Source organism: Alnus glutinosa, chromosome 3 (genome assembly GCF_958979055.1).
Source record: "Alnus glutinosa chromosome 3, dhAlnGlut1.1, whole genome shotgun sequence".
NCBI lineage: Eukaryota > Viridiplantae > Streptophyta > Magnoliopsida > Fagales > Betulaceae > Alnus > Alnus glutinosa.
In genome coordinates this window covers 6,887,368-6,959,456 of record NC_084888.1, presented here as the reverse complement: position 1 = coordinate 6,959,456, position 72,089 = coordinate 6,887,368, and the positions used below count along the sequence as shown (strand labels likewise).

The window sequence follows — 72,089 nt, the reverse complement described above, 5'->3', positions numbered from 1 at the left end:
CCTTTCCTCAGCTGATGACGCCAGGCAAGCATCGCTTTCATTATTAACTTGTTTATTGCCATTCTGTATCATCTAATATAAGTCCATCTTATTTTTAAAAAATATTATATATAAAATTAAGTTTTTGAAATAACAGTAATTTAACGTAGAATGACATATATTATATTTCAAATATGAAGTTTCAGTTTTTCCTTTCTGTTCTCAAGTATACATAAATGACTCATCCCGCCAAGTGTTAGTTGAAATTGCTATATGTTAGCATTGTGGGTTAGTTATGTGATAAAAATGTGATTTTTATCATTATTCTATAAATATATAAGGTACACATGTTTTAATAGTTTGTCACCGAGTGAAAGCTAAGAGTGGCAATTTTTGTTCACTTGTCGGGTAAGGTTCACGTTGTATTGACACATGAATATAAGACTATACAAGTCAATCGTACTTCTACCCATTTAATTAAACAAACGGGTTAGATCATTCAATCCTAGTCCGCTAATTTCATGTTGAATTTGCGGATGGTGTAAAAAATCGTCAATCCTTATGTAGTGTGTTGAGTCATGGGTACAAAACTATAATTAATCCGACTTTTTTTAAAAAAATAAAATAAAATAAACGGGCTAAATCTCTTGACTATAATTCACTAATTTCAATTGGGTTTAATGTTATTTGGTATTGTGCATGTAGGAATGTTGCAAACTACTTATGGAACAATTTTCTTGGGGGCCAATCAGACTCCCGTCCATTAGGTGATGCGGTCCTAAATGGCATTGACTTCGATATTGAGGCAGGCACAACCGGGCACTGGGACGAGCTTGCAAAGGCCCTGTCAGACTTTAGCCAACAGAATAGGGTCTACTTAACAGCGGCTCCACAATGTCCTTTTCCAGACGCTCGGCTAGGAGTTGCGCTAAACACTGGCCTATTTGAATACGTTTGGGTCCAATTTTACAACAATGCTCCGTGTGAGTATTCTGGCAATGCCGACAACCTTAAGAGTTATTGGAACGATAAATGGACCACTATTCAAGCTGGTCAAATATTTTTGGGGTTATCTGCATCCCCAGAGGCTGCTGGGAGTGGCTACATCCCGCCGGACGTGCTTAACAATGATGTGTTACCTTCTATTAAGGGTTCTCCAAAATACGGGGGTATTATGCTTTGGTCCAAGAATTTTGACGACGGCTATAGCTCAGCTGTTAAGCCCAATGTTTGAGCACTACTTTGCTTCTAACTTCACATATTTCACTTTATGAGATGTAATAATAAAATAAAGCATATTACAAAATAAAAAATTGAGCAAAAAGATTTAGTAGCCGGTTTTCATCTAGAAGTTGTTCGATTTTTATTTTATAAGATTATGACTTTTAACACTTTGTGAGAGGAAATGATAGGCAGGAGCATTTTGGCCGGCTTTACCCAATTTTTTTAATAAAAAATAATAATTTTTTTAATCAAAAACAATTTTTAATGTGACATTAGAAGTTGCTTTTAAATAAAAAATTTTCCTTTTAATGAAAATGGACGGGCAGGAGTTAGCCAAAATGCTCATGCCTATCATTACTCTGTGAGTTAGCGGTCGGGAATCAAAGATCACAAACAGGAACAAATTAAAGAAATTACTGAATATGAATGCTTCTCACTTCTCAGTTAGCCAATAAGGGAAATGTAAAATTCCCCAAAAAGTTAGAAGCATGGTATTGAGAATGCTTCTAACTTTTGAGTTCAAGTTGTGAGTATCTATCGCAACAATAGTATTACGTATTACACGTTACTTTTCTCAAGCTATCGAAGAACAAAATTAACTACGCTCAATGGTTTTTTTTTTTTCTTTCTTTCTCTCTCTCTAAAAAATTAGTCAAAGTTACAATTTAAACTCCATAAAATTACTAATAAAACTTAGTTCCATCTAGCACACATGCAATTATTATCAGACTTAGGGGTGTTAGATGAGCCCAACTTTTCGTGAACTCAATTCGACTCGGCTCACTTAAACTCGATTTTATCTCAATTGGAAAAACAAATGAGTTGTTTGTGAACATAATAATCCGTTCATATATTAAATGAGACATACCATATATTAAATGAGACATATTGTGAAAAGCTAGTCGAGTTTGAGCCAAGCTCGAATTCAAATAGGCTGTTAACAAGCCGAATTTGAAAGTTCGAACTCGCGACTAGCTTAACAAGTCAAATTCAAACAACCCTTCAAAACTAGAGCTCGAGCCAAGTTTGAGCCCCTATTCTATGTGTTCGAGTTGAATCCAACAGCCCCAAGATCGGCTTGGCTTGGTTCAAATACATCCCTAGTCAGACTTAACATCTATTTAATCTGGCTCGCCCATCAAAAGTCATCCATCTACACTAAAACTTAACACATATTCATGACAATTCAGGATGTCTCACGTTTATTTATTTATTTTTTGATATATATATCGTAGCATAGTGAACTATCGTCATTCTTGCCATCTGGGTCGACGTCATTAGTAGCGACAAAAGGACTTTTAGCGACGACAAAATTACCTTATTTTTTAAAGTGTGGGTAAGTATTTTGTTTGTGTTCCTACTGAATTTTATCTTTAGTTGTGTTAGTTTTTATGGTTGTTTCTCCTTGGGGTTTGATTTTGTCAGTTTCTTGTTTTGGATTTCATGTTAATTTAATTGTTGAGAAACGCGTGGAAGAAAAATATCAAGTGATGTTTGTATAGTTTCCAGTATGGTGTGAACACCGCTCTTCCTTTTTGCTTCTTTGGGCTTTCTCCAAGAATTCTAAAAAATGAGCAAACCTAAAGGACCTTTTCGGGGATCCTCTTTGATGGCTAAGTCAGTTTCTGACAAAAAAAGTCAGCTTAATTGCCAAATTTTAGTCTGAGTTAAAACCTGTAGCCTGGGCCTATTTATAGGCTTTTTAATGCAGTTGGAGAGTCCTGAGGATCCTGGATCTCTCGGGATCCAGGATCTCCTCTCCGAATCTCTCGAGATTCCTTCCTTCTTATCCTCCACACGAGATCTTTTCCTGAATATTCGGTTTCAGGGGCTGGGCACGATCTCTGAGCCATAATGTCTACCTTAGTTTGTGGGATTCACATTCAGAATTCCTGGGATGCGGTTGGTGCCTGATTGCCTGAGACTGGCCTGTCTCGGGCCTTGGCTGGCTAAATAGAATCCCAGTCTCGGGATGTCTGTATTCCCAGGACCCAATCTGATTATATCTTCTACCTTGTATTCTCGGGAATGGCTGCTCGATGTCTACCTCTTCGAGATTGGACTACCCCGAGAGTCCTGCTATCTTGGCTGCTTACTACTGTACTATCTTTCGGGATCGGCTTTCCTGGGATGCTTCTCCTTTTATGGGTTGGTATTGACCCAAAGGCTAGTCTGAATGAAATTATTCCTATCAGTTACCCCACAATTCTCTTATTCGAAGCATATTCGGGTAACTGGAATTCTGTGTCTCGAAATGTCCGAACCTTGTCTCCTTTTGGAAACTTGCAAACCTGAGGGTTAAATCCGACCCCCATGATTATGGGTGTGCAATACCCGCACTGACCCGCAGCACTTGCCCCGCCTCGTAGAGGACCAGTTTTTCGGGTTTTTTTGAGGGTTAGGGTCTTAATTTGAGAAATATATGCGGGACGGGGCATGTTGTGGGTTTAGTGTTTTAAAAAAACTTGATCCCCGACCCGCCCCGCACCAAGGGAAAAAAAAAAAGAAGAAAAAAGAAAAGAAAAGAAGAAAACCTAAATCTAATCAGCCCTAGCGTCCTTCTCCCTTCACTTTTCCTTTTTCCTTCACTGTGCCGCACACGCTGCACTACATAGTTCACACACTTCAGCCCCTCTTCTTTCTTTCTAGTTTTTTCCCCTCTCTTCTTCCCCTCACCAAACTTTTCTCTTTAGGTATTTGACTTATCCTCTAGTATGGTACTTGTTTTTAGGAACTGGGGAAGGCGTCTTCCTCGCGCAACTTGATGGTGACGACGCCAAGAAAGCGGACGCCCATGAAAGTTATGGAACAAAGCAACCACCCCTTACTTTTTTCTTCATTTCTCTTCAAGCCCACCCATCAGATCTACTCTGAATTTGCAAAACCTGTAAAACCCGCACCTGTAGAAATCGCCCCGCGCCCCCCCGCAACCCTGCGGATACTGTGAGCAAATTTGCGGTTGCGAGTGAGATTTTCTACCCCCGCACGGTTGTGGGGCGGGGAAAAATGGCGGAAATCCGCCCCGCCCCGCCCCATGCACACCCCTACCCATGATTCCTTATCTTTCCTTAGGGTTTTTTTTCCCTATTTCCTAGGATAGAACTATCAGGTAGTCCTCCTAGCTAAAGACTTGTAACCTACAAAACCAGAGGGTTAACTCCGACCCCCATTCTTTCTTGTTTTTTCTATAGGGTTATCTCCCTGGATTCCTGTCTCCCGGGACAATACTACCCGGGAGTTTTAGCCGAAGGATTTGAAGGGTTGTTATGCAGGCTTACTCTTTTGCTAATTCGCCTATAATTTGGGATAATATTGTGAAATGAGGCATTACTAGGCTGCATGGAAAGAACCTAAAGTCTTGCTTGGGTAGACTATGTTTTGGAGCTTTGGTTTACTAGAAGCGACGTAATGACATTCAGCATGGGAATACTCCAAGATCGAAGAAAGTTATTTTGGCTCACATCATGTAGGAAGTCAGATCCATAGTTTTGGCGAAGGGGAACTTCAAGAATCTGTCTAACCACTTAGATCTAGAGTTTTCCCGACCACTAACTGACAAAATGGTAAAAATTATAATTGTAACACTCCAGTCTTATATTGAGAAAAGATGAATAGCTCACATATAATAGGTGGTTTATAAAAATACACATAGGTGCTAAGTCTCACATTGCCTAGTTACTAGGTATCCCACATGTGCAGACACGTGGATAGCGCAGAGCCGCGCATGATGGTTACCTCCACCTTCCACAGCTACTATCGGCATCCCATGGAGATTTTGGCCAACTTTGCAGGTGCGTGGTATTCACGCGTTGGCGAGCGACCACAGCTCCGTAAGATACCAGTATGTTTTCCTTTATTTTACATGTTTTCTCTAGTTTTTTTTTTTTTTTTTGCCTTTTTTTTTTATGTGCCTTCTCTTTGTCTCCTGTATTTGTTATGTAACCGGTGTTTAGGTCCTTTGGACTTTTTATATACCTTTAATCACATTTGCTGGTAGTTTGGGTTCTTGGCGTCCATGCTAAGAATCATTAGGTCTACGTCTTAATTTAATGCATTGCTTTCACGTATTTGCATTCTTTGCATTTTATTTTGGGCTTCCAACCTTAGTTTGATGTTATTTCCTATTCACGTATCTATAAAAAATAAAAACAAAAGGGAATTTAAAAGCAGGGCACACATGTGAACAGTATATTTTTGGGAAAAATACAGAATTAATGGATAAAGAACAGATCACACACGTCAATGGAGTCTCACCAATGATTGTTGATTAATGAACTGATAATTTTCATTGATTAATCCAAAGAACTGGAATTGATACATCAACTTATATAACTCACTACCTGCTTATTGAAGATAACGATAAACTTTAAATGAAATGATAAAGATGACTCCTGTACAGGACTCCAATACACGCTGGAACAGTCATCTTCAAATACAGAGCACTTCTCTTCTCTTCCTCGGTAGTAATTGGTAACGTAAGGCAGAGTAGGCAGTACTGCTTATTCATCCAAAAAAAGAAAAAAGAAAAAAGAAAAAAGATAACAAACAGAAAAACTAATGCAGGTAGTTGTTAATGTCAAGGAGTTCAAACATAGGGCTTAATAATTTTGCTATAGTTAGTCAGTTTGTCATCATACCTATTCCAAAGGATAACACCCCTGTATTTGGGAGAACTCTTAATCTTTGGTAACACCTCACTAATAAGCACAGCGGGCTTGATGTAGCCACTTCCGGCTGCCTCAGGGGATGCAGGTAATCCCAAAAATATTTGACCAGCTTGAATAGTGGTCCAGTTATCATTCCAATATCTCTTAAGGTTGTTGGCATTGCCAGAATACTCACACGGAGCGTTGTTGTAAAATTGGACCCAAACGTAGTCAAACAGGCCAGTGTTTAGCGCAACTCTTAGCCAAGCGTCTGGAAAAGGACATTGTGGAGCCGCTGTCAAGAAGCCTTCCTTCTTTTTCCTAAACTCTGCCAAGGCCTTTGCAAGCTCGTCCGAGTGCTGCTTTGTGCCTTTAACAATGGCAAAGTCAATGCCATCTAGGATTGCCCCACCTAATGGACGAGAGGAAGATTGGCCCCCAAGAAAATTGTTCCATAAGTAGTTTGAAACATTCCTGCACAGTATCGATTATCGCTATTCCCTTAGCTTTCACTACACTGGGACAAGCGGTAATTATTTAATATTTTAATATTTTAAAGGCTGTAGTTACCAATAGCGCCTCCAATAGAAAGTATCACTTTGATACCCCGTTTTTGGCAAGCTTTGATGTCTTTGTATAACGGGTGCACTCATCAGTGGTTGGGTCACAGTGGCCGGCTAGGTTGATCGAGGGGGTCTGACCATTGCCAAATGTGGATAGAAAAGCTATGTTCACAATATGATAAGAGCTGTTGGTGCAAGCATCAGCCAAGCTGCCCTCTTTTCCATTCTGGCCCCAGTACACCGTGATTTTGCCCGCTTGTGAGCCATTGATCAGGACAATGAGCAAAAGGTAGAACAGGGCTAGCTAATGGGGTTTGTAATTGCCTAGCCATTACTAGTTCGCGCGCTTTGCTTATAATTTGCCGCTTCGCTTTAGAGTTGAGAATAAATGGCGAAGGAACATCTACTTATATAGGCATATCATGTGGGAAAGACCAAAAGACTACATAAGCTCACTCAATACGTTTGTGGAAGAATATTTCCCCCAAAATGCTAGCATTCACATCCTGTTCTACAAATGTTAAAAGATCACAATTTTTTTTTAGCTATTCATTTTTTCAAAGTAACTAGCTACCCACGCCGGAATCCCACGGTGGGATCATCTGAAATCCGGATTTCAAAAAGGGTTAGTTACTAAAGCTTGTCATTTGTCCAAAAAAATGAAAAAAAAAATGTTAAGAGCATTTCTTAGCATCCTTCCCACATGAGCCAAACATTTGAAAGGGAGGGGCCAAACAAAAAATAAATTAAAATATGTGGTCAGAGTATAAATACAAAATATATTAAGTGGGTTTGATGTCTCTTCATCTTCAAGTTTTCGAGTAGTGATAGGCAGGGGCCATCCTGCCGGCCCCTGCCCGGCCCTTTCCTACGTGGAAAGGGCCATGTCAGTTTTACTGTTTTTTTTTTCTTTTTTTTTTTTAAAAAAAAAAAAAAAAAATTTTCAAAATTCAAAACAAATGGTCGACTCATCTAATCCCATTTTCTTCATTTCAGTTCAAACGTTCCCCCCATTTTTTCCCTCCCTCTCTCCATCTGCCCATTTTCTTCCCACCGCCGACCGCGAAGAACGACCCGCCACCGCCGTTCTCCACGCACGACCGGCCGCGCCGTTCTCCGCCGGTTCCATCGACCCATTTCCGGCCCAGAACGACCCAACGCCGTCGTTGTTCCAGTTTCGGGGCCGCGCCGTTCTCCACCTCCGGCCGAAACGCACGACCCAACGCCGTCGTTGTTCCAGTTCCGGGGCCGCGCCGTTCTCCACCTCCGGCCGAAACGCACGACCCGGCCGCGCCGTTCTCCACCTCCGGCCGAAACGCAGGGTTCCATCGACCCATTTCCGGCCCAGAACGTCCCAACTCCGTCGTCGTTCCAGTTCCGGCGGCCCGCCACCGCCGTTCTCCACGCACGACCCGGCCGCGCCGTTCTCCACCTCCGGCCAAAAATTAGGGTTCAGGCGACCCATTTCCGGCGACCTTTCTGTGGTACTCATTTTTCTAGAAATAACTGCTAATAAGCCTCGGTAACTTTTCACTTTTGTTTACTTTTGTCAATGCAACTATAGTTGGCACTGTTGTGGCATTTCTGGTGGTGTAAGTTGTGAGGAAATGTTATTGAATGTTGCTTCTGAAGTGAGGAAATGTTGGTGGATGTAAGTTGTGAGGAAATGTTATTGAATGTTGCTTCTGAAGTGAGCTATTGTAACAAAAGTAAGGAGATATAATGGCAGTTGCAGTGATAGAAATCATAATTGTCCATAATGCTCTTAGTTGAGCTTCATAGATTTTTCTTTTTTCCCCTAAGGCTACAGTTATAAAATTTCCCAAGCATATCATTCTTAAATATCCACCTACATTGAGGGGTTAAAAAAAAATTATTAAAAAACCTGCAAAGCTGTCCAAATAATATTCTGTCAAAATAAATGGACTTCGTAAAATATTCTTTGGGGTTTCTCTCTTTCGCTATAGCCTTATGTGTTGATTTTTAGTGTGGACTTCGGTTAGTGGCTGAATGTTTGTCGTTGTGATTGGATTTTTTTTCAAGGCTTGAGGATTTGCATTTTGGGTGAGTTGTGGGTTGCTGTGAATTGTGATTGTGAGGCTAAATCCTTCACTTTAATTAGTAACCTAATATTGTGATATGAATCTTTATTTGTTACAGAAATTTTTAAATGGATTTATCACAATTGGACTTGATTTCACAACACGAAGATGATTGTTCATTGACACATATTGAACTTGATGATGTTGTGCCCATCGAAATGGACCCTGAAAATGGTATGTTGGACACTTCATGCTTACCTTTAATTTTTGTAACATAATAAATGTTATTATTTATAGTTGGGTTCTTTACCCCATATTTATTTATTTGTTTTAATTTTGTGATAGATGGAAATGAAATTGTTGCTAATGACCAATTGAATGATGGTGTGGATAATTGTCGGTCCAAGGCCAAGCTCATAGATGGAGATAAAGTTGTTGAGGAGCCTAAGAGCGGTATGCTATTTGACTCCATAGAGGAAGTCGTTGACTATTATAGGAATTATGGAAAGCAAGCGGGCTTTGGTGTGACACAAAAGAAGAAGAAAAAGTATGAAAATGGAGATGTACACTACATCAGTCTGACATGTGCTCGCGGAGGCAAAGCATCATCCAGTTCAAGTAATAACCTGTGCAAGGCTAGCAAAACAAGCAAAACGGGGTGTCAGGCTACTTTGAATGCAACGTTAGTGGATACATCGTGGTATGTGACAAATGTAAATCTAGGGCATAATCACGACTTAAGCCCAGGTAAAGCGAGATACTTTCGGTGCAACAAGAAGTTGGATCCTGCTACGAAGAGAAAGCTTGATATAGATGATAGAGCTGGAATCCGCACCAATAAAATTTATAACGCACTAGCCGTTGAAGCGGGGGGTTATGAGAATCTTACATTTGGAGAGAGAGAATGTCGCAATTATATTGCGAACTCAAGACGCCTTCGCCTTGGTACAGGAGGTGCCGCAGCACTTCGTGACTATTTCAATAGAATGCGGAAAGTAAATGATGATTTTTATTTTGATATAGATGTGGATGATGAGTGTAGGCTGAGAAATGTTTTTTGGGCTGATGCACGAAGTAGGGCATCATATGAAGATTTTGGTGATGTGGTTACATTTGACACAACATACTTAACCAACAAATACGAAATGCCATTTGCTCCTTTTGTGGGAGTAAACCATCATGGTCAATCAATTCTTTTAGGGGCGGCATTAATTTCAAGTGAGGATACGGAGTCATTTGTTTGGTTGTTTGAGGCATGGTTGAAATGCATGAAGGGCCGTGCGCCAAGGGCAATTATTACAGATCAAGATAGGGCCATGAAAAATGCTATTAAGAAGGTGTTTCCGAATGCTCGTCATAGATTTTGTTTATGGCATATACTGAAAAAACTTCCGGAAAAGTTTGGATCACATTCACAATACTATGCCATTAAGAGTGCCATAAGAAATTGTGTGTATAATTCTCATACATGTGACGAGTTTGATGCATGTTGGCAGAGTATGCTTGAGTGTTATAATCTAGAGGAGAATGCATGGCTGCGTGGTTTATACAGTGAAAGGACTTTTTGGGTACCAACATATTTGAATGATGTATTTTGGGCCGGCATGACTACCACACAACGTAGTGAGAGTATGAATGCCTTTTTTGATGGTTATGTGCAATCGTCCACCTCATTGAAGGAATTTGTGGATCAATACGATAACGCTTTGCGCAGGAAGGTTGAGGTTGAGAATGTTGCTGATTTCGATTCCTTCAATACCACCATTTCATGTGTGAGCCATTGGCCTTTTGAGAAGCAATTCCAAAAAATTTACACCCATGCAAAGTTTAGAGAAGTTCAGAAGGAGATTTCATCGATTATGTATTGTGGTTCTTCTCTTTTGAAAAGTGAATGTGGAATTCGTACCTATCAGGTGATCGAACAAGTAGAAATTAATGAATCCTATAGGAAAAAAATCGTTTATAATGTTTGCTACAATGGCCCTGTATGTGAAGTGAATTGTAGTTGCCGTTTGTTTGAATCAAGAGGAATTTTGTGCAAACATGCCTTATCCGTGTTGACTACATTTGAAGATGTGGATTTGTTGCCCGAAAAGTATTTTCTAAATCGATGGAGGAAGGATTTGAAGCGGCCATATAAGTTAATCAAGAGTAGTTATGATCCTTTGAGTGGCAACCCTACTGCAGATCGATATGCTGAACTGAGCAACAATGTGCTGAAGTTGGCCGCTATTGCAGCACCAAACGTTGACCATTGCATGGAATTGCAAAAGTATGTTGATATGCTAATTAAGAAATTTAGCGGTCCAAGCTGTGAACAAAGTCAACCTTCCCAATCACTCCCAAGTGCAAAAGATCTCCCAAGTGCACCTATGATCGATAATGGAGCCATGGATTGTATGGAGGTGGAGGTGTGTAGTCCTCTTGTGGCTCGAACTAAAGGTGCGCGACCATCAATCAGAAAAGTGTCTGTGGTTGAAAAAGTGGTGGGAAAAAAGTCATCAAAAGGAGGAAATAAGAAACAGAGCAACACAAATCCCGAGCAGCGAAGGAAAAGAAAGAAGGTATTCAACTATTCAAAAGTCGTTGTATGTGTACTTATTGATGTGTAATTTTAATATTAATTTTAACATTTTTGAATTTTTTTTTTTTGAAGACATGCCAAAGATCGCTAGTAGATGAACTGGACACAAGTGAAGATCCGTTGCTTTTTTCAATTGATGTGCAGCATGACCAACTGATTGAAACACAACATAGTGTACTTACACAGGTACTGAAAGGAGGGATAAAAAAGTTCATATACGTGCATTTGATTCATACATGTTGACGAATAGTTTAGTTTCATATATATTAATCGTTCGATGTATTTGTTCCAGACGTTTGGGAATTCACAATCGTCATGCATTTTCGAAGGAGATTCTATATACTTGTCGTAAGTGGTAAGGTCTTTTTGATATGGATATGAGATGGTGTCCTATTATAGTATTTGAATCCCTACAATTTGCTATATTATCCAAGCATGCATGGAAGTAAATACTGCTATCATTTTTCAGTATTGAAATTGTTTGGCACATCCACTACTTATGAGTGCATAGGGAGTTTTCTATCATTTTTCACACAACCTAAGCTCTATGTTTTTTATTCTCATCTACTAACAAGGAGAACAGAATTTTGAACTGAGATCAAATATTATGGCCAGCTGTTGTACTTGAATCCCTACAATTAAATTTTTTGGTTTGGATCAATAGCCACTCTTAAACATGCTTATTAAGACTTGGTTTGGATCTTGGAAACAAGGAGAAAAAGAATCTGTCAAGTTTAAGGTTTCTATTTTAAGCATTTTCACAGATTCCATCTCCCCTTGTTTCCAAGTTCTTCCTACCTGAAAGTAGGTTTAATATGTATAACTAGAGTAATATTCATGGTTAGATGACATTAGATGCCTTTTGTCACTAAGGGCAGAAAAGGGAAACTTTTGTGCCATATTGTTGGGACCAACATATTTTCAAAATCCTCAGGTTTCGCTTGTTTGTGGATATCTCAATGTCTCCTGTTTGTGTTCTGTAGTAGTTCTTGTGGCATCTGGCATTCTGTCATTTTTTACTTGTTTCTTGTGTTGCTACCAGTTGTCTTGCATCTTCAGGAAGTTGTGTTTTGTGGTTTTTTAATTTATTTTATTTTATTTTAGTTTTCCTATAATTACTTTCCTATTGTCATTATATCTCTTGATCATGGTATAGGACAGATTAAGTACTACTTTAATTGGATTAATAATCCATGATAGTATGGGAGCTTTGGAAAAAGCAATATCCAAGCTGTTTAATGAGGTCTTATTGGTTGACTTCTTCCATATGGCTTACATGTGCTCCCTTCAATTTTAAAGGGTGAGTAGTTACTGCTTTGTTATGTTTTTAAAAATTCTAGAATTTTAAAAATTTCTAGACAGCAGAATCAGGTGTCCTTTTTTTTTTTTTTTTTCCCCTTATTCTGATGATATAATGGGTGAGTAGTTACAGCCTTGTTATGTTTTTCCAGTGCTACACCAAAACATTCTGCTTCCCAAAAAAAAAATGGAACTTTAAAAGAAGAAAAAAGTTGCTGGAAATGAAGATTATGAAGATATAGAAAAATTGGAAGATCTTTTTCATATAGAAATTAAGATTTATTTGTGGGAGTTTTTATGTAATGGAAGTTTGGTTTGAGATTTTGTTTGGTCAGCTATAGTAATTTTGGTGCCTTTTTTTTCCCCCTTTTTCTGATGATATAATTGGTGAGTAGTAGTTTTGTTATGTTATTCCAGTGCTGCACCCAAACATTCTGCTTCTAAAAAAAAATATTGGAACTTTAAAAGCTTTTTATGTACCGGAATTTTGGTTTGAGGTTTTTCATGTAGATTAGAAGCTGTATTTTATGGGATTTTGTTTGTTCAGCTATCGTGATGTTGAGTCCTAACATGAATTGGTATTACTCAGGTATCTTTTGGTTTCTCTAGGGTTCAAATAAGTTGATACGAAGGCTCAGATTAGGCTTTTAATGAATGTCACAAACTTCAGAATTAAACAAATTACTTTGGAGATTACTTGCTCTGTTTTTCAGTTTCTTTTCACTCTGTCTTAATCCCCAGCTGTTGCATTGATATTTTGTCCATTTCTCTCTTCCTTTAATCTTCCCTTCTTAGAATCTGGCTCTTAGGAAAGGGTCTTCTTCAAGTTTGGATTTCTTACTTCCTTCTCATAACTAACAAATTAGCTTTCTTGATGAGCCATAGGGGTAGAGATCTCTGTAATTTTTACTTCCCTTATATTTTTGCATGAAATTTGGGTTTTCTTTATATAACTCAACATGGCAAGCTGGGTTTTCAGGAATCACAATTTCTGGAGATGAGATTCTGAGACATACATGGCAAGCTGAAATGGGTTACTCCAAGTGGGGTGGAAAATTGCTGTGGAGAAGTTGCCGTAGATCACTGGCAGAGAAATTAAGCTGTTTGGTATATTTTGGGAAATGTAAAAACTACTATTAGTAGACCATTGCGATCTCATAGTATCATCTTTAGCTTCTGAATATCAAACATATTTACCATATGCATACGTATATATAGCATTACTCTGTTGCATACCGTTAGTTTTATGGCAGTTGCATAATAGAAAAAAAAAAAAAAAAAGAAGAAAACTTTCAGGTGAAAAGCAATCCAAAGTAGCATAAGATCAAGCAGAATTTCCTTTCCTATTGGGGAAAAAAACTCGATGAATGCAACCATGCATACTGTTTCACAACCGAAAAGAAGAAGAAAAGAGAGAGTAAAAAATCACAAGCTTCAAGATGTAATTACGGAAAGGAATTATTCCACAAAGTATTCCAGGAACTTCCAGATTCTGAAAATTAGACCAAAAAGTGAAGCTAGCTCAGAATCATGTTAAAGGAGCTAGTGGATTCAAGCACAAAACCACCAGAACCCACTGAAGTTCACTAAAGACAAACTGAAGAAATACAGATTAAGCAAAAGTTAAAACTAAACCATCAAAAGCTGAAATGGATCGTGAAAAAGGTATGTAAATCAGAGAGAGTGAGACCTGGCAACAGAGAGAGTCCAGGGGGTGATAAGCAGTTCCTCGGTGGCTAATTTTGCAGCAACACTGTCTTGGTGCAAACAATTTAATCGAACTTTAAACATGCAACCAGTCTCTTGGGATTGGGATGATCAAATCAAGGTCCCAACATGTTAATAAACATTCTAAAGAACCAAGAAACATAAAAATCAAGTCACAAGAGCTGCTGGAAAAAATTTCAGCAGCTTCCTAAGCGGTTGCAGATTACAAGAAGTATGTCTAAAGTTCTTGCAACATCAATCCAAGCCATCCTTTCCGTGAAATCTAGCTCTGATACCAACTGCATGTTGGCAGTTCAATTTAAGACCAAAAAACAACAATTAAGATTAACATACATTTAGGATATTCGTACAAACAGAAAAAAGTCTCTTACAACTGAATTGTTTTCATTTTAACATCAAGTTGGTAGGTCTAGGTTCACTATAACTACAAAAATGAAAGGCTAACAGCAAAATGACAACTAACAACAAAACACGAATCATCTTCTCGTTACGTTGCGCTAATTGTTCCTTACATTTTTTTTCAATCAATTCCTCAACTTTCTCCTCCATTTCTTTCAAATGTTGCGCTAATTGTTCCTTGCATTTTTTTTCAATTAATTCCTCAACTTTGTCATTGTCAGCCTGTCTTCTCTCCTCCGTCTCCTTCAGATATTGCGCTAATCCCTTCTCGTATGCAGACATCTTCTTATCAGCCCATTCAAAAAAATCACAATCACCGGCTTTCTACATGAAAAAAACAAGGGTCAACAAAAATGTCATGAACTACTAACGACGAAATATAACACAAAGCTAATTTCAAAATATAACAAAAATTACCTTGTAGTTATTACATCCATACCATTTTTTAGCGGGATTGGATGTGGTCCAAGAGTACCTTAGACGTGCAGGAATTCCACACTTACATAACGGATGACCGCTTGACAAATCACTTGTTGTAGACATTTACTTGTGCCTAAATTCAGAAGCACATGACATGAGAATTTTCTATATATTGAATTGGGAGGCTAAATATATGTTACTCAAACAAGAAATATACAATCATAACCTTTAGATAAGTGACAAGCTCAGATTCCACCAAAATCCATCTAACATAATAAAAAGAAAAAAATCCTCAAATTCTACCAATCTTCTATGCATGCGGTTATTAACGGAATAACTAGGAGGATCAGAAAATTAAATAAAGAAATAACGAAGCACAAACACACAAAAAATGATCATATGAAAATCATTTTTTTTTCTTTAAGATAAGATCATTCCATAATGCTGGACATGTCAAGTACATAAGAGAATATTTGTCAGAAGAAATCATTGAAAAGGATGGGACAAAATTACCGTATCAAGTCTATGCAGTTATACAACATTACAACCATGATCAGCTTGCATAAAAAAGATAAGAGGATGGATGAATTATGTGCTTTTGACTTGTGCAATTAGAGACAGAACAGAAAACATACTTGGCATAGGATGCTTTGAAGTCCAAAGATTTAAACAGTACATGTGGAGCGAATTTAATAAGAACAAAAAGGTGGCATGGACTTACCCTATACATCTTCTATCATTCTAACAAATTGTTCACCTTACATAATTTCAATTCTGAAAAGCTCAACCTTCCAGATTGAACCTTAGAAAATTAATTAATTAATAAAAGAACATAAACGGTTTGCTCTACAAGAAAAGTGTTAGCCATGACCATACAATATATAAATTCATGACATTCTGAATCTGAAGGAAGGGGCAATATATACAATATATTTATATATTTATATATATAAATATATAAAGTCTCAGGTTCTCTCATAAAATTTTTCTAGCATTCTGATGGCACAGGATTTCATTTTTAGGTTGCCTGCCCAGTCATTCTTGCAATTCATATCTATAGCTTTTATAAGCACTGGGTTTCTAGCAAGGGGCCATATTTTGCTTAATGAAGAATAAAGGCATATTACAACTAGGACTAGTTGAACCTATATCCTAAGAATTTCTACATGAACTATGAAAAAGTTTTCATTATAGCATTGAGATGAATTGACATGAGAATTTATTTTCTGGCCTAATCTTGTTTTATGCGTTCAAGTAGTGAGGTGTGTAGTTGACTTTTTCTTTCCTCTTGTTACTTCTTTCTATTTTAGGTCATGGAAGAAGTGTTGCTGTCATGTGTGCACTATTAGTGGCTCTAGGCGTGGTGGAAGATTGGAAGATTGGGCAAGCTGGAAGTTTTGGTGGGGTTTATGGGCAAAATTCAAATTAATATGATCAGAATCCTAGTGGGCCTTATAGGCAAATCTCTAGCAGTACATATCAGAGCAGGCCAGTTGAAGGAGGAGGAAACTTTAGTGGGAATAATGGTCGAAATAGTGGAAAGGCGCAGCAGAACCCAAGTGGGTTTTATGCAAATAATTTGAAAGGGTTCGAGCAGAATTCGAGTGGGTTTCATCAGAATAATAGTGAAGTTTATAGTGAAAAAACACACAATAAATGAAATGCAGAGCAACCAAGTTCAGCAAAATGGAAATTTTAGTGGGCATCATCGGTATAACCGGAAACCCAATAGCCAAAAACAACAAATCACAGCAAAGAACTAAAGCAACTCTGAAAATAACTGAAAAAACGCAAAAATGGGGGAGATCGGTACCAGAGCCGGAAATGGGTCGCCGGAACCCTAAGTGTTGGCCGGAGGTGGAGAACGACGGTGGAGAACGAATGGTTTAGCTGGTCGCCGCTGGAACTGGAAGAACGACGGAGTTGGGTCGTGCGTTGAGAACGATGGTGCCGGGTCGTGCGTGGAGAACGGCGGTGGCGGGCCGCCGGAACTGGAACGACGACGGAGTTTGGTCGTTCTGGGCCGGAAATGGGTCGACGGGTCGTGCGTTTCGGCCGGAGGTGGAGAACGGCGCGGCCCCGGAACTGGAACAACGACGGCGTTGGGTCGTGCGTTTCGGCCGGAGGTGGAGAACGGCGCGGCCCCGGAACTGGAACAACGACGGCGTTGGGTCGTTCTGGGCCGGAAATGGGTCGATGGAACCGGCGGAGAACAGCGCGGCCGGTTGTGCGTGGAGAACGGCGGTGGCGGGTCGTTCTTCGCGGTCGGCGGTGGGAAGAAAATGGGCAGATGGAGAGAGGGAGGGAAAAAATGGGGGGAACGTCTGAACTGAAATGAAGAAAATGGGATTAGATGAGTCGACCATTTGTTTTGAATTTTGAAATTTTTTTTTTTTTTTTTTTTTTTTTTTTTTTTTTTTAAAAAAAAGAAAAAAAAAACAGTAAAACTGACATGGCCCTTTCCACGTAGGAAAGGGCCGGGCAGGGGCCGGCAGGATGGCCCCTGCCTATCACTACTCCAAGTTTTCAACGTATTCTTGAGTCTCTTCTGTGTGTAGAAAAAGAAAGAAAAAAAAAAAAAAAAACTTCATTTTTTCTTTTTTCTTCTTCTTCTTCTTCTTCTTTTTCTTCTTAACTCTACACTACATCATCTACAACATAAACCAATATTTCATTTCATTCAATAGGTAATATCAGTCATAATATGGTGGAGTAGTGTTTTTCACGGCGTAGTTGAACCGCTTATTAACCCAAAATTTCTTTATTAAGATTTCAATTTCTGCAAAAATCAATATTTTCAAGATTTTTTTTTTTTTTAAAAAAATCTCCCTCTTCCCAAGTTCTCAGCACTCAAGAAGGAACCTCCAAAAAAATATGCTAAGAAATTTGCTCATTTGGTTTCGGCATGTACTCATATTTTAATTCATTTCTATTTCTCCACAAATTATAGACCGTTTCACAAATTAAGAACCAATCGACACATATAAGCTTTAAATGGTTTATTCCTCCACACTTTAATCGTAAAAATGGACCAAAATTTCTAATGGGTAGGGCCAAAAATTTTAATAGGTAGGGGCCAAATAAACTGAAAATCAAACTATATATTTGTTATTTTATTTTATTTTATTTTGTTTTGTTTTGTTTGTCAAATGAACTAGGGGGGTCATGGCTCCTACCAGCCACCCCAGCTGTGTCTGGCCTACCCGCATGTGCCTATAACTTGTTCGATCTCTTCTTTTATATAATTGCCACACGTGGAAAGGATGACTCATAAAAATGCTAGTAGATAATATTCTAACATTTGTTAAAAAAAAAAAAATACTAATTTAAAGTTTGTTTGTCTTGATCAAAGTTTTAAACTTATAACAATGTGTACTTAACTTCTTCTTTTTTGTCGTTTGAATTTAGAAGACTATATAACAAAGGCCCTATGTATTAATTAATATAGTCCTTGGTGCATGCACCCAATTATGGAATCAATACACCGTAGCCAAATGACAAGTAAAGTTTGTTGCATATGATTTGGATTTTTTTTTCTTTTTTTCTTTTTTTAATGGGGCCAATATTGGAAGTGTGCCATGTCACTGTTCTTTGTAGATTTTTTTACCTGGATTTGTTCTCAGACCTCCACCTTGTTTAATTTCTAACACACACACACAAATAAGAATACACAACGATCTAGATTACCATTAATATTATTGTTTGGAGTCTAGGAAAGTATCTGTTTAATTACATGTCAAAGATCTTAATTAGTACGACATTATGGTTTACCAGCAACAATTGCTTTAGACAAACACCAATTAATTCCACAACTTTTTCCTTTTACTTTTTCTTATATTTTATTTTTCATGATTGTATTGTTTACATTTAGTATACTGCAACCACAGTAAAACTATATATGGGCCGGGTCAGAGAGTACGTAAACCACATGACATGTGTAAGTATGTGTGATTCAGATTTCACTTTGTTGAAAATGATGAAAATTACACAAAACAAATAACAAAACAAGAATTTATTGTAGGGTTAAATATATATTTGCCCCATGTGCTTTACGACCTTTATTTTTTACCCCATCAGTTTCACTTTTTATAAAATTTGGTACCTGTGGTATATGAAAAGATGAAAATAGTACCTCCGTCTGATTTCCCATCCAAATTTAATGTCCACCCACGTCATTGGGCAGGTGTCGGTGTACATGCGCGACACATGTCTCCGTGCACACCTCAGCCTAAGATAAACATCAACATCAGCCTCTCTCCACTGCCACATCACTTAAGAGGGAATTTTCAAAAAAAAATTGGGACTTTTCAAAAAAAAATTGGGACTTTTCAAAAAAACACAGAGTAAAGATATTTCTTTTTGATGCAGAAAGTATCATTTTTCTTAACTTCCGATAATTTGTAGCCCTAAATCCTCAAATTCTTCTTTCTCCCCCAAATCTCTTTCGTTCCTTCTCGCCCCGTTCAATCTCCCCCAAAGCTAGTTCCAGCATTTAGGCCGGAATTGTTGTCGGAGGCAGCAGTTTGACTTTCCCGAAACCCACTCGGCCAACTTTCTTGGAACCCACTCACGACAGAGTACCAGCAAAAGACAGAAGGTATTTCTGAGACCCGAATGTGATATTTCTTGATGCTTTGTGTGAACTTTGTTTGTGATATGCAGAAACCCAAGAAGCTTTATATACATCTTTTGTGTTGGGGTTGGTTGTTATGTAACTTTATATATATATATATATATGAGTTTGGTTTTGTGGGCAAAGCATAAAGTGCCGAGCATTATGAAGGGTCCCCAATACACTGTGTTTTGTGTGTTTTTGTCGGTTGTAACTTTTAGCATTTTCTGTCATGTTGTTGTCTGAATGTTGTTGGAAACGATGTGTAAAGAATTGGGTTCTGGGATTCAAATTTTTAGGTCTTTCAACTTCCAAAAAGTTGAATGTAGTAACTCTCAGACTCTAAAAGGTCCACACTCATTGATGCTAGTTCTAACAATGTTGGTATGGTAGGTTTAACATTATGTTTCTTAAAAGGTCTTGAATTCGTATGTGTTTTGTGATCCCCAGTGCACTATATTAGATTAGAATAAAAGGTAATAAAAGGTCTTGAATGAGTATGTCATATGGTCTCCAATGCACTGTGTTAGATTAGCATCAAAATCTTGTCATTATTGGTTGGACAAATCTCATCCCAATCTGGCTTTTTTTTTTTTTTTTTTTTTCTTTTGGAACAGAGAAGACACTGTTGTTGTTGTTGTGAGTGAAAATGATTTTAAGTTTATGTTTTATTACTCTTAGTTAATAGGTCCAGTTTGTTAGAGTTAAGTGCCCAACAATACAAATTCTATTAATTTAGTGGATGCTCATCCACACATTCTATTAAAAGTGTGTTAATTACTTGTTAACTTAGTACTCATTCAATTGTCCATAACATAATTTTTGTACTTTGTGCAGAAATGGATACAATGTTTGATCTAATCATTTACCATCATGGGTCTCTGTCCGGACACAGGATGAAGTATATAGGAGGGGACATTATGGAAATTCAACAACTGGACTAGAAGGGTACTTGGGGTACCGATACAATGACATACCGGCAATGTACTACAAGTACGACAATCAAAGCAACGAAGATATACACGGTCTGAATTCAAACAAAGATTATGAAAATATGATAACTGGGATCATAAATGGTCACAGGAAGAGGTTGCATGTGTTTGTGGACCATGAAGAGGTTGAATCAGTCCCTATTGAAGTGGTGTCCCCAATGTTGCTTCTTTCTCAAACTCCTTCAGAGGTGGAGATTCAATATTTTGAGGATGATGTGCCAAAACACAGTTCACAGCCAGTGGAGCAGCCTGCTGTGCAGCCAGCACAGCAGCCTACTGTACAGCCAGCGGAGCAGCCTGCTGTACAACCAGCACAGCAGCCTGATGTGCAGCCAGCACAGCAGCTTGATGTGTAGCCTGCACATCAGCCTTATGTGCAGCCACCACAATAGCCTGCCCTGAAGTCTGTCTAGAAGTCTACTCGGAAACCACGGACCCAGTCAGTCCGGCAGCCAGCAAAGCAGCCTGCCCTGAAGTCTGTTCGGAAGTCTACCCGGGAATCTCGTAGGCAGTCAGCATAGCAGCCACCACAACAGTAGCCTCAAGATGAGGATGATGATGAAGACCTTGAGTTGAGTGACTTTGAAGTCACTGATGAAGAAGAAGAAGAAGACATCTTCACTGAAAGTGAAGAAAATGTTTTACGGCAGGCAAGGGAAGAAACTAGCAAATGGTATTAGTCATGAGATAAACCATCTACATCAAAGGAGGGATGTGATGCAGCAGTTGACCCAGATGACATGTCCCCAATTAGTGAGACATTTGACAGTATGAGCAGCGAAGAGGATGATGAAGGTGAACGTCATCCGAGAAGAGTGAAGAGGTATCCCGAGTGGATGCCGAAGTGGGACCTTAAAGAAAAAGTGCAATTATTAGTTGGGTTGAAGTTCAGCAACCCTACTGAGTTCAAGAAAGCCTTACAAGTGTTTGCGGTGCAAAATTCATTTGACTACAAATACCAGCACAATGAGAAGACGTGGGTCTCCGCAGTTTGCAAGAAAAATTGTCCATGGAGAATACACGCAAGCTGGTCCAACTGCAAATCATTCTTCCAAATCAAAACCTTCCACGCAAATCATAATTGTGGCAGCCATTACCACAACAAGCGGGCATCAATACCTTGGGCTGCTAATAGATACTTAGACAGTTTTCGGGACAATAGAGACTTGAAACCGAAAGTTCTGAGAGAGATGATCATGAGGGATTACCATGTTGGGATGAACCCGTTGAGCTGCCACTATGCAAAAAGAAAGGCACTAGAGATCTTGGATGGTATAGATGGTGAGCAATACAAGCACATCAGGGAGTACGCCAATGCATTACTGCATTGGAATCAGGGTCCCTTAGCGTACATTCAGCGGGATTGAGTGTTCTTCTAGTGGATGTATGTCTCGTTGGCTGCTTGCAAGCAAGGCTTCTTGGCTGTAGGCCGATGATCTGTGTAGATGCTTGTTTCTTGAAGGGGAAGTGGGGAGGTCAGTTGCATGCAGCAGTTGCAAGGGATGCAAATGATGACATATTTTCGATAGCATATGCTGAATGCTAGTTTGAAACCAGGGAAACATGGACCTGGTTCTTGCGGGCACTATTGGAAGATATTGGGTACCCTCGTGAGCGTATGTGGTCATTCATGTCCGACCGTCAAAAGGCAATATTTATGTAATTGTCTTGTGCTCCTACAAAATGTAGTAAAAAATATTTTAACATGTCTATACTGAATATTATCAAACAGGGGTTGATTCAGGCTTTAGAGGAACTGATGCCTGGCTTGGAGCACAGATATTGTGTCAAGCACTTGCATGCCAACCTAAAGAGGAAAGGCTTTAAGGGAAATGAGTACAAGGATGCTCTTTGGGGTGCAGCCAGGGCACCCAATGAGATACAATTCAAGTTTTACCTTGAGGTAATCAAAGGAATGCACCAGGGTGCATACAACTACCTTGAGAAGGTTGACCCTAAGATGTGGTCACGCCATGCTTTCAGACCGAGCAGCTGCAGTGACATATTGTTGAACAACATTGCAGAGAGCTTCAATGCATGGGTGATGGAAGCGAGGGACCAACCGATTCTATCTTGTTTGGAGACAATACGGAGGCAGCTAATGAATCGGTTTGATAAGAAAAGGGCTGGAGCTGCAAATGCAACTACTATAATATGCCCTAAGATCATGAAAAAGCTGGAGCAAAATAAGAAAGAGGCTGATGATTACATGTCACTGGAGTAATAACCTCCAGTTTGAGGTTGACCACAGCCATGAGCCCAGGAGGGTCGTTGACCTTGAAGCAAAAACTTGTGGATGTGGCCGGTGGCAGCTAAACGGTATTCCCTGCCCTCATGCAATTTGTGCAATATACAGAAACAGGCGATACCCTGAAGAGTACATCAGCAAATGGTACTTAATTGACACATATAGATTGTCATATGCTTCTAGTATTCATCCAATGCCTGGACCCAGTGACTGGCCTATTAACCGCGATGTAGACCATATACAGCCACCGATTCCAAAGCCACAACGCGGTAGGCCAAAAAAGCTCAGGAGAAGAGGCATGGATGAGATAGAGGAAGATGAAAGTGTTAAGGTCACTCGAAAGGGCTACGATGTATGTTGTGGAAATTGTGATAAAAAAAGGCCATAATGCTAGAAGTTGCAGCCAACCTGAAAATCCAAACAGGAAGAAGTATCCCAAGAGGGTTAGGAAACCGAAGACGAAGCCAACCAATGTGAGTTCTAATATAATTTTTTTTTTTTAACTATACGAAATAAGCATAAATTGATTTATAATTGAATGTTATGTGTTTTCTATGTCCCAGGGACGAACCTCGAAAACAGTATCTACCCCTGGAAACAATGACCCTAGAAACATTTTTGGTCAACCATCTACAAGTCAACTATCAGGCAACCCTCAAACTACAGGTCAACCATCTACAAGTCAACCATCAAGCAACCCTCAAACTATAGGTCAACCATCAGGCAACCCTCAGACTACGTCTCAGCCCATCAAGAATAGAGAAAGGCGGGTCTCTGACCTATACCAGAGGTTGAGACAGGTGAGCTTCTCATAAAGTTTGTGTGGATTTTCCTTTAGGGACAAAATATTAATTTGATACTTATTACTTACAGCTCCGGGAACAAAATTGAAACCCAGTACATCAGCTGCAAGGAGGATCGCAGTAGGATTACAAAACTGATTGTAATCTTTGATATTTGGTCCATTAGTGGTGTATGTAAATTTTGAGATTTAGCCTTTGTGAAAGATGTGGATATGTAGAGTAGTGCACAAGTTGGTCATTTTTTTGAACAGATTTAATTGTAACAGATTATTATTAGTTTTGGTCATTCAAAGTAGTGAATGTAAATTTTGTGAATCTACACATTGAATGTGAATGAATGTGAAGTTGTGAAACATGTGAGCATGTTATTAAAGTTTTTTGGTCAAGTTCATTTTTTTTTTTTCCGTTTACAGCTTCAATTGTTTCATCAGGTTGGTTCCTGAACAGGTTATTTTGTGTAAAGGAAAAAACCTAGGTACCATTTATGATAAATTTGAAAACCCCAGATACCATTCAGTTCCTAAGTTTGATTTGGGGAGATTCGTCGGGCCGGAGCTAGTTAGGGTTAGGGGTCAGGGTTTTCAGACATTTGGGGAAAATGGGGAGGAGGAAGACGACTTGTTCAGTTTTTAAATTTCCCTCTTTTTTAAATAATTGAATGTGATTATGTGGATTTTCATAAGCACGTAGGATGACTGAGGTGTGCATGGAGACAGGTGTCGCGTATGTACGCCGACACCTGTCCAATGACGTGGGTGGACGTTAGTTTTTGACGAGAAATCAGACGGAGGTACCATTTCCGTCTTTTCATATACCACAAGTACCAAATTTGATAAAAAATGAAACTGAGGGGGCAAAAAATAAAGGTCATAAAGCACATGGGTGTACAGGGTATTTAACCCTTTATTGTATAATTATAGGTATTTGCCAAGTTGAGTAAAAAGTGCAACATTAACAATTTAAAAGAGCAACATATGCAGAAATTTTTCCTAAACTCTTTGGGACACTTAAAGTTTAGGCATCTCATGTTTAATTGGTTCAGTATATGGCATGTATATATGCAGATTGTTTCCATAGCATGATTTCTTTACATAATTGCAGTATTATTTGATAATTAGGACATTTAATATGCGTCATCTACATTATATTATTATATCTATTATTAAGATCGAAGGAGGACTACTTTGTGTAGATAGTGATGTATTGATATAAATAAAGCTGGATCATAATAGTTTCTTTCCCATATATAAAATTTCGGGCTTTGGAAAAGGAGTAGGAAGAGTATCTTAAGCACCTTGTTATGTACAAGAAGGCAAAAGAGGGATAAAGATTAAGATGAACACATGGCTTTTGTGGGTTTACAGGATCTGCCTTGTTTCTTTTTGTTATCTATCTAAATCTAACTAAATACTTTTATAGTTTGTTGCTGACCATATATATATATGTGTGTGTGTGTGGGATTAATCATATTAATTTTTTGTAGCAATCAGTATACTTGGATGTTTCTTAGTTAATAGTTGGAATTGGTTTATGTTATTTTGTCATATTAATTAAACATATAATATGTTTGACACTATATATTTATCAATTTCGATTATTATATATATTAACATGTTTTTAAAAAAATTATTATACTGGAATTATTCTAGTATAATCAAATTTTTTAAATGGAAAAATAGTGTTTCAATAGAAAAGTTTTCTGGCACTTAAGTTAATTATATGCCAAGAAATGCATTTTCTCAACTAAAGGTGATGCGACTTAATTAAGTTTTAGGTAAGGAAAGGTTTCTTAACTTTTAATACCTATTCTATTAAAAAAAAAAAAATTGGTTGTCGTCGATCAAAGTTTTAAACTTATAACGTGTACTTTATTTATTTTTGTATTTTTTTTTTTATTTTTTTATTGTCGTCGATCAAAGTTTTAAACTAATTATAACGTGTACTTTATTTATTTATCTAGGGTGGCTCACAGGCCACCCCACCGCCAACCAGTACACCCACCTTCCCGGGCTACAATCCCACGAAGAGAAGAAGCAGCACCTCCAATTGCACCTGCAGCCGGAATGAAGTCTGAATACCTACTAAGATAACAAGCAAGCTCTATCCAGTAAATTGAAAGTGAAAGTTGTTTCTATTATCTCTATTACGAGTAAAGGAGATCTGGAATGCGGCAAAATGGTTCTACCACCTAACTACCTGATCAAAGAGTATGTTCTAAGCAACTATAGAATTTCTCTTAGCAGTTGACAGGCAAACTCTTCTGTAAGCTTATTGATGGTAAGCGTCGCCATCGCCTCTTCGTGGGATAGTAGCCAAGGAAGGTGGGTGTACCAGTCGGTGCCGATGAAGCTAGGTTCCGGTGCTGTCAGAGGCCAAGGGTTGCCAGCAGGCCTCCTCCCTCCCCAAGGCAGCCACTCCTACCCTCCCCCCTTTTTTAACATTTTTTTTTTAAATAAAAAATAATTTTATAATTTTATAATATAATAAAAGTGAGAAGTGATTGTTACACTCATGGTGTACAACTCCAGCACTCACACCAAATACAAGAAAGTGGGATCCACACACTGGGCCTCACTTTCTTGTGTCTAGTGTGAGTGCACAAGTTGTGCAGGTGAAATGTAATAATCATTTTCTAATAAAAATATAATATTTTAAGATGATGTGGCAAAAATGCTGACGTGACACTAACATAGGTTACGAAAATAGATGAAAAATTCACGGAATAACTAATTTCAAATTCAGAAAAAACTAAATCCAACGTTAAAAAAAAAACAAAAACAAAAAACAAAAAAAGAAGTGATGAATTTTTCAAAATAAGCACGCCAACTTGGAGATTTATTATCTATTTACTCTTCTTTCTTTCTTTTTCTAAAAGAAAAAAGTACGAAATTAACGAATAAATTAAGAACAGATCACACGGTGAATGAATATTGGAGACTCACCATTGATTATTAATGATTAATGAGAAAAGACTTATATCTCACTAGTTTGGTAGAAATTAAAGGCTAGTAATTTTCATTGATTAATCCAAAGAACTGGTATTAATACATCAATTTATATAACTCATGACTAGCTACCTGCTTATTCAAGATAACGATAAACTAAAAGGATTACAAACCGGAAATGATCATAAAGATAACTCGATGGAACAGTCGTCTTAAGAACAGATCATATCGAGCGCTTCATTCTCTTCCACGGTAGTTGGTAACGTAAAGAAGAGTAAATAAACACGACAGTTGACACTTGACACCCAGCCAAATGCATGCCGAAAATAAGAAGATAACTGACATACAGATCGAAACACTAATGCAGGTAGTTGCTAACACGAGCTGAGTACTCCGTCAAAGAGTTCAAACATAGGCCTTAATAATTGCACTATAGTTAGTCAATTTGTCATAAAACCTATTCCAAACCATAACACCCCCGTATTTTGGAGAAAGCTCAATGTCAGGTAACTCCTGATTAAAGACTACTTTGGGCTCGACGTAGCCACTCTTAGCTGCCTCGGGGGCTGCAGGTAATCCCACAAATATTTCAGTAGCTGGAATAGTTGTCCATTCTTTGAAAGAATCCTTCAGGTTGTCGGCGTTGTACACATACTCACACCTATCGTCGTTGTAAAATTTGACCCAAACGTAGTCAAACACCACAGTGTTTAGTGCTTCTTCTAGATAAGGGTCTGGAAAATGACAATTTGGAGCTGCTGTTAAGTAGACCTTCCTGTTGTTCATCAGTTTGTCAAACCCTATCAGGGCCTTTGCGAGCTCGTCCCAATGCTCGGTTGTCCCTCCCTCAATATCAAAGTCAATGCCATCTAGGACCGCATCACCTAATGGACGGCAGTAAGATTGGCCCCCAAGAAAATGGTGCCATAAGTAGTCTGCAACACTCCTGCGCGTAACATCAATATATATGAACACTAATTCCTTAGCTTTCACTCGATCACAAACCATTGACATAATTAAACCAACTAGCCTTTAAAAAACACGTGAGAATTACATGCTCTAAAATAAAAATAAAAAAAATCTATTCTCACATATTAAAGAATATTTATGTCACTTTTCTTATATTTCATATGCTAAAAAACATATGTCAGTTAGTAAGAAATTCTATCTTGTCCTGGCGGAAACAGGAAGGAAGGAAAGGGCAAAAAAACCAAGCTTTTCTAGTTTCATATATATTTGAAATATAATGTCAATATATAAGCTAGGTAGGTTATAATGAAAGCAATGTTTGTCTGGCGTCATCAACCGAGGAAAGGCCGTAGTTGCCACCAGGGCCTCCAATAGAAAGCAGCACTTTGATACCCTTGTCTTGGCAGCTTTAATGTCGTTGCTTAAACCGGTGCATCCAGTAATGTTAGTTGGGTCACAATGGCCGGTTAGGTTGATCAAGGGGGTCTGACCATTGCCAAATGTAGATAGGAAAGCTATGTTCACAATAACATAATTGCCAGTGGCGCAAGCTTCAGGCAAGGTGCCCTCTGTTACATTCTGGCCCCAGTACACCGTGATATTGCCCGTTTTTGAGCCATTGATCAGGACAATATTGAGCAAAAGGAAGAACAACACAAATGGGATTTGTAATTGCCTAGCCATTTCTAGTGCGCTTTGCTTAATTACTTGCCGCTTGGCTTGAGAATCAATGGTGAAGGAACATCTATTTATAGGCACATGTGGGAAAGACCAAAAGACAAATTATTAACTAAGCCCAGTCAATACATTTGGAAGAAGATTCCCTCAAAATTCTGGCATTCACTATTCTATTTAAATATTTTTTCTCCAACAATTATATGGGAAGGGAGAATCATATTCTTTTTTTTTTTTTGTTATTATTATTTATATTTATTCATTGTTAAGCTCGATTTCTATAGTCTTCGACAAATTTGAGGCATAAGGCAACAAGTTTAAATGACGTTATTTTTTATATTTAAATGTTAATTAAACTAAATATATTTTAATATTTATATTATTTTTTTTTATTTAATATGTCAATTAGAGCACTTTCTTTCGTTTGTAAAATGTATTTTAAAACTTTATATATATATAACTTATTAGATACAGAATGATTTATCAATTGTTTCAAAGTCATGAAATAATAAGATTTAAAGAGAAATAAAGAGAAAAATGGTAATGAGTTATATAAAGATTGATTTGTTAGAATATAATGCAGAAACAATTGTTGGATATTGAAGACTCACCAAGGGTGTAATTCCACTACTAAAAAAACCCAGTTTCTAGACGGTTTTAAACCGTCCAGAAATTGGAAAAAACCGTCTGGAAAAGGGTCCAGACGGTTTTTTATGGACGGTTTAAAACCGTCCATGAAAATGCGTCGGCATTTAAAATTGCGGACGGTTTTTTACAAACCGTCCAGAAACTATTGCGGACGGTTTTATCCAAACCGTCCGTAAATAATTACAGACGGTTTTGTATCAAACCGTCTGTAATTAATTACAGACGGTTTGGATAAAACCGTCTGTAATTATTTACGGACGGTTTGGGCCCAAACCGTCCGTAAAATTCCAGACGGTTAGGGCCCAAACCGTCCGTAAAATTACAGACGGTTTGAGCCCAAACCGTCTGCAATTCAGATTGTACAAACCAAAAAAATTCTGGACGGTTTGGGCCCAAACCGTCCAGAATTTTTTTTTTAATTTTTTTTCCCCATACATATATTTAATTTCTGAAAAAAAAATCCCTAATACAACAAAATATCAAATCCATTTCCAAAATCCTAAATTCATCTCCAAAGTCAATACAAATTCAAATCCAAAAATATTTGGAAATTTTAACTATTTACAACAACAGTCAAAATAAATACATACTTAAAATGAAAAAAACATAAAACCTAAATTCCATACATCATTAATTATAATCATCAATGTATGCAAGCCGACCCAAAGGAAAATCCGGTTTACGACATTGTGTGCATCTTCTTCATTTATGCTTTTATGTGTTCGCTGCAATAAGTATACAAATCCCAAATTGTTAGTTAGGTAAGAATCATCTTTATGAAGCTAAAATTAACATGTTACAAGGTGAAAATTAACTGCCTAGATTAACATTCATCCTCAATCATAATACAACTTATAATATGAAACTAATTAGAAAACAATTTTTGCAATCAGATACAAGTTTCTAAATGTTTGAGACAAACAAGAACAAGAGAACGAAGTGAACTAGCCATCTACTCGGAGGGCTGAGAGGTTGAAGAAAAAAGGATAGGTTAATAGCTAAAAACCCATGCATTACTTCTTTTTTTCCTATTCGTTTAAAAAAAAAAACAAGCATTTCATCACAGGTTTAGGCATGTTGTATCTGTGGTAGATGGTTGATTAGATTTATACCATAGTGGGTACAGTTTTATACTTTGAATTCAAAAGTTGTATTACATCGTGTACAGTGAAAGCATACATGGGTATTGGAACTTTCCTGGGTCTGACTCCCTAAACATGCAACTCTTTTTTCTTTTTTGTTTCTGGCAAGATAAGAGTTGCAAGTCTTTAATTACGAAGGTTATAAAAATAAAAATAAAAATTCCCGGGAAATACAAGGAAAAACCAAAAATACAAAGAGCAATACTTCCTACAACCACCTCAAACTAACAAATACAATACCAATGAAATGCATTAATTGATAGTCTTATAGGGACTTCAACCCTTGTTTCCTTCATCATGGAAGGCTAAGAAATTGCTAACTATCAAATCAAAAAGTAATAATCTCATGTATCACTACTCACAAACAGAAGATCAAGATCTCCTTCACAGCTTCTGTGAAAAAATATATATATATTCTTTTTCTTATTTGGGTTTCACTCACCATTTTTTTTTTCCTACTTATTATTTGTTTCAATCACCTGGTCTCAATTTTAATAGACCTAAAATAAGAAAGTTTACTTGAAATTTGTAACTTTTAATTTGTTAGAACAGTTTTCAGTCTAGTAAATTTAAAAAATTAACACTTCATACATTTCTATTTACTTTTGAGAGATTTTTTGTCATATCATACTAGGCAACCACAACGATGAAAAATGACTCATGACCATAAATAGTTTAAAAATAAACCAAGTCCAATAAATTTGAAAGTAACACAAAATAAATCAAGTTCAACTCACCTTCTTGGTTGTTTCCCATTGATGATTGTTTCTCTGCCATAATCATTGCGACCATACGTTTGACGGCTGCCAGCTCTTCTTGTTGCGCTTCATACTTGTTGTTTTGCTCTTGCAGTTTGATGTTTGTCGTTTCGTACAAATTCTTCAAACGTTCCATCTCAGCAGCCATCTCTACTTCTTTGGGAGTAGGCGCACTAGAGATCGATCCTTGTCCGGAGGTACTGTAAGAGCTTGATTTCCCGGGAGTTGGCCCTAGCCCCAAGCCACGCACACGACCGGAATGTTCTCGTCCTAGCACTTGTGCACATGCATCATTCTGCGACCAACGGACTGACCCCTGTGAACACACTCGTTCTGTAGGCGACTGATTCTCGATAATCTCTCTCATCTTCGCCTGCACATAATGTCCAAGGGTGAAAACGTCCGTAATAGAACTAATTTAAATTACATATTTACCACTTACGATAGCTTCCCCAGCCGCTGCATTCACAGGGTTTCTATCTTTCTTGGTATGCGAGACAATGAACATATCATCTCGATTCGGTGTTTCTCCCATGTCTTCCTCCTGCATTAATATCCTTAACATTATCAGTTACAAGCTTATTATCTTACTACAATACGTACATGCCGTAAACGTTTATCTACTATACGTACCATTTCTCGTGCAACTTGTGCGATACTCTTCGATCCCAGAGTGTGAAGAAATACATTTTGGGCACGGCTTGTCTTGGCCTTCAACGCTCTCTCATACAATATAAAATATACAATATGCAGCATGCAAAAACGACATGCTTAAAGAATTAAAAAATGATTGAACTATAAGTAAATCCTTCTGGACACACCATGTATTTAGATTCTATTTAATAGTTTAACCATATTCATACATACAATTATTATGTTGTTTCGGTGGCCGGTACATCAGTACGTGCACAATCAAAGTCATCAAAACCAACGTCCCCCGTCACGTTGACGTTGAAAGGCTCATGCTCATGATAACTATCAGCCTCGGCCCCGTCATCACTTTCACCACTGCCAACATCGTACACATTTCTTGGTTTTGTCCTTACAGCAACAGCCCAATTTGGATTTTTGGGATTCTCGACATAATACACTTGCGATACTTGACTAGGTAGTACAAACGGATCATCAGTGATTCGCGCACCTGTGTGTATTAGGTTCTTGAAATTTACCAAATCGAATCCATATTCGTCCTTTTTGTATCCCTTATTCGGTTGAATGTCGGCCCAATCGCACTTGAAAAGGACATACCGCGTCAAGTCGTAGTATGTAACCTCGATTATTTGAGTTAGCCTACCATAGTAGGTGGGACCATCTTCAGTGGTGACACACAATCCACTGTTTTGACTTTTTTTCTCTTCGTCGACATCCAGGGTGCGGTACAACACGCCGTTAACCATATACCGCTTACATTCGACAGCATCGAGCATTGGGCCTTTGGCATGACTAACAAGTTTCTCTCCTAATGTCATCCTCTCCGCCTCGGTCAACTTATCAACCTGTGATTTAGACACCTTATTTAAAAATCAAAGTTTCATGATGCTGTTATAGGTAAATAATTATTCAAACCAACAATTTTCTTACGTATGACTTGTACCAACTACAGAATTGGTCTCGTTGTTGCTTCAGCAACGGTTGATGCGAGGTACGTTCCCTATTGTTTTGTTCCATTAACGACTCCATGTGCATCCTATACGTCAACAACATATGATGTTGGTTACTTTTCATCGTATTTAGCAACTAACAATATCTAACAATAATGTGACTCACGTGCGAAATTGGAGGAAATCATCAGAGTTGAATAAAATATATCGGTGTACTTGCTCCAACGTGCAAGTATCAAGTTTAAACCAATTGGTCGCCCCTCTTGATTCATCTTGGTATCTTGGGGTCTTATTGTGAACCGTTGGCGCGTTGACTAAATACCGAGAACAAAATGTCAACAATTCGTCTACAATGTAACCCTCTGCAATAGACCCTTCGGGTGCTCCCTTATTACGAACACTACGTTTATATCTACCAAGGAACCTACATTAAAGTTAGACCATGAGACTGCCATATAAGAACAAACCTTAATTTAACAAAATTTTAACATTACCTCTCAACAGGATACATCCACCTGTAGTGTACCGGTCCACCCAGTTTGCATTCACGTACTAAATGTATGCTTACGTGCACCATAGATGTAAAAAAATCCGGAGGGAATATTCGTTCCAATTTGCACAATATTATAGGAATTTGATTTTCAAGACGATCCAGATCTTCCACCCGCAGTGTTTTTGAACAAATATCCCTAAAGAACCCACATAGCTCGATTAAAGGCCTCACAACATCATCCGATAAGGTTCCTCGAAGTGCAATTGGCATGAGTTGTTGCATGATTATGTGATTGTCATGACTCTTCAAACCCCCAACAGTACATTCCTTGAGCTTCACACCACGTGACACATTTGAAGAATATCCATCTGGCACTCTAACATCATGTAATACTTGCAGAAAGTCAGTCTTCTCTTTTTTCGTCATTGTGAAACAAGCTGCAGGCAAAAGTGTTTTGCCGTTTTCCGCGGTAAATGGATGAAGTTCTGGTCTCAATTTCATCTTATGCAAGTCTTGACGTGCTTCTCTGTTGTCTTTGGTTTTACCACTCATGTTCAATAGCGTGCCAAGTATGTTATCAACGATGTTTTTTTCTGTATGCATCACATCAATGTTATGGCGTAGTAACTGATCTTTCCAATACGGCAAATCGTATAGTATACTTCGCCTCTTCCAATCAACTTCTCCAGGCGGTAGCTTCTGTCCGGTCCTTGCCCGATTGACAACACATTCTAATTGTCGGATGATCTCATCGCCATTCGGCACATTGGGAGGACTACCCATTTCCTGCGCACCATTGAATCGTCTCTTATTTCTTCTCCATGGATGATCAAGAGGCAACCATCGCCTATGTCCCATAAAGCAGAACTTTTTACCATAAGTTAGCCACGTTGATTGTGTTTCATGCATACAACAAGGACATGCTTTTCGTCCATGTGTACTCCAACCTGACAAATCACCATATGCCGGGAAGTCATTTATCGTCCACATCAAGGCCGAACGCATTGTAAAATATTTCCTCGAGGTTACATCAAAAGTCTGTACCCCTACTTCCCATAGTTTTTTCAACTCACTTACAAGGGGAGCTAGGTACACATCTATATTCTGTCCTGGTGCACTCGGACCAGGGAGAATCAAGGTTAACATAAAATACGGCTACTTCATACACATCCAAGGAGGTAAATTGTAAGGTACTAATATTACTGGCCAAGTACTGTGACTAGAGGACATGTTCCCAAAAGGATTGAAGCCATCTGACGCTAAACCTAGCCGGACATTTCGCGGGTCTGATGCGAATATTGGGTAACGTGAATCGAATGCCTTCCATGCTTCTCCATCGGCCGGATGCCTCAACACACCGTCTTTTGTACGGCCTTGAGCGTGCCACTTCATATGTGGCGACGTATGATGTGACATAAATAACCTCCGCAGCCTTGGTATTAGAGGAAACCAACGCAACACTTTGACCGGCTTCTTTTTCGAACATTTTATCGACCCATCTTCATTAATTAAGTTATCCTTCCACCTGGACTCATTGCAGAATGTACATTTGTCTAATTTTTCATCTTCCTTCCAAAACAACATACAGCCATTGCGACAAGCCGATATCTTCTCATACTCAAGGCCTAAATCCTTCAAGTATTTTTTTGCCTCGTATGTGTCTTTAGGCAGCAAACTTGCATCTGGATGCATTAGTTCATTAATGAATTCAAGCAACATGGAGAACGATGTATTGCTCCAACCAACCATACACTTAATACTAAATAGGCGCACAATAGCTCCCAATTTGCTATGTTTTGTATTTCCATGGAGTGGCGTATCGGCATCCTTTAGAAATCTTCTAACTTATTCGGCACCCTGTTAGAGTCTTCAATTTCAACATCCACGGGCTCAGCTTCGGCTTCGACTTCATCTCGCACTTGAGACCCACCGGCTTCTACACAGATATCGTGCATCACGAAAACATCATTAAGCATGTCTTGCATCCCACTAGACCCCCCATGTAGTGGAATGCCATCCACTTGAAGCCTCCTAGGAGCTTCATGTATTGTCTCGCTCTGAACAGGAGGGACAAGTGATTTCCCATGCATTATCCACTCAGTGTAACCCTCAATAATCCCAGTACCTGATGTTAAATGAGTAAATACGACTTCACTGGACCATGATTTGCCCAACAAACACTTCTTACAGGGGCACACAATGACATCTTTTCTACTCTCATGTTCACGTGCAAATTTCACAAATTCCATAACCCCGCGAATATACTCTCGCGAACTTCGCGGCAACTTCATCCAACTCTTGTCCATCTTCCTAACTACACCATATAAAGAAGAAAAAGATATTGAAAACTGAATTTTATGTTAATAAGTTTGAATTATTCATTCTAGAAGATAAATAAATAAGTTGGAACTTGTTTTTTCTTTTCTTTTCTTTTCAATTTTTTTTTTAATGCACAATAGTCACGGCGCCGTTCAAAAAATGGGGAAACAAGATCAGTAATAGAGGAAGGAGGAAGGCTGCAGTCTTCAAAATACAGCCATAGATTTAGTAAACCCTAAAGTTTCTAGTGCTTGAAACAGACAGAAGTAAACCCAAAGAGGTGACCCAATTCTAGTTAAACGGATCAAAAGTAACCCCATGTCTAGGGAAACAAGATCCTCTCACAGTTAAGATATTGTTTTGTTGCATCTAATCATGTACATAATGCTAATTTTAATAGAGAAAGGGTTAACAAACAAATCCTATATTTTATTCCATTCCATAATGTTAACATGGTAGTCTCAACTAACTCTTGAATCAGTCTCTGTTAAAAAATAAATAAAAAATCAAGAGTTGATTAAGACTGCTAAGTCAGCATTATAGGATAATTGTAGTTTCAACAGTCCTTAGTCCACAATGCACTAAGGACTGTTGAAACTGGTTTAGAGCAAATAAAGAGAAAGAAAGAGGAAGTAGATGGAAAGAATCAAATCCAAAGTAGGGCTGTAGAGAATATTCTCTGCTATAGTTTTGTTTTATCAGAAAAACCTGCCTTACAATATTCAGAACTGATTTATATACTCAACATCTCATATAATTATCTCCCAATTCCAAGATTCTCTAGAGACAACTTTCGTAATAAATGCTTCTATTTTCACAAACAAGCAGTCAAAAGTCAGTTAAGACTTAATTGACTTACATAAAGACTCTTGACTGTCTAAAATTCAGCACAAGCTACAAAATAAAATACTTAATACCATAGCTGCCCCAAAAGTAGATTAATTAATAATTTGTCAGAACTTTTTAAGAAATACTAAGACACCCATAAACATGAAATCAAAGCTTGTTGGCTGCATCACATTGCAAATGCTACAAGTAGTATTTTTAATCTCCTATGAAGATATAACTTCAATTCACTACTTCTTTTGAATTATTTAAATTTCATCTGATATGAATTTTCATGCATTTGCACATTTTTATAACTCGTGGTTTGATTTTTCAATGTCATGTTTTCTCTTTGTATGAATCTAGTGTAGATTTTCCAGCAAAATACCAAGATTGGTCAGTCACTGACCCATTGTAACTTTTCCATGCGCCAATTACGAAGACAGAATCAAACCCTAAGGTATAGCTTTTTGAACCTTCCTTTCTATTTGTAGTTCCTTTCTCTCTCCATATGTGTTTTTTCTTTTCTTCCCCCAAATTTCTTCTGGAAGTTTTGTACAAGTTTAAAAGGAGAGGTTGGAATAAAATTTTCCTTGTTGCCCAAAACCAAAGCTCTTGCAGTAGTTGGCAGAACCTTTTACTTGCTTTAATACTGTTGTTAAATATGTAAGAGCTGCATTATATGAATTTGTGAAAATTAAGTTATATTTATTGTTGTTTGTTTTGTATGGCAGTATCACGGGACTAGGCATATATGTGATGGGTTATATTATTTAGTGCATGGAACTTCAGAATGCTGTTATGAGTGTTTCCCCATAGAAAGTTTTTCTGACTAGGATGAATGGATAAATCCATGTGTGTTTTCATGTCTACCAGCATGCATCAGTTGTCATCTCTTGCAAATGCTTGATATTTTTTAATGCATTCTATAATTAAACTTTTAAGCTTTGCTTTTGTAGCACATTATTGCCTTCCACGTAATTTTATCTGCATATAGGTGTTAATGTAGATCAAATTTAAAGTTAGAAATTGTTGTTTGTTTAAGTATAATACATTTGCTATGTTGTTTTGGATTGTGCAGACTTTCCTTCTTTTGCAATAATCACATGAGAAATTAGAGGTTGGGAAGCTATCTGAACATGCTTCAGTAATGAACAATTTCTGAATTAAGGGAAGGAGAAAGCTGCCTAATTTTTTGGAACCACAGATTTTTCAACAAACAGAAAATCTCCAAATCAATTCAACACAAACAGAAAACCCAGGATTTAACACAGAAAAATCAATTCAACAAACAGAAAATCTCCTAATTGCCCAAACGGAAAAACAAAAAACCAACAAAATAAAAATACAAATAACCAATCAAACCTTTAATCTGGGCGTGGGCGGGCGTACGTCGGGAAAACGGGCGTGGGCTAGCTGAGACGCGTCGGAGCGTCGCCGGAGAAGATGATGTAGGGCCCAGCCGGGGTCGACTTCTAGAGAGATGGCGCCGGAGAAGACGATTCAGGGCCAGCCGGCGGGAAAAGAGAGGGAAATATCGAGAGGGACCTAGGGGGGAACTGAGCTAGAGAGAGAGAGAGAGAGAGAGAGAGAGAGTGCCGGAGAAGCGGAGGAAGAAGCTATGGCAGCCGGCTGGGTGTGTGTGAGAGAGAGAGCATGGATCGAGAGAGAGCATGAACTGAGCTAGCTAGGGATTTCTACAATTAGAAATTAGGTCTAGACGGTTTTAGAAAAACCGTCCGGAATTAGAAAATTCCAGACGATTTTTATAAAACCGTCTTTCTATTTAAAGACGGTTTTGATATAACCGTCTGGAATTTTCTAATTCCAGACGGTTTAGAAAAACCGTCGGTAATTATAAAATTACAGACGGTTTAGAAAAATCGTCTGTGTTTTGCGGACGGTTTAAAAAAACCGTCTGTGTTTTACGGACGGTTTAAAAAAACCGTCTGTGTTTTACGGACGGTTTAAAAAAACCGTCCGTAAATTTATTTTTCAGACGGTTTAGTAAAAAAAACGTCCACGATATTTTTTTTTATAGACGGTTTTGAAAACCGTCTATGAAAAAACCGTCTATAAAATCCGGTTTTTTAGTAGTGTTCTATCTATTATGCACAACGCAAATAATGACAATTTATACACTTTAAAGACTTTTATATTTTTCTAAACATTCAATTCAAATAAGCGTTGGATAAAAATTTATGCATGTTAGACTAATTTTATGAATGTAAAAATAAGGCTTCTAAAAATAATAAATAAGTGAGATTTTTCAAGAATTTCTTGATTTTTTTTTTTTTTTTGAATGTGAATAATGAGACTTTCAATTTATAATTACTTAATTAAAAACTATTTATTAAATTTTTATCATATTAGTTTTAAAATTTGTTTTGAAAATAACTTTTATTGTACAATTATTAAGTGGGGACCTTAATTAAAGAGTATTTATTAACTTTTTACCATATTAGAGCCTTATAATGTTCTTTTAGCCTTAATTTTTAATCTAATATATATATTAGACAAAAAAAAAAAAACGTGGTCTTGATAATGACCAAAAGGTTTTTTTTGGAATAAGTCTTTTCCCTACGTATCTTTGCATCAATTCAAAACAGATCTCCATCACGGTCACGGGGGTCTTGCTCAAGATCTTATCTTTGCATTATTTTTTTGATTTAATCTGTTTATTATGTATCTATAAATAAAAAAGAAAAAAGAAAAAAAGAAAAAAAGAAAAAAAGATCTTCCCTACGCCCGGCAAATCACATTAATATCTTTTTAATAATTTTTTTATATCATATCAACTACTTTTTAACAATTTTTCTTTTTTTTTTTTTTTACTTTTTCATACAAAAACTTTAAATTGTATCTTTACCTTATATCAATCACATCAATCATTTTTTATTACTATAAAATAATAATAATAATAATAAAAGTTAAATATCCCATAGGTACTTGTGGTTAAGGCCGATATCAAAAATCACCCTTTTCAAAAGGTATTATAAGTAGTACATGTCATTAATGAAAAAATCACTTGGTACTTCTGTCTATATTTCGTTAATTTTTTTTTTTTTACGATCGTCCACATCACCACGCTTGAAATGTTGATACCAATCGCGATTGCCACATATTGAAGCCAACTCAAATTATTATCCTACATAGGGGTGGCCGCTTGCCCCTTTTGTTTGGCCTAGAGGTGGCTCGGCCAACCTTCATTTTTTTTTTTTTTTGGCCTTTTGTGGTGGTTGAACCCAATGGTCACGGGGTGGGTTCCGTCATCCCAAGGGCAAGGGCCAACCGTCATTTTTTTTTTTCCTTTGGCCTTTTGGGGTGGCCAAAACCCATCCCAAGACAAACAACCACCCCGAAAAGTTCAAACCACCCTAGGCAATAACCGCAACCGTCTTTTTATCTCGAGGTCGTCTTATTCAACTATAAATAAACACATATATATTGTAAACAATTAAGTTTATGAGCACAATGTAGCCCTAAGGGTCATTCTGAGTGGTGGATGTATGTATCTAACACCGAACATCCACAATTCTTTGTCTCTCTTTTATCTCTCTTACTTCCACTATTATTCTCCATAAAATGGTTTACCCACAAACTTCATCATAACCTTTGTTTCTAATCTTTAGAATTTTCTATCATAGCTATTGTGACAACCCATTTTCTATTTTTATACAAATCATTTGCTTAAACATTAATCTCTTAAAATGCAAATGGATCCTCACAGTGGCACGACGATGTGTCACAAAGCCAACATATGGTACATACCCCATAATATGTACCTGGTAAATCAAAGTACAACATCTAACTACTATGCAGTGGAAAAACATAAACTCAATAGCGGAAATCACATCTTAAACATCTATCATAAATTAATAACAAGAGTCATTTACCATCTATATGTTTAAGTCTTTCCTCAATATAAATACATAACAAAGTTGGCTTTATACAAAAACAAAGTGACACAGGCGTCACAAGCTATAGTAAAATTTACAAAACTGAGGACGCCCATGGTCCCGCAATTATAACTGTCGCGGCGAGCTTCGGTCATAATATCTCAACTGCACGTCTACAACCCCATCAACTACGATCCGAGTACCTGCAGCCAAAGGGACATTATCTATACGGTTGTAGGGGTTTGCCACATTCGTATAGATGAAACGATGAGTTCACCGCCTTAGTACATAATACCGAGACCTCAGTGATATTAAACTAACTGAGTTTTCAAAATGAACAAACTTTTCTTTTCAGTCTCGCGTGCACTATAACAGCTACCAATTTATAGAATTTTGTTCGAAAACCCTCATAACTGATATAGTAAACACCGACTATCAAAAAATATTTAAAACATACTATGTAGTTAGACCCATACGTAGAAGTTTCATTGGCTTGAAAGCAACCACGTATAAACTCACCTACAATAATACTTTTATATTGTAGCTCAAATGCATATAGGTCTAACGTTATTAACTGTGGTAACATTGTGCCTCAGGATATTACAACTTCATGCCAAAGCACATAGTTGTCCATGCGGTTACTAGAGTAAGACTATGATATCCAAGCACTTCTTACTGATGTGCCACGACAATCCATCTACCTACTCCCAAGCCACACTGATATCGCAACCAATAGCGTCAAAACCAAGCACACTAAGCTTAAAACATGTCATCTCACTCTTTAGTACAAGCTTACTAACATTTTCCGAACATGGTTAACACGGAATCATAGGGCATTACAACTTCATGTCAAGCACATAGTTGTCCATGCGGTTACTAGAGTAAAACTCTGGTATCCAAGCACTTCTTACTGATGTGCCACGACAATTCATCTACCTACTCCTAAGACGCTGTATTACTCATACCGAACCATAACAATATTCTTGTTCGTCCAAGCTCAATGTTCTAAAATTATGCAACTAGACGATAGCAGTATACATAAGCTCTTTTGTCATTAAAACTCTTAGGCCTACTAGTACGTCTAGCATAAAAACTACAATATTCTATATCATGAAAACATTACACAATTTAAACAATGATATGCATGATTATGATTGTCTTTTCATTCTTTGTGAGGTTTACCCTCCCTTTCATTTCTTTGAGGTTTACCCTCCCTCTCATTCCTTTGAAACTTACCATTCCTTTCATCCTTATGAGGTTTACCCTCCCTTTCAATTCAAACTCTATATTCCTACTCTTTACAAATCATGCTTTCTTCAAATACGATAAACCAATCAACATGAAACTTTATCATTCTACTTCGTAATTTAAATCTCAACCGCAGCTCACATTCAAATACTTTAAAAACAATGCTACACATTTCATCCATACATCATTTCATAACATCATTGATATTATTTGAACATAGTTGAAACTACTCAAATTAACCAAAACAGATATATTCAACATACAGTTGGTTCGGATTTATAAAACACATATATTTTGCAATTCTAATATACATAGAAATATTAGTTTCTCAGTGAGTAAAATATCACATGGCTGCATTGGACTCTTGACTTGAACATCCCATCGGATTCTAGTCACTCGGATTCTACATTGGAGAATCAATTGAAGTTTCCAATGATGACACGATCCTGCAAATACTGGTATTGTTAGACTTTGCTATTGAACCTATACTCTATGACACATAAACTACCCGTATGCTCACACGTCCCATTACTCGCTTCTAAAGCTAACTAGATACCTTAGGTTATTATTAGGTTTATCATTGGTTCTAGACTTATAATTATATTGCTTATTATCTTTAAGACACATTCACTATGTTACTACTTATTATTATTACATCACATTACTATTATTATTAATTCATTATTGGCTTATTATTTATTTACCAAGTTAACATTATATATCGAACTCATATTCGTTTATGTATAAATGTAAATATATACATATCACACTTAATAGGCTTAAACCTAATCCGATGATATACACAAGTACTATGTCTATATATATGGGTGAATTAGTTACTAAGTTGCTATCTAATTGATTTATATCACATTTATATGTTCTATAAATCTATTAGCTTATATATATTAACTTAGGGTCATTTGGACAATCTATAACTCCTCAATATTTATGTTTCAATTGTTGTCCCCCTTATTAACCTTAGGCTCTAGATTTACAACTACTAATATACTTTATCTATATCGGTTTCTAACTATCCCAGTAATTTAGATTATAGGATCTAAATGCATTAGCTACTACCTACTTATTTTCCTTATCTTATTTCTCATTTCTCACTTAGTACCAAGATGAGGACTTTAATTACTAATTGACAATCCATTGTCCTTAAAGCATCCAATTAAACCATAGTAAAGAATCTAACTTAATTGAATCAACCTTATCCAACATATCATCAAAATCATCATTTACATATTAAGACCAATTCTCAACAACTTACATGAAGACTAGAATTGTTTACACAATCATCTAACATAATTCCTTAAGATAAATTGCCACCAAGAGCTAAGTTTCATCAAAGAATCACAACTTTAACTAGAAATCAAACTCATCCATTGAAATCCAACAACAAAGACACCCATCAAATCTTCAACTCTCTTTTATAAGCATAATACTCAATTTACAACTCTCAAATCCAGATTTGGATTACCATCAAAATACCCTTCCATATCACCAAAATTTCAAAAATTTCCCAATCCAAATAACTCAAACATTAATGGAAAATTAAAGGACTAAAATAACATTAATAAATACTATTAGTGTGACGACCCTTTTTTTTTTTTTTTGAAAACATACAAACGGGTCTTCACAGTGGCACGACTATTTGTCGCTCAGCCAACATAACGTACACGTTCCATAACATGTACCTGATATTCAGAGTTACATCTAACAAAGCGGAATATAAATATCAAAGTGCAACGGAACACATATCAATAACGGAATTACATCTAATACATAACTATTATCAATAACAAGAGCCATTTACAAGTCTATCTATTTAAGGCTTATAAACATATTACACTAATTACATACCAAACACAAGCTCAACAAATACGTGTGCCACGTAGGACACGAGGCATAAATAAAATACCCAAAATACGAACTACCCACGAGTCTGTGACTTATGACTGTCGCGATATGCTCCAATCATAGCATCTCATGCGCTAGGTGGACGAGTCAATATCTATATTCGCGAAACCTACAACCAAAGTATAAACGTCTGTACGGTTGCGGGGTTTGCCGCATCCATACAGGTGGAATTATGAGTCCACCGCCTTAGTAGAAATAAATACACTAAGACCTCAGATGTATACTATTCACTGAGTTTTCGCAAAGAACCGACTTTTCATTTCTAGTCATGCGTACACTATAACAGCTACTAATTTTATAAGCTTTTATTTGAAAACCCCCATAACTGATATAGCAAACACCGACTAATAGAAAACATTTAAACATACTAGGCACGTAGTAGATTCGTTATAGAAAACAATGACATTTAAATCATGCAACCATCTGATAGAAATATACATAAGTTCTTTCCCATTGAGATTCTTATGCATACTAATACGTCTAGTAAAACTACTCATAGTATAAAAACATCACTCATAAAAACAATGATATACATGCTCATGTTGATTGTTTTATGCCTTGGGGACTAACCCAAGCAAGCGCTAGTACTTCAAGGGAATCTAACCCAAGAAGGTACCTCTTGGGAATCTAACCCAAGCAAGTACCTCGTGAGTACTTCAAGGGAATCTAACCCAAGAAAGTACTAGTACCCCAAGGGAATCTAACCCAAGTAGGTACCTCGTGGGAATCTAACTCATGGTCGAGGACTTCAAGGGAATCTAACCCAAGCAAGTACCTCGTGAATACTTCAAGGGAATCTAACCCAAGAAAGCGCTAGTACCTCAAATGAATCTAACCCAAGAAGGAACCTCATGGGAATCTAACCCATGAATAAATTCCCGTGGGCTATGAACCTCACTTCGATGCATGTTTAGCGTTCATATGCTTATGCCTCATGCCTTAAAAACAATATACATTTCATTTCATGAATCATGCCTTAAACACATGCTTTCTTTATAAAATATAAACAATCCAACGTATCATTTCTTGAACAATTTGTATAACTTAAATCTCCAACTTATACTCATTCTAAAATCACATATCATATTCATACTTCAAAACATCATCATAATTTCAATATACTCAAATCATCCAAAACTGATCATAATCAATATACAGTTGGTTCAAGTTTCTAAAGCAATATATATTTTGCAATTCATCATATATAAAAATAATACTTCTCAGTGAGTAGAATACACACCTTGGTTTCGCGGATATTAAGCACTATGTCTCCTAGATACCACATTGCAATGCGTTACTGTGAAAATACACATTGCACATTATTTGACATTTCTAACATTAGATTGACATTTAGCTCTTAAATTACTCAAAAGCTTACCCTTGGAAAACCCATAATATTTTAAGGGTCCCAATTACACACCCATAAATCTAGACACTACCTAAACTCAATTAACATTAACCCAAAGTATTTACTTGGGGTTAAACATTAAAATCATCATCTAAAATAATTACTTATAACATCAAATATTAGTCCCAAATTATAATCACTAGTCTAAAATTATTTACACTAATATTTTCTCAATATTATTAACCATAAAATTATTTTCATTAATCGTTTACAATAATTATTAACTTATTAACATAATTTATTAACACATTTAAAATAACATTAACCCATAAGAAAGTCTTAGGGTTAACCTCACAAATACTATTTAAACTAAATACCCATAATTATTTATTTTTACTAACATTAGAACATATCCCCATAAATACTTTTTTTTTACAAAACCCATAACTAATTTGGGATTAATCATCACAATAACTACCATTAATCTACAAATTAATAATCTAAGTTTTAAACACTAAAAACCTCAAATTAATTTAACCCATCAAACTAGAGTTTCTAATCTTAAACCCAAAATTATAAAACACTACCCCAAACACAATATTATTAACCCAATAGCATTTACTAAGGGTTAATCATATAAAAACACCACTAGGATTAAATACCCGAAAGTTAGGCTTTGTGGAACTTACTAAAATTTCACCAAACCAAAACCCATGGTTTGGGTAGCCTTAAGCAAGTTCTAAGTAACCCATTACCTAAAGAAAACACCACATTAAACTCACATTTTAAGATTTTAACCTAAAATCTCAAGAACACGGGTTTAGTGTTTTACTTCAAAACGATCGGTGAAAACGTAGATCGAGTCTCGTAGATCACGTTTCCGAAATCATATTTGAGTTTGGACGATTAGATCTTCGTAGATCATGATTTTTGTACGAAAAACCTTAAAAAAATCTCTCCCTTTCATTTTTATTTCTCTCGTGTCTGATGGAAAGAGGCACTGCCTCTTTTCAATTTTCTTTCTAAGTGAGGCATATGCGCTTCACTTCTCATAATTTTTATTTTTATTTTTTTTTATTATTAAATTACAAGGGAAGGGCCACTTGGCCCTTCCATGTTTTATGAACGTTTCATATATATATATATATATATATATATATATATATATATATATATATATATATATATTTAAATTATTTAATTCTTTTCTTTTCTTTATTTAATTTTATTCATTAATTTCTTTTATATTTATTTTGTTTTATATTTCTAATTTCTTTTTTATAATTTCTAATTTCTATTTTATTTGGACTTTAAAAATATTCTATATATATATATATATATATATATATATATATATATATATATTTAAATTATTTAATTCTTTTCTTTTCTTTATTTAATTTTATTCATTAATTTCTTTTATATTTATTTTGTTTTATATTTCTAATTTCTTTTTTATAATTTCTAATTTCTATTTTATTTGGACTTTAAAAATATTCATTTGCATTTTCTTTTCTTGGCTACTCTTTACGAGTCTATTAGATAAAAATAAAACACTTTATTTTATTTTATCACACTAAATAGACTTATTTTTATTTAATCCTAATAAACCTATTTTATAAACTTTGGTCTTTTAATAATATTATCTTGCATTTTAAATACACCTAATTAAGTTTAATCAATTATTTACTCAATTTATACTTTAATTACAAAATAATTTCCCGGACATTACAATTAGAGATGAGATCTATAGCACCTAGTTCCAACTTCAATTAACATCAACACTAAATTTACATATCCCATTCAAAACTAAATTTCTAGGCAACCAAAACCTATCATTAAATTCAAGCTGAGAACTCAATCAACGGCAACCTTGAATCCATTCTAAAAATCAATCCAAAACCTCAATACTCATTCGGTCATCAATAAAGAAAAGCAAAACACCCAACCGGTATCAACTTCTAACTCATCAAGATCACAATCAAATAACCCACATCAATGCAACTCCAACCCCAGCCACTACAACACATCACAAATCAGCCATAGCACAACAACTATTAATAATCAATCACAAATATCATACGGCTAATCATAAACATAAACCACCGAGATCAAGACCCTAAGAGGAACAACAAATCCAACACAAAGAATCACCAAAATTCCAAAGATTTTTCAACAACACCTAAGACCCATTCGGTTCACTCATTCCGAAAGCCTACCAACAATCACAAAAACCAAACCCATTAAAATAGAACATCATTCGGCCATCCACCGAAAACTACCAAAATTTGAACTTCAAGGCCAATCGGCCAACTACAACCGAGAATCACCAAAACAGAAAACCCATGAATCTCCATACGGAAAATCAAACCCATAAAATTATACCTCAATTGGTAGATACAAAAACCAAAAAGGAAAGACCCATTCGGTATTTTCCCCCAAAATTGACCTAAATTCACATCTAACAATAGTCATAGCAATCCACACTATCTAGCTCAATACTTAATGGGTGTTACAAAAATCATGAGAAATGTTAGAGATTTACCTCAAAATCCATCATCTTTGCCGGAACCCTCCTCTTCTTCTTCTCTCTGCGATTCGGTCCATCTCAGCTCATTACTTTCACGGTCTTGATCTCCCACCACCACGGTCTCTCTCTCTCTCTCAGTGTTTCTCTCCATCTCGGGTTCTCTCCCTCTCAGGTTCACGATCTCTCTCTCTCTTGGCATCTCTCGGGTGGAAGGGAAATGAAGAATAGAGAAGAGGAAAGAAGAAAGAAAGAAAAGAGAAGAAGGAAGAGTGCTGCGTCAGGTGGGGAGAAAAGAAAGAAAAAGAAAGAAGAAGAAAAGAAGGGAGAGGTCGTGGTCCAAAGGGAGAAAAGGGGAGAAAAGAAAAGAAAGAAAATGTGATAAGGTGAGACACGTGGCGCGAGGTGAGTGGCTAGGAGAAGATAATGAAATCCTCTCAACCAACCGGGTAACGCCACATGGCAAGGGAGAGATTTCTATTATTTTTAAAACCTTCAACTTATGTGAATTAAAGTGGGACCCCATTTAATTAAAACCATTTCATTTAATAATTAACATTTGACCCCACAAATTTTAAACCACCTTCTTATTAATATAAATAATTATTTATTCAAGTACGACCCACTATAATAATTATTATTCTTTCAATTATTTTATCTTAAGCTTATTTTATTTTGATAACACAATTATTATTATTAAAAATAAAATTATTAATCCTATCTATTTAGTAAATACGATTTATTAATTGATAAATCACCAATTAAATTTCTTAGTCTTTACCGCTATAATTATTTATTAGTGGATATCAATCATATCACGACTATTCCATTACGGAATTAAAATTCAGAATAATGTCTTTGAAATTCTCTTCCCCAATAAGTAAAACAGGCTTCACCGGAAACTTCACCAAACGATGTTTACAAAATCGACAATAAAGTTAAAAAAAGTGAAAGAAAAAAATATATTTACCCTCCTTAGATTCATACTCGGTTTGCATGCACATACATTCTACTACGTACTATCATGTATCATCTGTAACATTTGGCTTTCCTGTACCATCATTTCATTGCAAGGAAATATTTTGTTAGTTGTTAGCGTTAAAAATGCACACAAATAGCGCAAGCGCATGTGAACATGACATATTTTAGATTTGAAATGTTTAATTTATCCTTCTATGGTTTAAGCATGTAAAAAAAAAAGGGTAAGTAGCCGGGATTAAGCGGAGTGCCCAAATTACTCTCTTAAGGTTCAGAAAGTAGTTGATCATCCCTTGTGAATTTTATGAATGACCGAGTCACCCTTCAAAGATTTTAGGATGGTGGAATCACCTGCTCAACCTTAATGAGTGGCTAAACTACCCGATTCACCCCCTCAATCCTTCCTTCCCTCCCCTTTTTTTAATTCGACTTTTTTCATTTTTTGTGTTTTACATCTCCACAAATTTAACAAAAAAGATCAAATAGACAAAAAAAGAAAAAAAAAAAAGTGTATATTTAAGTCAATTTAACATCCAAAATTAAGGCGTTTTGGGTATCTCGATCAACATAATTTTGTACATATATATCATGTGCACCATTTTTTTTTTCAGTACATTTTAACATCAATATCTAACTGAAGGGTCTAATCGCAATGACGCGATAGTTTGAAAAACAAAAAAAAATCATGAAACATGTGCGACGGATTTGAAATTTTATAGATGAGACGCAAGTCACGTAATGAAAGAAAATAAATAAATAAATATATATATATATATATATAAGAAACGAAGGTCATACGTGCTCTAATTTGAAATTTTTTAAAATTTTAAATATATTTTTTTTCTTGAGGCTTTTTATTTTTTTATATATGAATTTAATATAAACAGCTTTTTAGGGGCCTTTTACAAATTAGGACCTTAATTTGTGTAACAATCCATGCAGCCAGCCTTGCGTAAGGGTCAAATCCAAATCACAATGAAATGATAATACGAACAAATTGTGAGATAATATATTTTTCATATAATTGTAATCAGATATGATAGATAATTGTATGATTTGATTATAATTAATTATAATTAAATTATAATTGAATACATTCAAGTTTAATTTGATTTGATCTACTTACATACTTTCTTTTTTGTTGGTATTCTCCATGCATTTCTATAATTAAGGATAATTTGTATTATAAATTCATCATGAAAAACAATAGTGTAATGTAACTCTTTGAATTTTATTCGGTAAATATAAATTATAAATCGAATTACATAAAATCTGTTGTCTCTATTTTATTATCCAATGTACATCATTATTATTTTCTTCATAAATCAAGAAACATGTGCGACCGGAAAAAAAAAATGGACTTGTCAACATCATATGTTCCTCTAAAATTTGGCAGTGACCAAAAAAAACCTCAACTCATTTTTTGAAAACTCATGGAATTAAACCAATGAACCTCGTCATTCCAGGCGCGCCAATTCTTCTCACGCAACTGCAAGCAATGGCTATATGCCCACTGCCTACAGAAGCTCTCATAACACAAGTTTAATTTACCTTTTACTAAGAAGTCTTTCGAGTATGGAAGGGTCATGCTCTAGAATAGGTACGAAGATGACCAGAGAATTGAAATAAAAGTTACAAGTATTTAAAAAATAAGAGTAAGAGTTACAAATACTTAAAAAACAAGAGTTATAAGATGGTAAATTATATTTATTGTTGTTAATATAGAAGTAAAAGAGACTTGTAACGTCAGACTCTTTTTCTATAAATAGAGTCTTATATATAAATCAAATGAATCAAAGAAATATGTAGTAAAAAAAAAGCTTTGATGTGTTGACGTAGGCCATAAGCTAAACCATGTTAATTCTGTCTCTCTTTCTTCTCTCACCTATTTCCTAAATTATGTAATTTTACATGATATCAGAGTTATAGGCTAACACAAGTATTTGATCCTATGCCAAGTCTTTTCTCTTTTTTTTTGCTCACTCATTCTTTTACATCTTCAGTCGTAATCAAAATCAAAATCCCCACAAATATCTATCGTGTGCTAATTTTTTTTTTCTTGTGTTTTCTCATCCTTCTACATTTTCTCATCATGTGCCCGAGCTATTTCTCTTCTCACACCACGTGACTCTCTACCAGCAAATACTACCCACCAAATTCTCTATTGTTGAAAACAAAATGCCAAAAGAGGTTTTATGCCTATAGTTGGCCCAATTGTAGCTATAGTAGTCGTTTCCGACCAAAGTTACTGATGTCTAAATTTTGGCCATAGTAGCTTATGCAAGCCAAAGTTGTCCATGTCCAAGTCCTGGCCATAGTAGCCCATGCCGACCAGAGTCTCCGAAGTCCAAGTTTCGGTCATTGAAAATTATTCATGCCATAGTAGCTTCTTTTTTTTTTTTTTTTTTTTAGCCTTTTGATGTTCGAGATCAAACCTTAACGTATGTGGTCTACTGTTAGATTTGCGGGGCGTATTGAGACAACAATTACAAGCACTCAAGAGAAATGAGTTACAATATGATAAATTATATTTATTGTTATTAATTTAGAAGTATAAGAGTCTTGTAACGTTTAGACTCTTTCTTTATAAAATGGAGTATTGCTTACAATCAAATGAATCAAGGAAATATATAGACAAGGAAAGGCTTTGATGTGTGGATGTAGGCCGTAGGCTAATAACCAGTAACTGGGAAACTGAAAAACCGGTTTGGTATCCGGTTGAAAATTGCCGGTAACCAGCTTATCGGTTTTAACAATTATATATACCATGATATAACCAGAATCCAAGTATATATATATTAAAATTTTTAAAAATTAAAATAAGAAAATTGCTAAAGTCACCAAAAACTTTAGTAATTTAGGCCAAAATAGCTGCTGCTAGCCTGCTAGCTAGGCATCAAAATGCCCACTACTTTATGAGATTTATTTATTTCTGGATGAGAAGAAGAAGAAGAAAAAAGTTACCAAAAATCTTTGTTCGTGTAAATGTTTGTCGAGTGTCATTTGTTTTCTATTCTCAAGGGATAAATATATTAAGTTATTAACAAACAATATAAACCACGAAATATTCTTAAAATATAAAAATAATTTTTATCTTTATATCATGTGGAAATATTTTTTCAAAATTAAACACCTCGAAACAAGCAAACACACATTAAATCAATCAAGATTCAATAAAACAAAAAGAAAGTTGAAGAGAGTATTTTCAGAGATAAGAATGAAAACGAGTCGTTTAATTAAAATGTGACAGAAAAATTATGATGTTCTGAAATGTTATTTTAAAAGTGGTTAAAAACATTTTAATTAAGTCAAAAAAATACACCCAAAATCTAAAATATGCTCAAAAACTCGTTTTTCTTTCAAATTTTAGTACTCGGTCCGAATAACGGAGTACCAACCAATAACTGTCGGTTATTAAAAAAAGAACGTAGTATTAATAATACTTACAAAGAAAAAACCGATCCTATCCTGATAATACTTGCACGAAAAAACCTGATCCTGATAATACTTATGAAAAAAAAAAAAAAAACTGATGCTAACAATACTCAAAGAAAAAAATGTGGTACATTTTTTTTTTTTTGGTCCTGATAATACCTACCCAAAAAAAAAAAAAACGTTGTACTTACAATACTTACAAAAAATAAAGAAAAAGAAGAAGAGCGGTCCCGATAATTCTTACAAAAAAAAAAACAAGTGGTCCTAATAATACTTAAAAAAAATAATAATAAAAAAATCTGGTGGTGATAAAGAAAGGAAATCCTTGCCCTCAATAACGATCTCTTTCATTTAAAATGAAATGAATACTATTTATTTAATGGTTAAAATTTAAAGTTGGTGTATCTAATAGTATATTTAATTTTATATATATATTTTTTTAAAAGACTTGTTAATATTAAGTTCAAATACATTGTTAAATGTACTAATTTTAAATTCTTACCAAGATATTAATTTCATTTAAAATGAAGAAAATGATAATAATTCTTAAAATAAACCGGGATGCTACTGTCAATAAAAAGGAGGGTAGACTAGGCATTGGTGTCATAGCACGCAACAACAAGAAGTGTATTCTAGCAGCCAAGAAGCACTACCAAAAGAATTGAAGTGGAACTTGATGTTGTAGAAGCAATAGCAGCATTAAATGCTGTAATCCTCATTAAGGAGATGGGCTATCGGAATGTAATTTTGGAAGGAGATGCGCGCATTGGCCATTATGAAGGCGATCAATTCTAAAAGCCTTATTTTAAGCAAGTTTGGTTACTTTGTGACAAGTATCAAACAAGAACCAAGCTTATCGTGCTGTATTATGATTGTACATGTTAAGCAGAAAGCCAATTCAACAGCACATGATTTAGCTCGAAAAGCTGTCACCCATGATATAAATAAGTTTTGATCGGAAGAAATACCACCAAGCATTTATGCCATTGTAATTAGGGAATATTCTGTCTCTATTTGATCTTCTATTCTTTTGGAGTTATATAAGTAGATAATTTTATAAAAAAAAATTAAAAAAAAAAAAACAAAAAACAAAAAATGTGGTCGTTTGTTTGTTTTTTTTTTTTTTGTCCTGTAATACTTACAACAACAAAAGGTGGTCATGATAATACTTACAAAACAGAAAATACCTGGCACTGATCATAGTACTTTAAAAAAGTGGTCCTAATAATACTTCCAAAATCAAATAAAAAAAAAAAAAAACGTGCATGGTTGTGAAAAAGAACGGAAGTACTTCCTCTCCAATACGAATCCTCTTAATTTTAAATCAAATTCTGTATTTTATGGTTAGGACTTACGAGATAAAATTTGTACATCTAACAGAATAAGCAAACGACTTATACCAGTTAATATAACAGGCATAATAATTTTTTTTTTATTCATTATTTACCCTACAAACAATTTTTATTGTTTTTTCTCTCTTCCTTTCCTTCTTCCATACACTCTCTCTCCCTCTTTCTTTCACTCTCTTCCACATAAAATAATATTTAAAGAAAATAAAAAATAGAATACATAATTTGGTAGAGAGAGCACAGAACAAACAGTAGCCAGGGACCACCCGGACCAGGGTGGGGGGGGGGGGGGAGAAAAAAAATTCTAAAATATAAGGTAAAAAAATAAAAAAATTTGCTTATTGGCTCCTATCAAAAAACCTTTTTTGGCCATTGACCCATACCCATAAGAACTTCTGGCTCCATCCCTAACAGTAGCTAAAGTAGAGAGTTGTATTTTTTCAATAGCTACTTTAATTATTATTGTTGGATATGCTCTTAAATGCACTAACTTTAAATTATTACCATGATATCAATTTTAATTCAAATAGAGAGAATTTTAATAATACTTAAAAATAAAAAAAATAAAAAATTGTAGTCCCGATAATACTTACAAAAAAAAAAAATGGTAATAATAAGGCTAATGATTTATGTACATCAAAGTGATGTGCAAATAACAAATCTTGATTGATAATACTTACAAAACAGAAAACACGTGGTCTTGATAATACCTAATAAAGAGAAGTGGTGCAAATAACACATCTCGATTGATAATACTTACAAAAAAGAAAACACGTAATCTTGATAATACCTAAAAAAATTAGGAAGTGGTCCTAATAATACTTAAAAAAAAAAAAAAAAATGTGGTCGTGATAAAGAAATGAAGTCATTGCTCTCGTATAAGGATTCTCTCAATTTTAAATAAAATTGATGTTATTTATTTTATTGTTAGAATTTAAAATTTATGCGTTGAACAAAGTACAAGATTGTAATTTTTTAAAAAAAAACCATGTGTTAACATCAACTTCATATACACTATTAAATAAACCTTCTTTAAATTATGACCATAAAATTAATACAAATCAAAAATTGAGAGGATGATGTTCCTTACTCTCCTTGACGCGCAGGGGCGGAGCTACCCCTGGCCTTGGGGGGGCCTGGGCCCCCCCAAGGCCAGGGGTCTCCCCCCCAAAAAAAAAAAAAAATTCCTTAAAAAAAAAAAAAAAATTAATTTTACCCCTAAATTTTGTTATTTTTATAGTTTTGGCCCCCCCAAATTTTTTTTTTTCAATTTGGCCCCCCCAAATCTTGAATCCTAGCTCCGCCCCTGTTGACGCGTGTCTTGCTCAGGAAGTTGCAGTATGATTCCACTCATGACACTCACACACAAAAAAATCTTTGCTCCACCCTGGCTATAGCATTATTTTCCTCTCTAATTGCAATGAATAAAAAAATTTCTTAATACAATTCCTCTATATTAATCAGTCCACATATACACCACATAAGGGCATATGACAGAAAAAAAAAATAATAAAGCCATAAAATTTAATAATAAATTTAATTATTTAATAACCAACATTATAAACAATTATTAACTATTACGTCAATTTATATTAAAATAACAATAAAATTTAATTATTTAATAACCAACATGGTAAGCAATTAGTAATTGCAGTGTCAATTTATAATAACATAGTAATACACGAGTAATGTTACATATCGTCTTTGTGTTTTTTTATTGTCCCTTCAAAATTGATATAGTTCTTAAAATCACAATTAAATTAAAATTTAATAGTAATTTATCATAAATTCAATAGTAATTTTAAGAATTACATTAATTTTGAGAAAAAAAAAAAAAAAAAAAGAACACAAAGGGTGATACGTCATAATACACATTACACACAACACAAGACTCTTAAAAAGTTTAAGGTTTACGTTTAATTTGCTTTAATTTACAGCAAGCAAATGCAAATTTGATTTTCTTATAATTATTTCTACCCGTCGGAAACCGAATACATATTGCACCTGTCGCCACCACAACCGGCCACACCACTCAGACGACCCTCCACCTCCGCCATATTATCAGCTTGTTCTGCAGTCCGGTAAAAGAGATAGGGAAAGCGAAGAAAGCTCCTAAATTTGCAGTCATGAAAAAGCTCGGCACCCAAAGAGCCATTAAAAAGTAAGTCTCCATTTTTATTTCTCTCTTGATTTTTTATCCTCTACGTTTATTTCTTTTATAAATTTTATGATTTATGTGATTCGTAGTAAATTCCGGTCTATGTATTTTATGCAGTTACAACAAATATCAGGTTGTGGACCCCAAAAAAGGAAGACAATAACGCAAAAAAGCTCCCAGGGAATGTGTAAGAATTACATTGTCTTTGAATGTGATTTATCTTGAATCTTCAAGCATTCAAAAAGTGTTCAGTTTTTATTTGTAATGTACGTAAATATTTGGAATTGTAAGGATTTATCTTTTTCTTTTTTTTTGTTACGTTCTTTTAATATGTGTAATTTAGGCCGAAGGTATCGTCAGTGCTTTTCTTCAATTACAACACCTCTCTAGGACCACCGTATCGGGTTCTAATAGATACCAACTTCATCAATTTCTCTATCCAGAATAAAGTGAGTGATTAGTATTAGAAATAAAGAGAATGACAGAAAATACACAGAAAAGCAGGGAAGGAGAAGAGGAGAAACATAGGAGAAAATTAAGGACTACATTGTTGCTGATTTCATTACATATTCTGACTACAAAATAATCTAATATATAGACTGAACAAAAGGGTAACGACGAGAGTACAAAGAGATAAACTAAAGGTTAAAAACATGGAGTTATGGGTTGAGTATGGTGTGGTCTTCTGATTTGATCTAGGCAGCATGGAGAGGAATAGTTGCTGCAGTGGAGTGGTGAGGAGTGGTTGCTGCAATGACTTGCTGCTGTGAATATCTTCTAATATTTCATCGCAAACTAATGATAGGAACTTCTTTCAGTTTGACTTTTGCTTCTAATCAACATTTTTTTTTTTTAAATAGCAACTAAACATAAAAATTACAACCAAAAGGTCTAAAAACAGCAAGCTTACAAAAAGAAGTGAAATACATAAAAGAAACAAAGACACAAAAAGAAGTGAAAGACGGGAAACAAGCCAAATGGCTTTAGAATGGGCTTGGGACTTTGACATTTTTCACAAGCAATTAGGCCATTAATGGGCCAAGAAAAAAAAAAAGGCAACAAATGGCTGATATGAGCATGGGATTTGGACATTTGTCACAAGCGAGACATTGGGCCAACAATGAGCCAAGAGAAGAAACCAACAAAAGGTTGACATGGGCTTGGGCCTTTAGACATTTGCCACAAGCTAGACAATAGACGGTCAATGGGCGAAGAGGGCCAATTATGAGAGAGACCTCAATTTTAATTTCATAAACTGTTAGCATCGATTGATGCTTTTGAGGACACACCGAGGCAAAACAAAGAAAAGGAGATGAGAAGAAATAAGAGAGAGGGAGAAAGAGAGGAAGACTTCTAGCATTTTTTATGGTTTTGACTTTGAGGAGATACTGACCAAAATAAAACAAAGAAAAAGTGGAGATCAAAAGAATGAAGAAAAGATAGAAAAGAAGGGGGGCACTGAGCTGCCGACAGGAAAATAAAGGAGAGGAAGATGTGTTAGGCGCAGGAGGGAGGGAGAACTGAAATTTTTTGGAGAGGGAGACTATTTTAGCTGCTAGTACAGAAATTTGAGAAGAAAGGCAGTGACGTGATTGAGAGAGAGGGAGACTGACATTGTGGGCTGGAAGGCATGGAAACATGGCAGAAATGAGACTAAGAGAAAAAAAAAAAAAAAAAAAAAAAAAAAAAAAGGACGGTAGCTTGTTGGCTGTTGAAAGCCGATACTCAGAGACGAGACTGAGAGAGGAGAGACTGAGAAAAGAGGAGACTTTGAGGAAGAGCTGGGTCAGTTGATGAAGGAGTTGATTCTATTACATCAAGTTATCAACTAACGTTTCTGCACACACTCAAGCTACTGCACATGTCAAGACTGCTACCATACCCAAACCAGAAGCTTTAGAAGCTGAATCAGAAGATGCAGAAGCTTCAACCTCTACACCATACTCTCCTTAACCTTCAAGACAAGTTTTCATTTTATTTTATCTTTTGTACATATTCTTTTCTTCTATTACTTCACGTTTTCTCTTGTATTTCCTTTCACAGTGTACTTGTTAAACTTATTTAATCATGTACTTTGTAATAAGATCTTTATAAATAGAACAGAGGAACAAGTCCTAAGTGTGCTTTACCAAAACACCAGCTTCTGTTTTATTTTATGGTATCAGAGCCACTAAGACCAATGTCCTTTTTTTTTTCTTCTGATTCTCTTCTCTCATAATGTCCACTGTAACTCCTCCTTCTACTACCTCCAACCTACAATCATCTCCATCTTCCTCTATCCCTCCATCTCTGCCTAACCTTAACCAACTCTCTCTCTCTACAAACTCACTACTGAAAATTATCCCATCTGGTGTACTATTCTTGTTCCCTTCCTTGAAAGCCAAAATCTTTGTGGCTATGTCACTGGCGATATTTCTCCACCCTCTCAGTTTATTGCTTCATCCAGTAATTCTACCACCTCTGCTGCCATGGTTGTCAACCCTGCTTACACTCTTTGGTTCCAGCAGGACAAACTTGTTCTCACAGCCCTTAGCTCGTCCCTCTCTGAGAACATACTGGTGCATGTTTGTGGTCTTCACACTTCACGTGATGTGTGGTTAGCCTTGGAAAAAATGTTTGCCTCCCAATCCAAGGCTCGTCTCATGCAATCCCGCCTTCAACTTGCTACATTGAAGAAGGGCCCCTTATCCATCTCTGACTATTTTCAGAAGGCTAAAGGTCTCTCTCACTCCTTAGCCATCATTGATGAACCCCTCAAAGATTTTGAACTCATCTCCTATATTCTGGCCGGATTGGGCCTTGAATATGACTCCCTTGTCACCACTATTACTACTCGAATTGATCCCATCTCCCTTGACACTTTGTATGGCTACTTACTCACTCATGAACAACGTCTTGAGCAACTTCATTCTGCCCCTGAATTCTCCATTTCCACTGCCAATGTTGCTCAACGTAAACCTTTCACTGTCAAAAGGTTCCAGCGCTCTTTCCCATCTCCTTCTGGCCGTGGTTGCAACAAAGGCCGTGGCAGAACTTCCTGTCTTCCTTTTCAGCACTCACCCCACTCTACTCGCCCCATTTGCCAAATATGCAACCGAATTGGTCATATTGCCTCCAAATGCTACAACAGATTTGATCACTCCTATCACTCTGATTCGGCTCCTCCCACCTCCTTTCTAACCACTCACACCTCCCTACCTGACCTCAACAGGTACCCTGACACGGGCTCCACAAACTACCTCACTAATGACCTGTCAAACCTGAACCTGAAAGCTGAAGAATACCATGGCACATATCAAATTAGAGTTGGAAATGGTCAACGTTTAGAAATTCTACATACTGGTCATGCTCATCTTCCTACCCCTCACAGACACTTTTCTCTTTCTAATCTTTTACATGTTCCTTGTATTCAAAAGAATTTAATTTCTGTTAATCAGTTTACTTATGATAATCAGGTTTTTGTTGAGTTTCCCCTTATTTTTTTCGTGTTAAGGATCTCTACTCGGGCAAGCTCCTTCTTCAAAGTCCCAGTAAAGGAGGCCTGTACCCGTGGCCTTCTCCTTCTCCTCTCCAATATTCTCCCACTACTCTCCTTAGTGAACGAGTCTCCATACATCAATGGCACAATCGTCTTGGTCATCCTGCTTCTCCGTTGGTTCGCCGTCTTTTGTCCAAGCATCATCTCCCTGTGATGCCTTACAAGTCTGTTCAGCTTTGCCCTGCTTGCCAACCAGGCAAATTGCACAAGCTTCATTTTGGTGCCTCTATTTCTGTTTCCTGTGCTCCACTGGAACTTTTGTTTCTTGATGTATGGGGTCCTGCCCCTCTTTTATCTTTCAATAACAAACGATATTACTTATGTATTGTGGATGATTTCAGCAAGTATTTTTGGCTTTATCCTATCACTCTCAAATCCAGTGTTCTTGCTACATTTACACAATTTAAATCCTTGGCTAAAAATTTCTTTGCTCGCTCCATTAAATCCATTCAAACTAATGGAGGCGGAGAATTCATTGCATTACAAAAATTCCTGCCCACTCATGGCATCTCCCATCGCAAAACTTGTCCTCACACCCATCATCAAAATGGAAGTGTTGAGGGCAAGCACCGCCACATCGTTGACACTGGCCTAACACTTCTTGCTCACTCCCATGTTCCCTTTGTTCATTGGGATTCTGCCTTTGAAACCGCATGTTATCTCATTAATCGTCTTCCTTCAAGCATCAACCGAACCTCCTCTCCCTATGAGTTACTCTTCCACAAAGTCCCCGACTACAAATTTCTTAAAGTCTTTGGTTGTGAATGTTGCCCTACCTTCGCCCCTACAATTCTCACAAATTTGCATTCCGCTCCAAGTCGTGTGTCTTCCTTGGTTATAGTTAATCTCACCATGGCTACAAATGCCTTGATCCCCTTCCTAATCGGGTGTATATTGCCCAATATGTTGTCTTCAATGAGAACATTTTCCCCTTCAAAACCTGTCCATTGTCCCCTCCAAATTCTGTCTCTTCACGTCTCTTTGACTCACCCACTTCCTCACTTCCCTCTTAATTTCTTAGCTTTTCCTCCTCTTCTTTTCTTGGACTCTTCCTTCTTCCTTCTAATACTACATGTATTTCTTCACCTCACCCGTGTCCTCCCCATCATTCCCCACGTCTCTCTGACTCACCCATTTCCTCACTTCCCTCTCAATTTCCTAGCTCTTCCCCTTCACGTAATCCGCAACCTGCCACATCTACTGCAACCTTTTCACCTAGAGTCCCTCAATGTTCTGTACATGTCAGTCCTCCCACTTCTCACCCCATAGTCCGAACGGTAGCAGCCGTCTTCCCATAATTGTGTCTTGAGGCAGAAACTCTAATGCTCGTCAAACACTGAATGGCGTCCGAACGGTATAACCACGTCGTCCGGACGGATGCACTAGAACACTGGAATCTTCTCGAACTCTGAAGAGCATCTGGACAATTTGCCATTACGTCCAGACGGATGCAATCTTGAACAGTTCGAAGCTTCTAGACACTGATGAGTGTCCGGACGGAAAGTTCTCGTCATCCGGACGAATGTTGTTGACTGACGAGCGTCCAGATGGAAAACCACGTCGTTCGAACGGCTGATAGGGAACTAACATAAACTTCCTTGAAAACTTCACAGAATCTTCTTGAAGAACATAGCTGAAGAGTAAACTCTGGATAAAGCATCATCCCTGTGAAAACAGCAACATTACATAGAAGTGATTTTGTCCAACAGAATGCAGCCAACACAAAAACTAACAAATAGTATTATTAATTAGCTCACTTAAATAATTAGTCTGCCTATTTATCAATTAAAGACAGGTGGCGCATAAATATGCATTTATTAGAATAATGTCGATCGAGTGACAGGAATTGTTGATCGAAGGATTGATTGATCGATCGATCGGTTAAAAGTGGTTGATCGAGCGACTAAAAGTGTGGATTGATCGCCATGAGTCTTAAATTTTATTTAAGACGTTATGACTTAAAATCTAGGGCGTTACACGCCCTCTCCATTAGAAAGTTGTCCGTAACAAGTGGGTTTTCAAACTTAAACAAAAGGCTGATGGCACCATCGATCGGTATAAGGCCCGACTTGTGGCCAAGGGTTTTGGTCAAGAGGAAGGGGTGGACTTTCATGAGACCTTCAGCCCTGTCATTAAGCCAGTAAAATAACCGACTTCCCGATTATCACGGAGTGCACTCCATGATCCAAAATCAGTAAAATACCAAACCACTGCCTATTGCAGCACGTATGCCATGAAGGCCGAACTATAAGGGAGGAGTCTTCCCTCGACAAGTTTTCTAAGACCGACACATGGTCCAATGAAAAAAGGAAGTACTCCCATCAATCCGCCTATAAATATCTCATCAATAAACAGGTATAGACTAGTTGCTTTATGTGATTTTGAAAGAATATACACTTGAGAAAATATTGACTTAAGCATAGGAGTGGAATTGTCGGGTTCCCCTAACGCAACTTCTTTTTTTACAGATTAAGGACTTTTGCAGATTGACAAGTCACCAAACCGGAATTTGTTCTAACAGGTATAATTTGGATTCGTTACCTTCACTGCTTGTAGATGGTGACACTTGGTCTGCGATGCAGAGTTGGGCTTTGCCAACTAGGTCCTTCCTAGAGTTCGCAATGTTTTCTAGGTAGGAGAGATTGAACAACTTAGTTTCTCTAGCACTTTAAGCTTATCTCTTGTATTGAGAAAGTAATCTACCGAGAGTTCATTCACTTTTTACCTGTTAATATTGTTAGTTGGAAGTATCCAACAGTACAGGGCAGTGATTTATGCAGAGAAAATACAAGGAAATAAGGGGATATAACAGAGCACAAAACAAGGACAAAGGAAGAAATATTCTGCACTCTTTCACTTTTTTGGTTTCTTCGATTCTTCTTCTTGATTTTTCCAACAAAACATTGCAGCAGGTTCTACTTTACATATAAACAAAAGAGACATTTTCATACAAGGCTCTAGAAGCTCTATGTGGACACACAATATCCACTCATTTTCACCTACCACAAACTAAGGTTTAACAAAATACAACCAAAGGTAAACTAAATAGACACAGCACATTACTCGGAATTTTATTTGGTGCTCAGTGCTCGATGCTCAACACTCGCTCTTTGACACTTGATGCTCGGCAGTCGATGCTTGGCACTCGGTGCTCGGCACTTGATGCTCGACACTTGGTGCTCGACACTCGGTGCTCAACACATGATGTTCGGCACTCGGTGCTCGGCAACATTCTCTCCCTTAATGTGTTGTTTTTCAACTTCTAATGCTTCTCTGAGTTGCTGGAATTTTTCATTTGGCAAAGCTTTGGTGAAAATGTCTACTACTTGTCCTTCTGAGCTACAGGATTTCAACTCTATTTCACCTTCTTCAATTGCTTCTCTAATGAAGTGATGCTTTATTGCAATGTGTTTAGTCTTGCTGTGAGAAACTGGATTCTTTGCTATTTCTACAGCTGATTTGTTGTCACAATGCTAGCTTGCATACAACTTCTTCTTGTTTCTCACCAATATCTTCAAGAATTCTTTTCAACCAAATAGTTTGAGATGTTGCTATTACTGCTAAAACATATTCTACTTCCGCAGAAGATTGAGCAACTGATTGTTACTTCTTTGAGGACCAAGAAAACACACCTGATCAAAGTGGAAAAAAAAAAAAAAAAAAAAAAAAAAACATAACCTGAGGTGCTTTTCATATCATCAACACAACCACCCCAATCACTATAACAAAAGCCAATCAACTTCACATTGGAATTTTTGTGATATCTAATTCCATAATTTGTGGTGCCTTGAATATATCTAAGCACTCTTTTTTGCAGCAGAAGAAATCAGTGATTCTAAACTCACATTTTGCATATAAGCAATCCATCATTCCCTTCTCCAGGTCCAACTACACAACAACGAAAGAAATTGCTTAACTTAAGATTAAAACATCAAAGTTACTGAGTTAAAGTATAATCAATTATTTCCACTTCCAGAACTTATCTTGCAAATACAGTAGTGGGCAGAGAATGAGCTTTAAAATTGAGAATTACTTCAATTTAATTCTTAGGTTTTTTTTTTTAAGATTTTTTTTTTCCTCCTAGAATACGAATAAGACTTTCTCAAATTTGGCATTTTGAGCCTGTTGGGGAAAATCATCATCTTGAAGGCCCAAACGGGCTCGTCATAGAATCTTGGGCTCAAATGGTTTATCCAGCCCGAGTAAACTCACAATAGTTGATGTACCCGACCAGGATAAACTCGACTCCACAGTGCTCAGAATCTGGAATGACCCTAACAGATAGCGGGTGGGCCTGAAAATCAAACTAGAGCCCACCCACAGTTTACAGATAATGAAGAAAATGCTCAACAACCAAGACTCATCATCTTACAAGAAAATGGCCCGTCAACATACCGAGTCTAATTCAAGTAAGGCCTAGCCCATTTCCAGTCATTTGTGAGAAGCCGTGAGAACTCGAGATACCAAGGCATAATCTCGGATGCTCAGGCCACGTTGCATAAAGCTGCTCTCAATCCAGACGTGGAGGCCCACGTTCCGGATTATCATAAAGCACACGTTTTGCAACATGCAATAACCTACAAACCATGATTAGAGAGATGTTCTCCCTCATTTCAAGGGATTAACCGTCTCAACCTTTCAGTATAAATACAGATCAACATCCAGGTATTCTGGGGTTTGAAATCATTGTTATTAGGACTATACCCTTATTATATCAAAAGAAAATTGACTTAAGTATCGGAGTGGGAGCAACTAGCACCCCTAGCAAACACATTTATTACTTCTCTGATTTTACAAAAGAAGATCATCGTCAGTTTCTAAAGCTTGTGTCGCAAAACTGGAAACTGGTTTAACAGAGCTGAACTCATTTGTAATCAAATCTAATAAAACCTAAACGAGAATACTGCTAATTATTATAGGATATCCACAGCAGCAAGTCACCACAGCAAGTCACTGCAACAACCACTCCTCACCACTCCACTGCAGAAACCATTCCTCTCCATGCTACCCAAATCAGATCAGAAGACCACACCATACTCAAACCATAACTCCATGTTTTCAACCTTTAGTTTATCTCTTTGTACTCTGGTCTTTACCCTTTTGTTCAGTCTATATATTAGACTATTTTGTAATTAGAATATGTAATGAAATCAGCAACAATGTAGTCCTTAATTTTCTCCTGTGTTTCTCCTCTTCTCCTTCCCTGTTTTTCTGAGTATTTTCTGTCATTCTCTTTATTTTCTAATATGGTATCAGAGCTTTCAAGGCCAACGCCACTTCAAATCTTCTGAGCAGTTCACAGTTTTTTTTTTCTCCCAACAGCCGATCCTCTCTTTGAGGCTTTCTGTCTTCTCTTTGTTTTATAATATGGTATGTCTTCTCAGCCATCCCAAACATTGTCCCTGCAAATCAACGATTCTTCTCTAAGGCAAAAAAATCTCTTGTATCTCCTTCTATTTATTTTTCTAATATGCATAAACGCACTCCTCAATCCTCAGCCGAATCTAAAATAAAACAGAAGCTGGTGTTTTGGTAAAGCACACTTAGGACTTGTTCCTCTGTTCTATTTATAAAGATCTCATCACAAAGTACATGATTAAATAAGTTTAACAAGTACACTGTGAAAGGAAATACAAGAGAAAACGTGAAGTAATAGAAGAAAAGAACATGTACAAAAGATAAAATAAAATGAAAACTTGTCTTAAAGGTTAAGGAGAGTATGGTGTAGAGTCTAAAGCTTCTGCATCTTCTGATTCAGTTTCTGAAGCTTCTGGTTTGGGTATGGTAGCAGTCTTGACATGTGCAGTAGCTTGAATGTGTGAAAAAACGTTAGTTGATGTAATACTCCCCCTCAATCCTAACGGTTGAGAGCAGACATTAAGATTGGCACGACGATGAGCAAAGTGAATGGAAACTAAAGGTTTAGTGAGAATGTCAGCAAGTTGCTCTTTGCTGGAGAGAAACTTGACTGTGAAAGATTTCTGAGCAACTCAATCCCGCACGAAATGATAGTCAATTTTCAATGTGTTTGGTGCGGGCATGAAAAATGGGGTTAGAGGTTAAGTAAGTGGCACCAATATTGTCACAGTGAAGGATAGGAGCAGCCGAAAGGAAAATGCCAAGATCTTTGAGGAGGGATTGAAGCCAGGGCAATTCGGCAGTGGCATTAGCTAGAGCTTTGTATTCAGACTCGGTATTAGAGCGAGAGACCGTGGGCTGTTTCTTAACAGCCCAAGAGAAGAGGTTGCAGCCAAGGAAAATGCAGTAGCTGGAGGTGGACTTCCGGTCATCAGAACAACCAGCCCAATTAGCATTATAAAAGGCATATAATTAGAGAGAGGGGTTGGGTTGGAGAAGAAGACCATAGGAAATGGTATGCTTGAGATATTGAAGAATACGTTTGATAGCAGTCCAATGAGTATCACGAGAGGCATGAGAAAATTGAGAGACTTTGTGAACAACAAAGGCAATATCCGAACGAGTGATAGAGCGATAGTAAAAAGCACCAACGGTGCTACGATAAAAGGTAGGGTCAGTCATAGGAGTGCCATCAAATTGACTGAGAGGAGAGGAGGCTGACATAAAGGGGAGATTGGTTTGGCAAACTACATAGAGGTGCGGGTGAGTAGGTTAGCAATGTACTGTTGCTGGGAGAGATGGAGACCAGCAGAGGACCGGTGGACCTTAACACCTAAGAAGAAGTTTAAGGGGTCAAGATCTTTTATGGGAAAGTCACGAGAGAGAGAGAGAGAGAGAGAGAGAGAGAGAGAGAGAGAGAGAGAGAGAGAGAGAGAGAGAGAGAGAGAGAGAGAGAGAGAGAGAGAGAGAGAGAGAGCTAAGAAGAGCATCAATGGCAGTCACAGAGGAGCCGGTGAAGATGATGTCATCCACGTACACTAATGCAAAGAGATGAGTACTTGCAGACATGAAAACAAACAGTGATGGATCAGCTTTAGAAGCTGTGAAACCAAGCTCTAGGAGATGATTGCTGAGACGAGAGAACCAAGCACAAGGGGCTTGTTTGAGCCCATACAAGGCTTTTTTCAGGAGGCATACGGCATGCGGAAATTGGGGATGCACAAAACCAGGTGGTTGGGACATATGTACTGTCTCATGAAGAAAACCATGTAAGAAAGCATTGCTGATGTCAACTTTCTTGATAGGCCATCCAAAAGAGACAACAAAAGGAGAGAACAGTCTGAATGGTGATGGGCTTTATGACAGGGCTGTAGGTTTCCCAAAAATCAACTCCTTCTTGTTGGTGGAAGCCTTTAGCAACAAGACGAGCCTTGTAACGATCAATGCTGCCATCCACCTTTCGTTTGATGCGATAAACCCACTTAGATCCAACAATATTCATGGAGGAGGTGGGGGGAACAAATGTCCAAGTGCCATTTTTTAAAAGGGCATTAAATTCTTTAGACATGGCATCACGCCATACTGCATGCTTGGCAGCAGAGGAGTAGTAGGTTGGCTCAATATCAGGGAGAGAGGAGGAAACGGTGAGGGCATGAGGTAAGGGATATTTGGGAGCTCCATGTGGTAGAAGTGTGGGCTTGTGAATGTTATTTTGAGAGCGGGTAATCATTAGGTGAGGACGGGTAGGAGGGGCAGGAGGGTTAAGGAGAGTTTGAGATCGAGTAAGCATTGGGTGTTGACAAATGAGTGTAGGAGTTGAGGAAGAAATGGCAGGGTCACAAGTAGTGACAGGAAGGGGAGCCGTGTGAGGAGACATGATGATATTGGGATGAGGGGTGTCACACCCCTGTTTTGGGAAATAAGGGGAACGCGAACTTGTGCCTAAAAATACATTTACATAAAAGCACACATCTTTTAAATAAAGATCTTAATCATCTATTTTATTTATATGAACATAAGAGTAGCTCTTTACAATGCTATAAATTTCAAAAAAGAAACATACTATCCAATACAAAGGTTACACCAGTCCTCCAAACCATCTATTGCTCTTAGCGAGGTCTATGCCATTACCAAAAAGTGATTCTGATTATTGCATCCTGAAAAAGGTTGTAGGGGTAAGGGGTGAGTTTGACAACTCAGTAAGTACCACAACATAGTACAAGGTAGTATAAAAAGTTCAGTTTAGAAACTTAGAATTTTCAGAGTTCACATGTAAAAATATCAGCATCAATAGGAAATGTGCATAGGTAATCATCATTCATAGTGTGTAAGTTTTTGTCAACCACTGGCCCACTTCCGCATTTTTACCATGAGCAATGCACATTGGGGACCGATAGCCCCACACTTTTGGTGTGGTTGCCCCACTACCTATCATCATCAGCATAAGATCCGGATCACAGCATTATGGTACAGTGGAACAAAACTTTGTGTGATGAACATAAAACATACATTCAACATAGTTTCATCATCTTGTTCATATAGTGCACATATAACATATATATATATATATATATATATATATATATATATTGAGAATCATAATCTCATCATCATCTTCTTTCATACCATAGTCTTTTCATTCATTCATGTGATTTACAGGTAACATATTCATTATTTCATACTTGAGATAATAAAACAAATAATATTCAAGTGAAAGAGTCTTTTGAAAATTCTCGAGGTTTTTCTTTTGAAAAATGTTTTATTTAAAATTTTGTCTGGATTTAAAGTTGTGTTCCCTCACCTGGATTCCCGAGTGAAGTCATAATTACTTCTACCTAGATTAGATCACAAAAATATTTAGAAGATATTCATAAGACAATCAAATTTGCTACACATGAAAAGCGAAACATAATGAAAACTTAGCCTATGAAACCATTTAACAATATAGTCATTCATTGCCCTTAGTTTATCAGTTCTTGTTTTTACCTTGCACCACAATATGAGTTTAAAAGTAAAACGAGTATGTAACCGTTTTTAGTACAAGAAAGTTAATGATATCATAGCAAGAGCAATGGATTCAGCCCAGTGGTGTTCATGTAATAGTATAGGGACATAAATTCTACATTTAAGTCTAACAATCCTCAAATTTTCCTTTTGAGATTCCTCCTCAATGATTTTTAGTATATTAAAAGAGAATATATTATACTAAAACAATTACATGGCTTTAGTGACAAATTTCCAGTGGTGCTTAAAATTTGTACATCTTTTATCATTACTAAGAGGCTCAATTAACAAACTTTGTAGAAGATAAAGTTAACATCTCAAGGTACAAATTTTGAAGTAGACACAAGAATTTAGTTTAGGGACCAAGAAATACAGAATATATTGGCTATTTCAAAAGCAGATCACTTGCTATACATATTCATCTTTAAAACATCAAACTTGACATGACCCATAATTCATATTATTAAACTAAACCCATGTTTCAGTATTGCAACATTATACACATCAAAAGTCTATAAACTGAGAAATCACAAAAAGATCCTCCAATCCTGTCTATCCAGCCAACATCAACTACTAAAAAATTTTCATAAAAATTCTCCAACAAGACCATCCAAAAAAATTGTAACCACAAAAGTTCTCAATCACCATATCTATAATTCAAAACCCCTTAACTAATCAAAAACTCATTCATTTAACTAAAATAACTTACTACTTCTTTTTCAAAAATTAACATTCCAAACAAAACTATAAAATATATATTCCAAAATCACACATTCTAACAATACCCCTTTGGCCATAAAAAAATAAAAAAATCAACTCATCAGCCTGTCATCAGAATAATAATACCTCAAGAACACCCACCATACAGCATCAAAATGACCCATAAATTTATCCATGAAATCAACCTACCTAAAACCCATAAAATAAATCAACACTCACATGACTAAAAGAAAGACACGAGAAATCAACCCATTATCATTTTTAGACTTCAAAATCATAATCAATCAGCAGCCCAATCGGCCTTCAACAGTAAAGTCATCCACAAATCACCAAATCAAAACTCATCTCGAATCCCATAATTTTTTTTTTTTTTTGATAAGTAATCCCATAATTTATTTTCAAATGAAATCATCCATTATCGATACTGAAACCCAAACCGAAACTCCCCATAGACAATACTGAAACAAAAAATGAATTCCTAATTTATACTCTAAACCCAACCTCAAAATCATCATACCCATTTAGTCATCAAAGCACCCAACATCAACATCCATTCGATCTACTACGAAAATCCAAAAGAATGTACCCAACCGGTTTCATCTCCAACAAACCCAGAATTTAACATAGAAAAATCAATCCAACAAACACGAAATCTCCAAATTGCCCAATGTCCATTCAGTTTTTCTCAAGATTTCTTCACCAAAACAATCCAAATCAAATTACCCATTCAGTAAACTAATTTCAGAATATCACAATCCAAATCCATAATATATTTCAATGACAAAACCAAATAGCATCCATATCAAATCATCTATAATCCGATTAACAAGGGAACCAATAATAAATTGATTTTATCAAATTAAATCATAGAATTTAACCAATAATAAATTGATTTTATCAAATTAAATCATAGAATTTAGTTTAGGAAGTTTCTTAGAAATCTACCGGAAAATCACATCATGAAGTCGCCGGAAAAATCAGGTTTCTTCCTTTGTTGGTCTCGGGTTCAACAGGTCTTAGTAGGAAATCCACGGAAACTGCCAAAAATCGCGCCGGACTTCACCACTGAAGATCGGGTCACATGGGTTCTCTCGGATTCGTCGAGTTCAGCTCACGGGTCCAAGCTCTTGGGTTCCACCGGAGTTGACCCACCGGTAACACCGGCCGAAACTCGAGTCGCTGGCGTCAATCCATGGAGGATCGGACCTCCCCTGGGCTACGGGTACTCTGGTTCTCCCCCTCTCAGTTTCATCTCTCTCTCTCGGCATCTCTCTCTCTCCCTCAGTCTCTCGCTCACTCTCTATCTCTCCCTCTCCATGTGTCTTGGGAGGAAGAAGAAATGAGAAAGAAATAAGAAAGAGTAAAAAAAGAGAAGACAACTTGCTGTGCAAGTTATGGGATTCTTCTTTTTTTTTTTTCTTTTTTTTTTTTCTTTTTGACAACTTGTTGATTAAGTAACTTAACTTACTTAATAAGTTTTGTATTATTATTACAAAATTTAATCTATAAAAATATCTTAAGTTAATCTTTTAAATATTATTATTCCTAGATATTTCCATACAAAACTTAGTAATTAGTTTTATAAGATTAGAGTCTAGTTCATTTTATTACAAATATTATTAACCCAATAATATTATATCACTGACAACATTAATATAATATTGTGTCAATAATAATAAAAATCTGGGACATTACAAGGGGTGTCGTGAGAGCCAGGAGAAAAGGACATGCATGCAAAAGGAAGAGACAGGTGGGAGATAGTGGTTTGAAATCCTTTACCTTAGGGCTCCTCCCTAAGATAAATTTCACACGAACACATCAACAGCACTTCGGCAACGGCTTGAGAGCAAACTGATTAGCACAATAACTCCTAAATTATACTCTTTAAGCACTATGGAATTCAAAACATAATTTTTACAAATTACATGCCAAGATGCATCTATTTATAGGCTACAGAAGACCTAAATCGAGTCTGAATCGATTTTCTCTAGGTGGCGTCCAGACGAACAACTATGCAATTGGCTTTGCAAATTCACTAAAATTCTTTCCTGAATAGAGTCACGTCCGAATGGACAACTATGCAACTGGCTTTCCAAATTCGTTAAAATTCTTTCATAAATAGAGCCGCGTCCGGACGGTGTTTCCCTAGCGTCCGGACAGTTGCACTTCTGCTGCACGCAATTTCCATAATAAAGACTAAGTGTCCGAACAGTGTAGATTGACGTCTGGACAGTTGAACAACTTTTGCACGACTTGCCTTATCAAGGATAGCGTCCGGACGAAATAACTACGTCGTTCGAACAGTTACAGCTATCTTCCCATATCTATGTTTGGAAAGGAAATCCTTTTACTTGTTGAACACTAAAAGGCGTCCGAACTTGTTGCTGAGACGTCCAAACGGATGCAACCTGGAACAGTTCGAAGCTTCTGGACACAAATAGGAGTCCTGACGGAAAGTTCTTGTCGTCAGGACGGATGTTGCTTGACTGACGAGTGTCCGCATGGAATACCACGTCGTCCAAACGAATGCAAAGGATCTGAACTACACTATCTTGAGTTTTGCATAGTCTTTTTGAAGCACATAACTGAAGTATAGACTTTGAATATAATAGTATCCCTAATTAAAAAGCAACATTACATAGAAGTGATTTTTGTCCAACAGAATGTAGCAAATTACAAACTAACAATCACCCAAAGTATCGAAAGTGTACATATAAATACACTGTTTAATACTCATAGAAGAATACATAGTCATACTGCAAAAATCCTAACTGTGGCTAATGAAATATACATTAATACTCATGAAGCATTTATAAGATTCATACAAAACATTTTTCAGAGTTTATGTTTCCTATAGCTCTTATGTTATTTCTAGACTTCTAGGGTTAAGTCTAACAGTCCTTAGAGCAAACTGCTCTGATACCACACTGTAACTTACTAAAGTTACAGTATAACACTAAGTCTCACCTAGTCCGTAGAGCATAGTACTTTAATACCAACTGTAACGACCCGCCTTTTACAAAAAGCGTAAGTGAAAATTTCAAATTTCCACATATCGTTATGACATCATCAATGACGTCATCAGAGTATAAATTAGTAGAGGAATATAGTTTTACATAAAGACTTTGGAATCATAACACATTGAGCTAATTGAAATACTTCTAGATGTTCATTCAAAAATCGTTTAACTATACATTAACAAGTGTCACTGTTGACACATAAATACACATGGAAAAACCTATTAAATACAAACATCTCTAAACATATTACATTAAATAATAATAGTCCACTAAATTGGAGACAACACAGTCTCGAAACCCAATATTAGGATTTGTCTAACCATTTGGGAAATCTTGATACTCCTCATCCTCGTAACCTGTATTAATAAATAGTACAGAAAAAATAATAATACAAAAGAAAATACCTAAGTGAGTCAACTGTTTCCAATAATATAATGAATGCTGGTTTATTTATAAAATGCAACACAATGAAAGATAACTTCATGTCCATATGTATATGCAATTTATGGCCTATAATTGCAAGTCGTAGTTATAGATTGTTTATGCATACATCTATAAAGCAATGTATAATGATAGTTTCAAATGCAGTGTACTAATTATTTATCTTTCGCACTCCACTCGTGATGAATCCAAAGGTCCGGATTAGCGTGTTCGCTTGGGATAATTGTCCCCTCACTTAACACTTATTGGTTTGTTACTGGAAGCCAAATGTCCCAGCGTCAGTTATTTATTAAGTTAACCCGAGATTTGATGGTCCCACCACTAGCCTATAACCCCCTCTGCCTACCAGCTCGTTATTAAGTAGTTTAATTAAAATATAAAATATGTAAAATCACATGCACAACCAAATAAACAAAACAATAAATACAATATTAAGGAAAAGTCCACCAGCATCATCCTTAGTAAATATAAAGATACGTATAGTTATATCCGCAGTCTCTTAACTCGTTATCTGCAATAATTATATTTATACACATTGTTAACATCATCACCAATAAATCCTAATTGTACACACAATGATACAATTACCTTTGTACTTAGAAAACCATTTATAAGAATATTAATTTTCTTTCCAAGATCTTATTTACCCAATTTCCACTTTAATTGGATCAAATTAAAGTCCAGTTAACAAGACCTCTTTAAAAGTCATTAATCTTCAATCTAAGCAAA

General features: G+C 36.5%; 3 protein-coding genes, 3 long non-coding RNA genes and 3 pseudogenes across 6 annotated transcripts in view; 4 read left to right on the top strand and 5 right to left on the bottom strand.

Moving 5' to 3' along the window:
* The window catches only part of LOC133863688 (acidic endochitinase-like), a 1,697-nt gene extending 374 nt beyond the window's left edge, over positions 1–1,323 (top strand). The window contains exons 1-2 of the mRNA XM_062299736.1: positions 1–24; positions 685–1,323. The exon at positions 1–24 is cut by the window's left edge and continues 374 nt beyond it. Of these exons, the coding sequence (XP_062155720.1) occupies positions 1–24; positions 685–1,213 (553 nt within the window). The 3' untranslated portion in view covers positions 1,214–1,323. The remainder of the gene's footprint in view (positions 25–684) is intronic.
* Positions 1,324–5,788: 4,465 nt separating this feature from the next.
* On the bottom strand, positions 5,789–6,744 carry LOC133862265 (acidic endochitinase-like; annotated as a pseudogene).
* A 1,838-nt stretch (positions 6,745–8,582) lies between these two features.
* On the top strand, positions 8,583–11,865 carry LOC133863108 (protein FAR-RED IMPAIRED RESPONSE 1-like). Its single transcript, XM_062299102.1, has 5 exons — positions 8,583–8,688; positions 8,800–9,528; positions 9,655–11,018; positions 11,111–11,224; positions 11,803–11,865. The coding sequence occupies exons 1-5, from the start codon at positions 8,583–8,585 to the stop codon at positions 11,863–11,865; spliced, it is 2,376 nt and encodes a 791-aa protein (XP_062155086.1).
* A 2,598-nt stretch (positions 11,866–14,463) lies between these two features.
* On the bottom strand, positions 14,464–15,761 carry LOC133862268 (uncharacterized). Its single transcript, XR_009899191.1, has 3 exons — positions 15,606–15,761; positions 14,882–15,017; positions 14,464–14,788 (listed from the first exon to the last, which is right to left on the bottom strand). It is a non-coding gene; the product is annotated as an uncharacterized LOC133862268 (long non-coding RNA).
* A 5,467-nt stretch (positions 15,762–21,228) lies between these two features.
* LOC133863106 (uncharacterized) lies at positions 21,229–21,855 on the top strand. The gene has a single exon (XM_062299101.1). It carries the CDS (start codon positions 21,229–21,231, stop codon positions 21,853–21,855), a length of 627 nt encoding a protein of 208 aa, XP_062155085.1.
* Positions 21,856–26,733: 4,878 nt separating this feature from the next.
* Positions 26,734–28,137, bottom strand: LOC133862267 (acidic endochitinase-like; annotated as a pseudogene).
* An 11,618-nt stretch (positions 28,138–39,755) lies between these two features.
* Positions 39,756–47,190, bottom strand: LOC133865048 (uncharacterized). The gene is made up of 2 exons (XR_009899602.1): positions 46,878–47,190; positions 39,756–40,037 (listed from the first exon to the last, which is right to left on the bottom strand). It is a non-coding gene; the product is annotated as an uncharacterized LOC133865048 (long non-coding RNA).
* Positions 47,191–57,529: 10,339 nt separating this feature from the next.
* LOC133865115 (small nucleolar RNA Z247) lies at positions 57,530–57,680 on the top strand (annotated as a pseudogene).
* A 13,366-nt stretch (positions 57,681–71,046) lies between these two features.
* Positions 71,047–72,089, bottom strand: part of LOC133864685 (uncharacterized) — a 2,274-nt gene continuing 1,231 nt past the window's right edge. The window contains exon 2 of the long non-coding RNA XR_009899549.1: positions 71,047–71,275. This is a non-coding gene — a long non-coding RNA (uncharacterized LOC133864685). The remainder of the gene's footprint in view (positions 71,276–72,089) is intronic.

Excerpts from the sequence above, each read along its gene's own strand:
- LOC133863108 (XM_062299102.1), top strand. The coding sequence starts at position 8,583 with ATGGATTTATCACAATTGGACTTGATTTCACAACACGAAGATGATTGT. Across the intron at positions 9,529-9,654 it reads TTTTTGGGCTGATGCACGAA|GGGCGGCATTAATTTCAAGT; the intron begins GTAGGGCATCAT and ends CAATTCTTTTAG. Across the intron at positions 11,019-11,110 it reads AGCGAAGGAAAAGAAAGAAG|ACATGCCAAAGATCGCTAGT; the intron begins GTATTCAACTAT and ends TTTTTTTTGAAG.
- LOC133863106 (XM_062299101.1), top strand. The coding sequence starts at position 21,229 with ATGTCCCCAATTAGTGAGACATTTGACAGTATGAGCAGCGAAGAGGAT.